This window comes from Cupressus sempervirens, chromosome 6, assembly GCF_028749045.1.
Source record: "Cupressus sempervirens isolate cs-2001-9-10 chromosome 6, ASM2874904v1, whole genome shotgun sequence".
NCBI classification, from domain to species: Eukaryota; Viridiplantae; Streptophyta; class Pinopsida; order Cupressales; family Cupressaceae; genus Cupressus; species Cupressus sempervirens.
Genome location: NC_143123.1, coordinates 8,242,113 through 8,310,582, shown reverse-complemented (window position 1 = coordinate 8,310,582; position 68,470 = coordinate 8,242,113). Strand labels below are relative to the sequence as shown.

The 68,470-nt window shown below is 35.3% G+C and overlaps 1 protein-coding gene across 2 annotated transcripts; it reads right to left on the bottom strand.

Annotated features, from left to right (window-relative positions):
- Positions 1–7,973: 7,973 nt before the first annotated feature.
- LOC149550743 (D-amino-acid transaminase, chloroplastic-like) lies at positions 7,974–33,669 on the bottom strand. Of its 2 annotated transcripts, none has more exons than XM_089786295.1 (5): positions 33,070–33,669; positions 32,890–32,975; positions 22,206–22,381; positions 8,809–9,482; positions 7,974–8,367 (listed from the first exon to the last, which is right to left on the bottom strand). In XM_089786295.1, the coding sequence occupies exons 1-5, from the start codon at positions 33,293–33,295 to the stop codon at positions 8,255–8,257; spliced, it is 1,275 nt and encodes a 424-aa protein (XP_089642421.1). In that variant the 5' UTR covers positions 33,296–33,669; the 3' UTR covers positions 7,974–8,254. The 2 variants fall into 2 exon arrangements, with proteins under 2 accessions (XP_089642421.1, XP_089642422.1); XM_089786296.1 differs by having other exon boundaries at positions 32,890–32,945.
- Between the last annotated feature and the right edge of the window lie 34,801 nt (positions 33,670–68,470).

Sequence of the window (68,470 nt, the reverse complement as noted above, 5' to 3'; positions counted from 1 at the left end):
TGATGTGTCTTTATCAAAGTATTACTAGATGTTTGTTGAAAAACTTGCACTTCGCTTGTTCCTTCCACCAAGACACCATTGTACAGTGGAGGGAAAAAAATCCATCCTTATGTAGTGATTCATTTGGGGACACTAGCAGAGGTTGATTTTCTGGTGGAACTTGATATCGTGGTGTCTCCACGAGACCATTTGTTGAAGTAGGTGGAAACTTCTAATTAGCTTGTATTGGCATGTAATCTTGAGAATCAAGAGGAGGACACTTAAAATCATTAAAAACCAATGCTTGGTCATATCTTGGTGTAGGTACTATCTCATATCCTGAAGGAGAGGATTCTCAAATGTGGCAGTGTTCCTCACTTCTCCCTTTAAAATATCAACTGCTCTTTGAAATTCTTGACACTATAATTCAGAATGTTGATTTGTCTCATGTAATCTACACCATCCAGCTAGTGCAGCTTCGATTAAGAAAACTTTATCAGCTGGTAGATTCTTAGAAGATGGAGGATTGTCCAATGGTGAAGGTATGCTTCCATTATTTGGATTGGTGTTCCATGATCTTCTTTGATACCCTTGATTATTATTACAAAATCCAAAATTATTCTCTTGATGACCTTGGTTATTGCCTTGATATCCTTGATTACCTTCATGAAATCCTTGATTGTGTCCTTGATTACTATTGTGATGTTGAGGGGGATTCCCTTGATAACCTTGATATGACTGATAATTCCTTTGTGCATTTTGTAACTGATTATTTTGATTTTAAAGGTAAGTGATCTCAATGGATAAATTTTTCACTTGTTCAATCAAATCCTTCATCTCATCCTTTTCCTCTTGGGTTCTTGTAGAAGTTGTCATGTTTTGAAGATAAATTGGTTGTGTGGGCATTGCCTATGACATAGAAGCTCCAAGATGCAACACCAACTAGTTCGATGGGGTAGGGACTCAATTGATAGTCAGAGCATAATTCAAAACTCCTTGATTTAATGTATTTGCATTTCCAAAATAGTTGGGTGCTCCATTCATAGTTGCAGGTGATTGCAAACTAACTTTCTCTACCTTAGCATAAGCTTGAATCAGATTTATAGGAACCAGATGAGTTTTTTGAACAAACATAGATGTGAAACAATCCAAGGCTGCATAGTAGATAGGTCACTCTGCATCATCTCCTATGCGATATGGATTGCACAATCTTGAATAAACCCTTTGAAATTAGTTATTGAAAGCACCAATTGGTTCACGTCCTTGTCTCCTTATCTCGATAATCTGCCTATACAATTCAACATGGGCGATAAACAATTTGAACTTCCCAAGGAATACATCCTTCAATTGTTTCCAAGTCTATATTGAATTCGAAGGTAGGTTGATACACCAATAAAATGCTTCCTCACCCAACGAATAAGGGAATAGTCTGGAAGTAAAATGCTCATCTTGCACATTTCTATTCTAGAGGACATCCTAAAAAATCTTAATGTGCTCATCAACAGTTTGGTTCACATAATTCACAAAGAATTTAGAACAAAAGTGTTTAGGAAATTCTTTGGCATATTTTTTTAGGTGACAAATGTTGCAAGGGGTGATGCATTCTGTGAATGCCATTGCTAGAACTTGTCGTTGGACAATTGTGGGTGTGATGACTTTAATAGATATTTGCACAAATAACTGTTGAATTTGTGTAGCTCCTGGTGGAACTCCTCCTTAGATAGATCCTTGTGCTTGATGTTGAGGTGGTGGAGTTTGGTCAAATATCCTTGTGAGATCAACTACACTTGGTGAATTCTAACTTCTAAATACCTCTTTATTTCCTTGCCTGGGCTTTGGATCAAAATTCAACTCTTGCAGTTCATGCGCTCCCAGAATAAATCTCAAAGATCTTTGATGTACCTCAGGCGGGGATGAATTAATGTGCTCTAGTATGTGAAACTTTTGTTAAATCTTTTAGCTGGCCCTCCTTCTAGTGCCAGTTTCTCTTGATGTGTGTTTTATGACCCACTAAACAATAGAACAAAATACCAAAATATCTTATCCCCTCTTGAACAAAGTCTCGTGTATGCTAAGATTGCTAGAAGATCATACAATGAATGCGATGTTCCTTCAATGTTAGGTCTTGACTATAGATAAGCTTAGTAAATTGAGAAATTTTTCCACCAAAGTACCATTTATTGTCATCACTACCCTTAGGATTAGAATAAAATTATTGAACCCTATCCTATTCATTTTTGCATATTTTGTGAAAACCCAAAAGAAGTATTTCATTACAAAAACTTAAGATAGCTGTCACATCCAGTATGGCTTGTAAATACATAAGTCCCCTTGTGATCATCAACAAATCACATCAACCACCTAGCTTATCCACAATCAAGACCTGGCATTGAAGGAACCTTGGAGTCATCATATGATCTTCTAGCAATCTTAGCTTACACGAGACTTTGTTTAAGAGGGGATAAGATATTTTAGTATTTTGTTTTATAGTTTGGTGGGTCATAATACACACATCAACAATCATCAAAACTTTTTATAGGTTGGAGATGTTATTACCTTGATATCAATTTGGCCAAGGGAGGAGGACCAAAAGGAGGAGGCATGGAGGAGTGATCTCCAACTTGGTGACATAGACAGATTGAGACAAAACAAATACACAAACAATACTATGACTGATTTAATTTTGGAGGAGTTTTGTCCTCTCATTGATCATTTTGAAGCCGAGTTTGATTCCTGAGGGGTTGAGTCTACATCACAAGTAAGTAGCAAGAGTTGTGATTTTGCAATACCATATTCATGATGTGTCAGTGAAGAATAGTACATCAATAATGGAACATCAAGAGAATGCATAGGTGGATTTGGTGTGGTCAGTGGTGAGACACTTTGAGAAGAGACAAACGTACAAGCACTTTGTCAAGAGCTGCAATGATGTACATGGTGATGGTAGTGTAGGTAGTGTGAAGGACATGCCTCTCATTATGGACATCCCTACAATGACCAATGTTGAGCATCTGGAGCTTCTGGACCAATTGCATCATTTTAAACACTTTCAAATTCTTGGGGGCAAGCAATGGCTAAGGAATTATCATTCTGGGATGAAGCTAAACCAGTTTGTGGAGGATGGGAGTAGTAAGACTTGGACATTGGTGATTGAGTCTTACAAAGTGAGAGTACCTAAGGAGCTTACCAAGGAGGATACATGTATATTTTTGGATACTTTTGTGAGCCCAACTTGTGTTGTTGTGGACTTGTCCTCTTCTTGGTTTAGGTTCAAAAAAAGGTTTAAAAAAATTAGAATTTTGAGTTTTGTTGAGGGGATCAAACTATGTGATGGAAGGTATTATACACAGTATCTAAGGAAAATATATTTGGAGAAGGCTCATTCTGAGTGTGTTGGAACAAAGACTGACAACATTGAGATCTTCTCATTGCCTCATTCTTCTCTCACTTTTAAAATAGGAAGTAGGGGATATTACACTACATAGTTGTACCAGTTGGACTTCACGAGGGAGATTGTTTGGGTATGAAGCCCAATGGTCACATGACCATTCATTTCTTCTAGTCTCTTCACATTCGAAGAGCTTTCAATTAATGACTTGTGCAGTCTATGTAATGTGCATTAAATATTTCATTAATACATTGATTCCCTACTTGAGTGTGGACATAGGCAAGTTGGCCAAACCATGATAAATACCTATGTTCTTGTATTTCATCTTCTTTATTTATGTTTTCTTTCATTTCTTTGCTCGTTTTATATTACACCTCATGCTCCCTACTCAATTAATATCTATAATATAGGCTTTTATATGTGATAAGGTGTTTTTTAAAGTGCTCAAAGTCCAAATGTGTAGGGTTCAAGAAAATTCATTTTAGAGAGCTTGGAGTTTAATATATTAATATTCTATTGTATCTATTTAATCACATATTATGTATATGTTTTAAAATTTTATTTAAATCTAATAATGAAAATATTTAAGAGATCCTTCTAGAGTCTCATTTTTTCACTGATAGGATCTATGAACTCTAACCAATAGACCTTACCATTGCAAAATCTTTGCATACATTCCTATTTCAGTCAAAGTTGATTAGTAAAATGACATACACAAGTGGTTTTCAAATGTAGTTGACACTAGACACTTTGGTGCAAGAGCGACTAACACTCAGAAGGTACCAGGACGTCACATGGTTGACCTTGAACACTTAAAGCCTATAGGGACCTAAAAGGTTTTGAAAAATTGTAGTTGAGACCATTAGTGCCTCTAGATTGTAATTTGAGTCATTGTGATGCAATGGAGCCTAGTGGGATTGATCAATGGATGATCAACTGGTCTAAAAACCCTCTTCACTGAAGTACTTCAACCAAATGTCTTGGTAAGATGACAAGTGCTTCAAGGATAATATTAGGCTATCACAACCACTCATCTAAACAAGGAAAACCCTAATCACTAGGGAACCCTATGAACAATACAACTTATCACAAGTTGCTCGACATGCACAAATTGACCCAATTTGGTAAAACAACCCTAAACTTCATGAAATGACCAGGGGAGACATACTCATGGAAATAGTCTATTTAGGTCAATAATGGAATGATCCAATGATTAAAAGCCAACTATGCAACTTTTGGCATATGGTTGCTTTGTTAAGTCACTCAAAAACGCTAGTAGCCATTTTTGATGAAAATCAGACTTAAAAGGAAATATCTCCACAAAACCTAGGGAAAAAATCCCTATTTTGGACACCCTTTTGGGACTTACAAAACATGCTAAGGCACCAAGCTTTGATGAAAAAAAAAGGGCTTTTGTTCAATTTCTCGCCTAGGCAATTAGGGCAATTAGGCCTCCATTTAAAAAGGAAGTACATGTTCTAAGACTCCATCCTGCAAACCAATGATGGGAGCATGTGAGGACAACCCTAGACAAGTCACAAACTTGATTTCAAGCCTTGATGCCAAGTCTGGTTGAAGTTGTGGAAGATGTTGCATCCTTTTCCTAGCATGCACATGGGTCTTGCATGTCTAGGGCATCAAATAATTCATGGATCCCTGCCAGTACAAACCTAAAACCACTTGCATCTTAAAATACTATCCAACACTATGATTTCACCAGAGGTTGTTAGATTGCCATTGTGAAATCCCTAGTTATGAGTGAAAATGTCTGAAAACCCTAGATTAGCAACTTTCAAGACCAACTTGTACAAAAATAAGGATAACTTGAGTTAGGAGATAGATGGAGACTTCAAACCAGATTCATTGCAAAGCTATTTTATCCACCTATCAAAAAATGTAAGTTTCAACACCAGATGAGTCCGTACAAATCCATACAACGCAGGACAATAGACAGATTGCACCAAAACAAGGTATTTTATTGATTTGAAAAGATAAAGTACATCATTATTGCCTATCACCAGCCTAAAAGGGCTTATTACAGGCCTTCCAATGTTCATAACAACATTTTGAATTTGTTTGAGCCATTGGGGAAGTTTTAACAATTTTTGCATTTTGTGCAATTTTTGCAAACTTACAACTAATAACTATCCTTAAGTAGGAGATAATTTCCACAGCTAGTCAAATTGTGATATGAATATCAGGATTTAACTGTGTGATTTTGAGTCAAATTCGATGACCCATGTTTCATGAGTAGTGATTCAACATGAATCCATCTCTCATGAGAATAAATGGAACACTTAGCACTCATTGGATCTAGGTGATGCTCACAGGGGTGAAGCACCGGGACTTCCCGGGAGGTCACCCATCCCAGTACTACTCCAGCCTGAGCGCGCTTAACTACAGAGTTTCCTCCATAGTTAAATGGGGTTGCAAGCTTTGGGTTTAACTATGGAGGAAACTCTGTAGTTAAGCGCGCTCAGGCTGGAGTAGTACTGGGATGGGTGACCTCCCGGGAAGTCCCGGTGCTTCACCCCTGTGAGCATCACCTAGATCCAATGAGTGCTAAGTGTTCCATTTATTCTCATGAGAGATGGATTCATGTTGAATCACTACTCATGAAACATGGGTCATCGAATTTGACTCAAAATCACACAGTTAAATCCTGATATTCATATCACAACTAATAACTAGTTAAACTTACTCCAAATGACCCAAATAGGTCCTAGACATGTAAAAAAATGAAATAAACAAAATCCTAAGATTCTAGGCCTTTTGACCATGTTTGACCATAGTTGACCAAGGGCTTATAACTTTGCCAATCTTGGAACTGGGTCTTACAATTTGGTCTAGATGCCTCATTGATTGATCTAACCTAATCTAGGTGTTCTTAGGACCTTGGTGATTCATCATTTATTATGGGTGCTCCTGCACCACATTGTGTTAGAAGATGCCATAATAAGGCAAGAGATCTAGTAGGGTCACCTTGTAATGGATTGATGGGTTTATAGTTTTGATAGGCTTGAAAGGGAATAAATATGTCTGATATAGACATTAAAACAATGTAATAATTACAAATGGTTTTGGTGATTTGGTTGACCTTTTTTTGGGTCTAAAAGGAGTGTATTTAAATGTGTTAAGCCCAAGACATGGGCAAGGAACCTATGTAATAAGAATTTGAAGCATATAAAGCACGGGTTATCAGTTCTGCAATTCATGTTTTTATTATTGCTGACAGACTTCTTTTGAGGATTGCACCTTTACTTCTTGTTTCTTTTGAAGAATCATTAAGAAAAACTTTTGAAGCATTAAATCCTTTCTGTTTCGGTCTTTGGAGCATCTGATTTGGTTAAGAAACAAAGAAGTTAATTGCATCTGAAATAAACTAGTAAAACCCTTATCTAGGGTAACCAGATGGCATTGAAATGTAGTTTTCTTCCATTGTTCACGTGCAATAAGTCTCCTTATTGGAGGCGATGATGAAGAACCTTCTAAACTACCTGTCATCTGACTTGCAGAGATCCATGCACATTCATTAGGCCAGTAAAAGGGACTGGTTAACTGTCACAGTCAAGGGGAGTTACTGACAAAGTTCTGGCAAGGGACTTGTCCATAAGTTGATGATGGAGATCGTCTTCAAACACATGGAGAATAAATGGAGGAGTATCCTCAGGGTATAGGAGATCTTGATGGAGTTAGATGCCCAAAGGATAGGGCTAGGCAAGAAGACTTGCAGCAGAGTTGAATTGACTATCATATAGGACAGTGGTTGGGTAAGTTCCCTTTGTTTCACTTAAATGGTATTATGCATTAAGTCCAAGGCATGATTTGGATGTGAACAAGGCATGTGGAAGATTTAAGTGTCTTTAAAGCATAGAGTGGAAGGACATAATACTATGGAGTTGTTTGTGACTGTCCTAAGCAATTAGTGGTGGTAACTGTCATAGGACAGTATAATGTTGTCATATTGTGTTGTGAACAAGTTGAAGAGTTGAATGGTTGGTGCCTTAGTCACTTGGTAAGGTGCGTAAAGGTTCTTATCAAGGTAGAGTGTAAGGGGGAACCTAAAACAATATTGATCCAAGGGTAGGATCTTATTGTGAAAAGTCAAGGTTGCAATGAATGTTGATAAGCATCATAATCAAAGGCAGCGTGGACTTGATGTCTTTAATGGTGTAGAGCATAGTGGACATGGGAATGTTAAACCACTAGTAAGTTTTGAAGCATAAAGATCGTTTGATTGGATCTTGGAATGATCCTATTGAAGAAGGTTTTAGGGTGTTGTTACAAAACAAATGCCCAAAAGATGAGATGCTGAGTTTGGCTTGAAGTCTACCTTGCTCTGCATCACACTTCCTCATTGACAAAGCCGCAAAATTCAAATCACCTTGTGCCTGCAAAGTGACCAAATGTTCTTCACATAGAATTCACCAGACAGATAAAGTCCAGGATCATAAACACATTTGTATATGTTTGATTTATAAAGTGAACTAAAAGCAAATTCAAAAGCAATCAATATTTTATTTAATTATGTGTCTACACAATCAAAATGAAACATCATAGCTGACAGGTTCCTACAATTATCAGAATTAGAACAGACATGAGGCACTTTTGATAGTCAATTTTATCGGGATGTGACACCCATGGTTTTGAAAATAGTATTATACAGGTTATATAATTACTGTATTTGGTATTATATGGCAAATATTACACGAACAAACTGTCCTTTAAATGGGTACTAGCAATAAACCCATACAACATTATATTTACACAATATAAGCACATCAAGTATAAATTTATTCAATCGTTTTATCCTTTGGGATGACAACCTGCTAGTATGCTTCCACGCTTACTATCAAAGATGAACATTTGTCAAATGAGATAAAATTCTTATTGGGCACCTTCCCATCGATAAGTAACAGCAACACGGATGCATGAAGGGCCAGCTTTCATGTCCTCCAAAAGCATGTTCAAAAGCGTATGTGTGATAGGTCCACATTTTCCTGTGCAGAGATATCCAACAGTTAAGCTCATTATAAATTTATAAGTATAAAAAAAATTGACAAGATCAAATCCTTGAAGCAATTCTGTCTGGAAGCACTTTAGTTGATAGTATGTATAAAGAAAGCAATATCATCAGAAATACAGCCTGAAGTAGCATAAAAAATTCATAATAAATGTTGCATGTTTAAATCCAATGATTGAGGGTTGTGTGTTTAAAATGAATAAGTAAGTTAAATGGAGAAAGAATCCCTTGCATATGAAGGATATTATTCACCAAATTGGTGTTGGCCTAGGAGCCACCTTTACCTTTAGCAATGTTTTATTCTGTCAAAAGATGTAGCAGGTGATTTGTCAACATTCATTGTCTTTCAAACTCATTTATGGATAATGTAAATTCTCCTAATATACTTATTTTATCAAAGAAGGCTTTGCAGGTATACCATTTCCTATTGGTTGTTTATCCCACATAATAACCGGAGTAACTTGCACACCACTTCCAATGAGCATCATTTCTTCTGCTGCTTTGCCTTCTTCAGCAGTTATATTCCCAACTCGAATGTCACTGATGACACCTTGCTCTTCTAGAATAGAAGCAAGATCTAGTATGCGCTTTGCAGTGCAGCCACTCAAGATTTTTTGAAATGATGGCATTAGAAGCTCCTTTTTCTTGTTTATAAATGCAACATTCATATTTGGTCCTTCAGCGACAAAGCCTTCATCATCAAACCATACAGCTGCATAAGCTCCTCTTTCTTCTGCTTCCATTTTTGAAAGAACATTTGGTAGATAATTTACATTCTTCATGGTTGCAAACTGAGGGGGTTTCATGGGCACCGAGGATGTTACAACTTTCATGCCCTCTGTATGAACTGACAATGCATTTTCTATAACAACAGCATAAAAGGCAGAAGTTGGGCACCCGGATGGAGAGAGGGCGAAGTCTCCAGGACCTGCTGTTAACCAGTAGCGTAAGAATCCCTGTTTGCATTGTGATGCAGCTACAGTTTGTATTAGTATGCTTCTTAAATATGAGCGATCAAAAGGAGGAGCAATCTTGGCCATTAAGGCAGATCTCAATAAACGATCTAAGTGGGAGTCCAACTCATAAAGATGCCTGCACACAAATGAACAGTATCAGCTCCTGAATATATTGTGATTGTAAAGTTATTTATGGATTAAGTATTCAAGAATAAGAAGCAATTGGCAAAAACCTGTTTTTTTGACATTACTTAAATTGCTGTCTTATAAACTGTCATATTATGCAAAAATCCAAGTAGATGAGAAAGGGGAATATATAAGTTGGGGCAGGAGCCTTGATCTGTAGTTGGCTATTCTAGGTAAAAATGAAGCCCCCAAATTTCTGAACAAAGACAAAATTAGAGATTCTGTGACTAAATTTTCAACTTTGTCTGTTAAAGAAAACATTAGTTAAACTAGTTGTGATAAGACATCTAAATTGAGAAAAAAAACTAGAACAGAAATCCATGTAAGATATTAAAATTGTTGCAAGTTTATCAGTTTGTTGTTAGAAGACATTGTTCAGATTGGTTGTTATTGGTCAATTAGTTGGATTGACTCATGAATCCTATTACATAAATGTGAAGTTTTATCAAGGAGTTTTGGTGTGTCCTCCAATTGTCTGTCATTTTGTGTGTAAGAAATTTGTCTGTAATTGTTTGATACCTTCAATTAATTGATATCAGATCAAAGGTTAGGTAGTTAGGTCATGCAGAAGACTGCTATTTTTTTCAAAGAATTTGAATTGTGGCCTTTTTATTGAAAAGAGGAGGGCAATCAATCAATAGGGAGAACAGCCACAAAAGTCTGCAGAGATAAGGAAGAAATGAAAAATCACCAGTAAAGTCCACTGCAATCTTTGAAGAATCCCATAGATCTGATAAGTCGCCAATTATATTAAGTGCCAACAGTCTGATATCCACAAGAAAAAAAAAAGGAAAAGATCACAGAAGTGAATCAAATTGATGTTTGAAGGGTGATTGTGAAGGAAAGAAGGTCACTGTTGTCGGGTATTTAGTGTCTGTTAGCGATTGTCAACAGGTAGGTAGTTTGGGCGACAGTCATTGATAGTCGGCACTTGCACCCCATCAACACCTCTATATATATCCATGTACTTATCTCCAAGATATGATGTTGTCGTGATGAAATGAAAGTACTGTTGTCATTCTGAGATACATTGAAAGCATTTATGAGATTAATAAACACGCATCTGTGGGTTCTCTTGTATTGCACATGCTTACTCTTATATTCTGTGTGGCTTTAATTCTGATTTAAGCGGAGATCCTAATGGGGAAATATTTGGCAATGTTGCCTAGACAAATCTGGGAATGATGGTAGGGTGTTACATGGTGAGACTAATATAATGGGCCAACCAGTGAGTGATGAGGGCACGAGTAACAGTAAGGAAGAATTGTTTGAAGGAGAAAGAGAATTCACAGTGGAGTGTGTGAATGTATTGCAAACATCCCTTGAAACATATGTACAAAGGGAGGCGAGACGAGAGGAAGTTCTGAAAATAGTGGAGGATATGAAGAACCTGAGAATATTGATTCATTATTGACAAAAACAAGAACATAAGCAAAATGAACAAAAGGACAATGAAGATTTGCTTCTAATTTTAAGGGTGCACTGAGTCCATTAATCTTTTAAAAAACAAGTGGTGCTATACATTCAAATCAGGTATTTCATATTCTCGTAGACGCATATCAAGGCGCTCATATACTTAAATTGCAAATACTAATAAGGAGTTTTGAAAATGTTAATATAAGTCCAAATGAGTAAGTGACATACTTATAATGAGGTTTCTAGGAGATGATTTGAATATTAAACATGTTATTGATGTTTTTTAAAGTTTGTAATGTGACACATTTTTGGTTTTGTAAAAGTTGGTTACAACTTCTCCATGGTATCATAGCTCTAGACCTGTTGCAGCCTATTAGTGTTTTTTTAAAGATTTATAGAGTTTTGAGGGTTTGGTGTTTTTGTTTTTTGAAGTGAGGCACATCTCTGTCATTCAAAGCACTTTGAACCCAAACGGACTTTGCCATTAGCTTCAGAAGGCCACTTCCACGAATTTGGATATAAAGCTTAACCTATTTTGGTCACCAGAGCATTTGGGACAAAATTTTGCCCTCCAGGCCATACAAGTATGGAGGCACAATTTTTGAGAAAAATAATTAATAAAAAACAGTGCATCTTATACTTATTTTATCAAAAAAATTCATTAAAAAAACTTTGCACATTAGGTAACAAATACTTTTAAAAAACTAAAAGAAAAAAGCAAAAACGTTCCATGCTTTTTTAGGAAGTACACTTCCATGTGCAGGTTGTGTTGTCAGCATACCACGGGCCTAATTTTGATGGCCATCAAATCGGCAAACACCTTGAATCTTTTGTCATAAAAAGTGGTTGATTTTTTTACCATAACTTTTTTTTACAGCATCCATTTTTAGGAAATGTGATATCGCCAGAAAGCTGGTTCTGAGCTTGTTCTGATGGTACTAGTCTCATTTCCAGATTTTCCCATTTGCATGCCTATTTACACAGTCAAAGTCAGAAGATGATTTTTGCACTTTGGGAGGCATAACTTCCACGTCTTGTCTCTGTTTCTTACAAACAAATAGGTTTGAGTACTCTCTTCAGATCTGAATTTATTTTCATCAGCAAAGTTACCAAGTACACAAAGAGTTATCTGATGCCAAATTTATTTTTTCTCACTTTTCAACTTTAAAAATTGTACTGGGTTTGGGTTTTTGTGTTGTGGCATGTTTTTTCTTGCTTTCTATAATTTACATCAGAAAAACAAAACCATCTTTCACAAAACATATTCATCATAGCAGACTCATATTCTATTGAGCGCCTTAACCTGCACAACTATCACACCTAGTAAGCATAGATGACTAGACTTCTCATGTCAAAGGGGTTATGGTCATGTTTGGATGAGAATCGGCCTCAACAACAATGAACATTTGAAGTGTTGCAATACAGAAACAAAATGGATGAAGCCATGGGTTTATTGTCCTTGTATGTTTTTGACAGCTTACTCTTTCATCTAGATGGTTGCACCACCCTTGTGCTATGTGGGCCAAATTCAATGATCTTTTTGGCACCATCAATGAGTTTCGTGCACCTTAGATTGAGGTCGAGTTGACTTCCTTGGTACCTGTTGGTTAACAATTTGTCTTCCTTAATGTTATGGTTTATACCTTGACTCTTGAAATGCCCAATGGCTAGTGGAAAACAAAGAAGTTAACAACAAAATGGGTCAGTGTAGTAATCTATCAAAGAACCAAGGTACAACTCCCTTTTAAATGCAAGATTTGCAATGAATGCATTTTTAAGTTTTTGGGGGTATGCTCTTAACCAGAGAGCAGAAGAGGTCAACAACCAGGTTATCCAACACTTCAAACAACCTAGGCAATGTTCAAAATGGAGACTAACATCTAATATGCAATCTACTCTAACTCGAATGCAAGGACGGAGATATGCAATACTAGCTATGACAACAAGAGAGAATGAGTAATGACTAAATAGGCAATTCCCAGATTGCTGAATCAACTGACATTAGACAGTACCCAGACTATCCACTTTTCAGCTGCTTCTATAATCAAATTCCGGACTACATACACACATGAACTCTGAGGAAAGTAAAGCTTACAATCCACTGAAATGAAGGAAATAAAACCAAGTTCACTTGTAATCATTCAATTTTCAGTTACAACATATTCATTCCAAATATCACATGGTACTAAGTGAACAACAAAATTAACATGTAGACTTAGAGTCACACACAGTAGTCCTAGCTACAGGGGTTCACCCACAAATAATTTTGTTGATGTTATTAACTTCTCAAAAAGTTACATATATAGGGCTCTTCAAAATGGCCAATTACATTAGATGATTGCAGTGCAAAGCATCTTTGAATGGAATAAGTTAAAAATGGGACTTCACTGGGTCATCGTCCATTACAGAGTGTAAGCCTATTGAGGAGATGCCCAAAAATGGCTACAAAAAGAGAGATGAGAGAGAAGAGACAAAATGATAGATGTCCGAGAGGAATGTCAGAGCATCATGTCCTCTTACGAGTAACTGCCTTATCTCTATAAGCCTTCATTGCACTTGTTACTTTATCTAGCTCATCGACACCTCGGATGATTTTATTGTCAGCTCGAATCATCCAATAGTTGTGCATCTCTATCAACTCATCCACTCTGGCGACCTTTGACTGGAATTTCTCTGAAGCCCGCCTTAAGATAGCATTTGTTGCTAAGAGTTCTTGGATCTTTGACATCTAGAAATTTATTGGGTCAGCGGCCTCATCAACAAATCCCAGATCCACCAATTTACCATTGCCTTAATACATATGATTCCGTGTGTAGTACTTTCAAATATTCAAAAAGTTTCTCAATGACCTTTTGCACTAGGTCATGCTCATCCTTGAGCTCGTTCGTGGATTTGGCAGAGCTTTCTACCATGAACTCCAGAGATTATTTCGAATGAAATAATGGCTCTTGGCCTGTCTTGAGGATCCCATGAGGGATGGAAACATTGGTTTTCATATCGATTACTTCCTGTAATAGTGCCAATTGCTCTATTAGTCTATCTGCTACATTTTGTATGGTAGTCTGATGGTTTGAAGTTGCCTCCCTCAACTTGTTAGCATCTAACACTAGATTTCCCAAATTCTCAATTAGTGGGGGACTTTGTGCCTTCATTTGATCCACCCACGCTCAACCAATTTTCCCAAATTGCCTCTCTTGTTGCAGCTTCAAAAGCAAGTTCTTATTCTCCTTTGCATTCGGGTCAAATGTGCTCATTGAAATGCTCCTGAGTTCAAACCTGATGTAGTCCATTAATTCTTTGTTTGAGGCCTTGAGAACCTCTTTCTCTGCTCTCAATTCTTCTAGCCTGTTCTCAATCTTCTCATTAGTAGAATTCCATATATTTACCATGGAGTCATGAATAGGGATACCAAGTTCCAGCGTTCTGATCTGGAAGTTGTTCATAGTAAGCTCATGGAACTTGCCCTCCTTTTGAGGCTCTCTATCTCCATCAACATGTGGCCAGTAGAAGGATCAGTAGCCAATGTTGCAATGGAATTTTGTTTCTTTGTCTTCTTCGAGGCTAGCTGAGAAGAAGTTGCCTGTGTGATAAGGTCCTTTGATGGGGCGACTTCTTCATATCTCTGCTTCTTTCGATCAATGGTCTCCTCCAACCATGACTTAGTTGAAAGGGCATTGATTGCTGATTGCAAGGTAGTAGGATCAAAGAGCTTTCTTGCCACTAGGGGAGTTTGCTTGCTCCATGAAACAATGAGGAAGGCAACTATTAGTCTCCACCTTGGCCAATAGATTGGGTTGGGCATACAGATATTGAAGTAGCAGCCATAGTGGTAGTCGCTACAGTTGATTGGGCAGCTCTAGAAGATACTCCACTAGTAGAGCCAGTGCTTCCCATTCTCTTCTTTCTCGCTCGAGTCCACTCTACCCACTTGTTCGTCATCTTGATGATTTCATGCATGAGGACCTCCATGGTGTTGATGACAAGACCAGGAGGTGGGGTAGACACAATGGTAGTGCCTTTAATCTGCTCGTAGGATGAGGGATGCATATAGGAGCCATCATCTGCAAGATCAGAAACATCAATAGAGTTATTATACAATTTAACTTCATCAATTGTCAACCGGGACCAAAAATTCTCTTGGGTTTGATACTCATTAAGATATCCAGCCCAAAAATCTTCAATGTTTGGAACGTGTCTGTAGGCGTATCCCAGCTTCAAATGATCCCTCATGAAGTTTACTGGGTCATACTGAGGCCTAAGTACCTCATAATCAATCAACTTGATCTTACTTTCAAAGCTATTGACTAGATTCTGAGCATTGGATCTAGAGGCACAAGAATAAGGTCCACCCACTATGTGGAACAAAATCCCGACTATCTTTTTCACATTTGAACACAAGGTGTTCACTTCAAGTATTTGTTGACACAATTCAACAAGAAGTCTTTTGGGAAAGCCATCAAAAGCACCTATCCATAGGTAGGAGAAGCTCAGAAATTGGATGAATGAACATCCAAATTGGCTAATAGCCAAAATTGCTTCTAGTGAAAATCTTCTCTTAGGGCAGCCTTGCAATTCCTAGCATAACCTCATAGTGAAGGTGTCGTTCACTGTTACATACTCCTCATAGCTTCTCTATAGTTGAAGGTGCGGGTAAAACTCATAAACCTTTGTATTTACATTGTAATTCTGAATGCTGGGAAGGCCTGGCCATAGGTGATGAGTAGCTAAGATATGTATCAAATACGAAGACATGTAAAACTATTTGAATCCCTTAGCTGAATTCAACCATGAGACGAGCTCATCACAGATAATCTAGGCCCAGTCAATTTGCAGACCTTCAGCAGAGATGGCTTGCACCAGGAAGAAGTGGTGCTCAATAAACTCCAGAATCTCCTCCTTTCCTTTTAAGCTGAGAAACAAAGAGAGGATATCTACAATCTCCCTTTTCAAATTGGTTCCGAATAAGGTTTTCAACATCTTGCTCTTCTTTGAGCGCGGGGTTTGGAACTAGGTCCTCTGCATATCCTCCCTTGTCAAGGTCTTCTTCTCATTGAAATGGATGCAGAGGAGCCAAAGTCAATGTCACAATATTCCTCCTTCTCAGGCATGTCGAATGCAGACTGCATTAAAGCCTTGTTGATTGAGAGGAGGATAGACTAGTTAGGAAGCAAAATTTTCTTCGTCTCTGGATCATATCTTTCTATGCACTCCCTTACTAGATCTAGAGCTTGTATAGCCATGGGAAAACCAATAGCTTCCACCAATCCACTCTCTTGCAACTTTTGCATAACTGGGTGGATAGGTTGAGAGTTAAGTCTTCTGTGAAGATCACCTAAATCATAGAACTTGAATGATGTAACTGTTAAGTCTTTTAACTCACTCTCCAGGCCTATAAGCTTATCATAACCTGCAGGTCTGATTGTCATTTGCTATGATTACAAAGGATGCAGTTCTCGATAAATAGTCATTTAAGTTATTTGGGGAAACAATTTTGAGGCAATTCCAATGAAATAGATGTAGAAATCCGAACGTTGGCACTACATCAACGAAATTAAGTTCAACCAACAATTATAACACCAGGATTTGCAGTAATATTTCATAATCAATAGCTATTCAAAACTTTTTGTTTCCATGCACATAATAACTCATAATCCCGAAAGCCTTGTTACTTTATTTAGAGTAAAGTCCTATCATTAAAAGCTACTTACTGAAACAAGGGTTTTAATTTAGCAGAAAATGCGTTGTTTCCTTTAGAATCCGGTGTGAGGATTTATTTGACAACTTAATATGTGCGGGCGAGAAAGCACAAATCAAATTTTCCGTAAACGCAGTTTTCCCTTGATTTAGAATCGTAGTGCGGTGAATAATTTGTTTTAATAGCGTGAGCACTTCATTCTTTCATTCTTTTCCCTAAGCACTTAACACTTGATTTGCTTTATGTCGGGGTTGCACCTTTATGGCTAACTTTTCTGGAAGCATCTATTTGGCATTTCTGAAGAATATTCGCACACTAAAGTCACTTCGCTTTCTATTTTCAAAGCCTTCAGAGAAGTGGCCTTTTACATTTCCAAGAGACGGAAAACCCCTCTAAAAGAGGCATCTTCTAGAGCGAAGAAAACTCTACAACAATTTCCCATTAATCTCAATTTGATAGCTTTAAGGTGGGATCTCGAGCATGGATCATTAATTATGGGGTCAGAATAATTCCTTTCAAAAATCATGCTTGTCTTGCTTATACATAAAGACTTTAGAATTGGGCACCAGCCAAGTTAGCTTCGAAAATAGAACAAAATACCTTTGTTTCCATTAGCGAGTAGCTGGAAACCCACAGGCCCATCTTTCTTCACAGAAATGGATTTTACCTCTGACAATTGATTCGAGACCTTCTTAGGTTTGACTTATACTTTCCTAGATCTTTCCATTATGATATAATCATGTGCACAGCTTGCTAACATCATTGTGACTTCGTTCCTTGGATACATGCTTAATGAACTTTGCAAATGGGAAAACTAACTCGATTGTTCAGAATCCAAAAGAAATGAGAATGCTGGAGCAAGATAGCAGATATGAAAACAAGGAGGACTTACTTCTCATTAGGAAGACACTTGAAACACATCCCAGCCAAGCCTAAATCATCTAAACCCCGAATGCATTGAAATAATAAGAAATCTGCATGGGGGAATAGGGAAAGACAAAGCAAAGGAGACCCAGAAAAGATACAAAGTAAGAGCCTTGGGAATTGATGAGAAGTAAGTTCCCAAGGCTACTTAAACATGCAATCTTGAACAGAAACTCAATGAATACCAACAACTATAACTGACAGGGGAAAAATTGAAAGTTGGCAACAATACCCAATTCCTACCCCTCTATTGAGGATTTCCCGATGAAGTTCAAATCACTCAGATCAATTTTATAAGGTTATGGTGAGAACAAGACTGGCACAAAGTGCATTACCTGGTTTTTTCTAAGCTTTGAGGTAAGTTCCATACATTTTCTTCTACATTCTACTCCACCATGATGCTTTGGGGCTAGGTTTTGTCATGCCTTCCTTTGAGGTATTCTAAGACCAATAAAAATGGGATTAGTCCAAGCTCACACAACCTTTCAAGATCACAGAACCATGTATTGGTAGCTCACACATCTTTAGGGAAGCGGGAGCAAAAAACAAGTCAAAGACTAGAGTCTAGGAAGGATTGTAGTTCTCAACACCCCTCTAGCCCACCTTCTCCCAAGGGGGAAAAATTGAAGACAAAAAAACCTAAGTGTACTTATTGTAAAAAGCCCAAAAATGATGAGTCTCATTGATATGAGAAAAAGAAAGAAGATATGCAAAACAAGTTTCAGATTCAATAGCTCTTCTTAAGAAGAACAGCATCAATATTCCTTCTACTTCTCAAAGGTCTTCTTCTTCATCATCATTCCAGACACATGGACCGGACAAAGGAAAGGGCCATGCATTATGTGCAACTCCTAGTTCACACTCTTCTAGATGGCTACTAGATTCAAGTGCTTCACACCATATGGAATCTTCTTAGGATGTATTCTCTTCTAAGTTCTTTTGAGGCTTCTCCTACCCACACATTTTGATGGGGAACAACATTGTTATGATTGCATGTGGTAAAGGTTTTGTTGACATTGATAATGGAGCATTCAATGATGTACTGTGAATTCCATCTTTTTCCTCTAACCTTCTCTATATCTATCAAATTACTCTTAATGGGACAAAGAAGAAAGTCGAGTTCACCTACAATTTAGTGCACATCAGAGATAGTGAGATAGGAAATATTGTTGCAACAGGGACAGTTACTCATGCTTCCCACTTGTACTCCTCTTATTTTGGTCTACCATCTCCACTCCCAAAGAATCACTCTCTTTCTTCATGAGAGCCCATTGAGGTGAAGTCAGGTCACTTGAACTTATGTGTTGTTCCTAAGACCAATGTTGTGACTTCTACACCTCCACCTTTTGTTGAGTTTACACCCGTTCAATAGGATTCCCCTTTAACATTGCCTGACATTATAGCTCCATGCATCGAGCCACCTAGTGTAGTTGTTAAGGACATATTCGAGGACATTAATCTCCTCTCAGATGACAGATTCAACACACCTATTTTTGCGTGACAGGTTGTTTGCATGGCATGTGTTCTTTGGGCTTTGTAGAGATTGGTTTCAACAACTTCTACAGTTCTAAACAATGCTTTTGTTTTACCAAAGTTGTGAATTTCTTTGATGTGCTTTAGCAAGACTCATTTCATAAGAAATGATTCCCAAATGTCAAGTGCATCTTCATGAATATGGGATTCTGCACTCTCCTCTTTAGCTTGAGCAAAATGTGCACTCCTTTGACTTGTTGTAGGATACTTTGTGTACTCATAAGATCTGTGATCATATCCATTCTGTTTAAAACATTCTCCCAAAATTTTGCATCGCTTTACTGCATAGCAACCCAAAGGAGTTCTATGGGTCATGTTAATAAGGCAAGACAAGGAAGCCTTCAACTCGACTATGAAACAGAACAGGCAGATTCAGAGATGAAGAGGCCTCTGAAAGCAACAATCTCTCTCACGTAGGTTCTCATTTGCAGCTCAATGTGGTAAGAGACATGTCTTTATTCTTTCTACATAACTTTTCATTTATAACAATCAACCTCTTGAATGGATCAGTTTAATTCTGAGTTGGCAGCCTCTTATCCTTAGCAGCAGCATCTACATTGAAATATAGCTTCCACTTACGTGGCCTTAAACCCTCAATGTCCTTTCATTTCAAATAAACAGCACTTAGCAATCCTTCAGGAAAGTGGTGGAATTCTTGGGGTCCTATTGAGCCATGATCATCTTTTCAGTGAATTGTCATTCACTGTTATAGTTATTTAATCAGTCCTAAATTATTCTAACCACGATGCTATAGAAAATAGATGTAGTTTTATTTATTACTAATTAAGACCCTTTCAAAGTTCAAAAATTCCTCCATGTAGTCTAGAATAAGTTATGCACCTGCATCAAAAAGGAACCATTGAAGTACAAACACAAGAATGGTAAAATTAAACAAATTTTTTATGCTATGTTAGTTCTTGCTCTTAAAAGAAGATTTTTTATTAGTTGGTCAGTTGTTTCAACAAAATTATCTAGTTGTTTTTGACAGGAATGAATGTGTAGTCAAGAATAAGTCATTCAACAATCAATCAATCAAACAATTATAAAAATGTCAATCATTCCAATGTAGAATCATCCAACAACAATCAGTCAGTCAAACAATTATACATGCCTCAATCATTCAAACATCAGACATTCACGCATCAATTCGTTCAAGCAACATTTAAGCATCTACTCATCAATCCTTCAAGAAATGACAATCACGAGAGAATAAAGTAATCAGAAATAATGTAACAAATAGATCAATATATCAATTTTATATCCAAGTTAGTACTTACCAACCGGACGGGGTCCAGCCCCACAGGGAGGGCTAAGGTTTTGGAATGACAGGGTCTTTTCTTACCCTTTGGCAAAGTAGGCATGGGGTCCTTGGTATTGTCATTGGACGGGGGCTGGGCTCACGGGGTGAGCTTTGGTTTGGAGGAATGAAGTCTTTTCCTACCTTTGACAACCTAGGGACAAGGTCCTTGGTAAGGTCTTTTCACTCAACAGATTTGCAAGGTATTTACTGGTACTTCACAATTTGATTAATTGAGTATTGTGCTATGATTTGTTGATCTAAGGTATTGTTGAGCTTTGGAAATACAATTTGAAGCAGAATTATTGCAGAAAATCAAGATAAGTTCTATTTTCAAAATTATTCATAGATCATAGATTGTATATCATAATAACATTTCATCATTTTTTCTAAAGTTATTTAAAAAAAATATTATGCAATCATCGTCTTGAGTTGGAATTATTGTTTTAGGGGACATTACAAAGAAAAAAAGAACAAAACATAAAGAGTTGCACAAAGAACAAATCAAACATGAATAAACAAAGACAAAAGAAAATTTGACACAAATACCAGAGTTCCATTCCCAAAAAAAACACTTGGAAACCACACTAGAATTTTTGGTGCAAAAGATGCACATCACTCCTTTAAAAGTAAAGAGTGAGGTTTGGATGAGAAAAGATATTCTTAATGTGACACCTGTGGATCATGTGGTCAGGCCTAGCACACAGAAAAATAAAAAAGAGAAACATGCAATAGAAGAATAAAGCATAAAAGAAGCAATCCATATAGACAAGTTTGATGATCTCTATTGGGATGATCATGATCATTTTTTTAGATCACAGGGATAACCATGAGTCTTAAAAGGAAAAGGTTGTGCGTTCAAAGTTTGTTCAGTGATACATGAACATCATTATAGCATATATACATATTCTATAGGTTTAATTTCATTTTTTTGTCTTTTTATTCTTTAATACTTTAGCAACCTGGCCTTTTTATCATGCCTTGTTTGTTGTGGGTCACATGCTTATTTCATAACTTAGATTTGGTTTTCATGATCACCATATCCCCTAGCTGGGGTTCATTTGTTACTCCTATGCTTCTTTCTACATACTCATTTACGTTCTTGTGTTGTTTCCTTTGTTACAACTTACCAAGATGTTGTATGTGCTCGATGTCAAAATCACGATCCTTCTATATGCTTCACAACATCAATTCCGTAGGTAAACAGAAGTAATATAAGATGTAACTTATTAATAGTAATTAAAATAAATGCATCAAATGAAAAGCAAATAAATAATTTAGAAAGATTAAGCATGGAGATCGTATGGGTTGGAGATTAATCCGAATGTATAACATTTCCCCAGCATGGGCAAATGAAAAATGGTTTTCCCAATAGCCAGAAAAACACCTATGCAAGCATATGCCCCCAATGTGACACCCAAGATCATGAGCAAAAGATGATAGAGGAATCTCCATTGGGTTTCTAGAGATAATACACGTCGAGAAATGTGACCTCAGATTCTTAAGTCAATGATAGGGGTAAATGCAGTGCCCCTCAAATGTAAAGGACGAGCAGTTGTAATATATGCAGCTAAGACACGATTCCGACATGGGGCACAGATCCCTTAATTACATGTGGCATTTTCTTTTCTACATCCTCACATACTTTGCTTTTTCCTTCGTTATAACTTAATAGGATGTTGTACCAACCACATTAGAATGAAAATCATGCTAAAGATATGAAATAAGGACAACCCAAATATTGTATAATGGGAATCCAATGTCGAAATGAAGACATAAATTTGGCTTAAAAACATTTCACATCTTACCCATCAATTATCAAAGCAGTGTCAAAAACTCCATGTCCTCGATGGACCATGTGATCATCAAGTGGGATGACCATCAACGTAGGATCAATAGTTATACCTCCAATTATGCTTGAATACATTGCTCGATAAGACTGCTTGGATTTTCCTCTTTTGTTCTCTTGCATCTTTTCAATCATCTGCAAGGAAACATATTTAATTATTAGAATTGCCCCTGATCTAATAAGAAGATAAGAGAAACTTAATCATAGTATTGCAAAATAATTAACCCTAATGTCAAGTTCAATCAATGACCACTAGTTAACTTGAAAGAAATCATATTACGTGGTTCATTCTTCAATTCCAATGTCATTCCACTTGAAGTACAGAATGGATGTGGACAGAACATCTATAAAGAGGTTGATTGAACATCCTTTCAAGTTCTGGTTGACTTTCTTTCATGGAAAATGGTCCCAAGGTATGGGTATTGCGCTTATGTTTCAATATGTTAGTTGTCGGTTTTTACTTCATGTGATGAAGACTAAGAATACGGTTTTGAAAATAAATTTGTGCAAAGTTCTTTTATGGTTCACAATTAATCTTGCATTCATGGGCCATCTCAGTGATGTTGACAATGAAATAGTCATCATTGATTCTACCATTCATAAGAAGAGTGAGCCATATTCCTGCATCAAATCAATAGCGATATATGTTCAAGTACATATGCTGCATTTTTCATAATCAACTCTTCCAAACCTGTCTTATGCAGTAGGAAAGATTCAACAACAACATGATAGATTGCTGAAGTGGATTCATTAGAGGATACCATGGCTCAACTAGAAAAACATTTTCAAAATAGGGCTATTGTTTCAATAAAAAAGGCTCAGCATTTTAAAAATCTTCTAAATTTCAAATACTATTCCTCTGTTCCCTCCACTAGAAGGGACTAGAGTAGGAAGTCAAGTGAAACGTAAGCTCAAGATTATGATTTCCAGGTAATCGGTAAGTTTACAGTCAAGAGTGAATAGTATAAGGTAATCAACTGAAACAATAAAAACAGCTCTGAAGTGGCTTTCATGGTTGTGCATTTCTATAGAAGAGGTTCATGCAATTCCGTGTAGCAAACAAGTACTTCAAATCACAGGAACGATGCTGGGTCAGGAAGAGAATGCTGGTTGGAAGAACATGAAGAAATAACCTACTGATCTGAATGATAATCAGAATATTATGGCCTGATAAGTTCTGTAGCTATTATTAATAACTATTGAAATTCAACATCCTAGATTAGGTTGAGTTTTGAGCACATTCAAAGCCAAATGTATTAATTGTTTAAAATTAATATAGAATCTTCATTCCAATTGTACTACTTGTTTAGCAAGGACTCCTCACATTCAAAGTTGGTGTTATGATCTTGGTCAGCCATTTTTAGCTTGTTAATAGTTCTACTGAAAGTTATTGCAAGGATGGGTCTGTATCTTAATGATAACATGTAAATGTTTCTTTGGATTTTTTTTTTTCACTTTTAGAGTCTTTTCAGTTGCAGATGACTTGTGAAGGAGTATGAGCTTTGAGCTGGAACCATTGGCAATGTAATCATGCCTCTGAAAATATAAATATATTTTATTTCATTATTTAAAAAAAAAAAAACCCAGACTGGGAACATGTATAGTTTAAGCAGGAAATTGTTATCCATCATGTACACAAAATATACATAAACTAAGTTTGTTTAAAATATTAAATTTGCTTGATTTAACAAACAAAAGTAAGAAAAAAAAACAGTTGACACAGAGAAATTAGAAAACTGCGTACTTACTAATAGATTTTGAAGTGGAGGACTCTGTTTTGACTAAAAGGGAGGCTACCCCGAGTAAAGACAAGGGGATCAAAGGGGTCAACAGTTGCCAAAGGAAAGAGGAAACAGAGAAACAGGTAACACCACTATAGGTTGGGTAAAGACTCGAGTCTCAATATGAAAGCTTTTCTATGCAAGAAGACAGATTATGCTCATAATCGAGAAGCTAGAGGGGAGAAAGAGATTTCTATTGGAGGCATATTAAGAGAAGTGGACACCCTTGAGAAGGGTCACGAAATTCAAAACTGAATGAAAACTGAAAGATTGAAAGCTAAAACGAATCATTTGCATCAATAGATTAACAGGGACCATCCCCAAAAGGAGGCTTGTGTTAAGTCAGAAGCCTTGAATGTCTCACTCAGTATGATCATTCAACTGTGTAGGGCTACTATCAGGAACTCCATGCATGCATTATTATGCTCAAGGAAAATACACTTAAGATGAAAGTAATTCATCTAGAAACTAAACAAGTAAGGGAACTGGACCAAAGAATTTGAAGCAGAATGAGAATTATGTGACTGATCTGGACAATAAGATAATGGAAGATCATTTGGAGTTTATGAGGGAGGGATAGATTGCAGAAAATTCTTTGAAGGAATTTTCTTCTTCTCACATGTAATCCTTCTGGTCTTTGCTGTTTTCCTGCTGTTTATTTGCTATTTTGGTTTTCCGCTGTTGGTTAAAAACATTGTTCCTTATACATTGTGATGCAGGAGCATCTTGGGTTTCCTTGTAATCCTGCTCTTTTGTTCATTCTATTAGTTGCTGCCAAGTTCTTAGTGGATGCCGAGTAATTCCTTTGGTTGCCGAGTGATTTCCTTTGGATGCCGAGCTCCTTTGGTTACCAAGTTTGAGTGGATGCCGAGTCATTTCTTTGGATGTTGAGTGATCCCTTTGGATGTTGAGTTCGTATGGATGCCGAGTGCCAATTTTGAAAAGCTTTTATTTGCCGAGTAATCTATGTCTGATTCCAGTTTGGGCCGACTTGGCTCGTAATTAATTTAGTATAGGTAGTTAATATTTATTGTGAGCCGACTTGTGGCTTTCTTATGTTCTAGAATGATCTGTAAGCTGTTTTGGCGAGTATAAATAGAGTGCTTAGACATAGAGTTAGAGACAGTTTTTAGAGGAATTCTAGAGTAGAACGTGAAAATTTTGAGAAGAGTTCTTGAAGAGGATTGGAGAGGAGAACTAGAAAGTGCGAATTTGCTGTTGAATGTGAATGTATTTGTATTTGGCCGTAACCCAGGAGGCCTTACAGTTGGGCATGTATGAAGATATTTTGACGAATCAATAAAAATATTTCACTCTTCTTCCCCCTTTGGTTGTTGTTCTTTGTGTTTTCTTCCGTTGTGTTAACTCTTGCAGGGTGGTTCAGAGAGCTGGGTGTGCCATTGGCCCTAGCATTCCCCGTCCTTCCTTGTGTCAGGTGGTATCAAAGCCCGGTTGTTCCTGAGTGTGCAAGAAGATCGCCGAAAGTGTGAGGCAGTTTGTACCAGGACCTTGGTTGGGCGAAGTTTACTAGAGCTGGAGGTTCATCCTTGTGGAGATTGGATCGTGTAGAACCTTGATTTGGATTTGGTTGTAGGGTGGCAGATCTGTGGATTTGACCTATAACTTGCAGAGGTTTATGATCTTGCAGGAACCTGATTTGTAAAGATGGTTTGTGGTAGAGGAAATGCCGATAATGCCATATTGGATCAGTTGAGACAAATTGCAGCCAGATTAGATGCTGTGGAGACAGCCCAAAGGAGAGGAGCACATCTTGATGATGTAAGTGATGATGAAGCAGCAACACCAAACCATAATCCAGAGTTTGAGGAAGATCAAGATGAGGAAAGGTTGTTGCGAGTGTTGTCTAGGGAAAATTCAAAGCTTGTTGTCGAGTTGTTCCTGATGATGGAAAATTGGATACCAGTGCTCTGTTAGATTGGATCTCACATATGGAGAAGTTATTTGAGCATGAAAACACTTCTGAGTCACTAGGTTGAAAGGTCATGCATCACTATGGTGGGAACATTTGCAAATTGATAGACAAAGGAGAGGAATGGAGAAGATCAGAACTTGACGAAAGATGGTGAACAAAGTAAAGAACAAATTCTTTCCTCTTGATTACCAAGTTAGCTTGTTGAGAAAGATGCAAAACTTGAGACAAAAAGACATGACTGTGAAAGAGTATACTGAGGAATTTTATAGATTGGACATCAGATCTGGACATGTGGATGATGTTGAGAAAATTGCAAGGTACATAAATGGATTGAGATCTGGAATTCAAGATGAAATAAGTTTTGTGAAGTTGGAAAGTGTTGAACAAGCATATCAATATGCCTTGAAAGTTGAGGAGATCTTAGCAAAGAAGCAGGAACAAAGACAAAGAGGTAGAGGTGCTAGATTCCAGAGAAGCAGAGGCAGATCTTATGGTGAAGGTGGCAAATCTGAAAGTTTTGATAAAGGCAAATCTGAATGGAAGAATGATGACAAAGACAAGACAGAGTGGAAAGGTGGTAGCTCATACTGAGGAGGTACTAGATCTTACCGAGAAAGAGGTAATTCTTTTTCTAGAAGTAGATTTCATGGTAATTGTTTCAGATGTGGTAAAGAGAGACATAGATCCTTTGAATGTAGATCTTCTGAAAGTGGGTAGAATAATAGAAATGTTGTGATTCAAGGAGATGATGAGGGTTCACCAAGAGGACCTGAGGCTGGAGAAAATCTGACGGTGAGAAAAACCTTATGTAATAAGGGAAGTGATAAGAAACCTGTTTTAACGAGAAGTCTTTTCAAGACCAGATGTAAGATGGCTGAAAAGTGTTGCAAGGTGATCATTGATAGTGGAAGTTCTACAAATTTGGCATCAAAAGAGCTGGTTACAAAGTTGTAGTTGCAGAGGCTAAAACATCCTAAACCCTATCATGTTTCATGGATCAAAGATGAGCATAAGATATTGGTAAGTGAGCAATGCCTTGTGAAGTTCAAAATTGGACACTACTTTGATGAAGTTTTGTGTGATATTATGCCCATGGATTGTTGTCATATTTTGTTGGGTAGACCTTGGCAATATGATAGATATGCTGTATATGATGGAAGATTGAATCAATATACTCTTTGGGTAAATGGGAAGAAACAAACATTGCTACCTTTGATTGAAAGTCCAGATGAGATCAGTCGGCAATAAAAGTTTGCATGGTTAATGGAAAACAATTTGAAAAGGAAGTAAAGAAGAATCAAGTTTGTTTTGCTATAGTTCCTAAAGGACCGAGTGTTGGTAGTAATGACCAAGCAGCAAAAGTTGGTATGATAGCAAAAATTGAGGAATTGTTGAATGAATATAAATATATTGTTGCTGATGATATTCCTGATGGTTTACCTCTAGTAAGAAGCATAAGTCATTGTATGGATCTGATTCCTAGAGCTAGTTTGCCAAACAAAGCGCCATATAGATTGACACCTACAGAGAATGAAGAACTTAATAGACAAGTGCATGAGTTGTTTTTGAAATAAAAGCAGCCGAAACAAGGAGGCTAGCCCATTACAAACAAGCTGGACGACTACCAACAGATAACCATCAGAACATAACTAATCCCTAATGCTTTTTAAAACAAAAACATAAGTTTATATTATAATTATAAAAGTAACTACAGGCTTTAAACAAAATGCATGTTAACAAGCTGGAATCACTTAACAAAAACAAAGGCATGACAGCCTTAAAATCAAAAAAGTCTATAAACCAGTGGATTAACAGCATGCAAAAATAAAAGGAGGGAGCCCTTATGATTTCTTGACCTCCTTCTTCCCCAGAAGGACATTTGCCCAGTCTTTCGCCAGGAATTCAAAAAGCAGCTTGGAGTCCTCCTTGGGCAAGTTCCCTTTGGCATCCTTCAACAGGCATAGAGTGGTAGCCGCGGCATGAGTGACTTTAACCGTAAACTTGGTTAACAGTCTCATTCTTTCGTCCAACGCCTAGATTCTCTCCCCCCAGCTCGTTACCAACCTTATCCGAATCACCTAGATGTCCATCCCTGCCAGCCTAAGTATCCTGCACAACCAGGGGGTTAGTGGCCTTTATGGAACTTGCCTTAACAGGGGAGGAGATTGTAACGGGGGAAGGCATCCTGTTCACCATTTGGGGGACTTGATCTTTTGTTAGGTCCACACACTTGGGCACAGCCGTCGCCGAGACATGCGACACCTCCTTATTCTCCTTTCCATTACCCGAGTTCAACCTGGAGGAATCAAAAATCTCCTCTTCAACCTCCTTCGTACCTCCCACTCCAAAGTTAACAGTTTTCTCCTTCATTCTCCTTTTGTGGAAGCTCGAATCCTCAGAATCCGACTGCTCCTGTGAGGCTCCCTCCCTTAACTTCCTCTTAGCCTGAGACTTAGCCAACTTCCCTGACCTCCTCCTTCCCCCTCTCCCCTTATCCTTTGACTTCGTTTGCATTTTCTCCTTACCTTTTCCTTTTTCCCCCTGGGGGAGGGATTCAGTGGGGATCCACTGGGAAAGTGCATGAGTTGTTGCAGAAAGGTTTGATCAGAGAAATCTTGAGTCCATGTGTTGTACCTACAGTATTAGCACCTAAAAAGAATGGAGAATGTGTACTGATTCCAGAGCTATTAACAAAATCACAATAAAATATAGGTTTCCTATGTCGAGGATGGATGAGATAATGGATTGTTTGAGTGGAGCAAAATATTTTACCAAGATTGATTTGAAGAGTGGCTATCATCAGATCAAAATCAGAGAAGGTGATGAATGGAAGACTGCTTTCAAGACAAAAGATGGTTTGTATGAATGGTTGGTTATGCCTTTTGGTTTGACCAATGCACCTAGTACTTTCATGAGGTTGATGAATGAAGTTCTGAAAAGATTTTTGGGTAAGTTTGTGATTGTTTATTTGGATGATATTCTGATATTCAGTAAGACTAAGGAAGAACATCTTGAACATATTAGACAAGTATTGCAGAGGTTGAAAGAGGAAAAGTTGTTGATTAATCTGAAAAAGTGTTCTTTTATGCAAGAGGAGATTGTGTATTTGGGATTTGTGATTTCAACTGATGGATTGAAGATGGATCCTAAGAAGGTTAAAGCAATTTTGGAATGACCTACACCTGAGAATGTGGGTGATGTAAGATCATTTCATGGTTTGGCTAGTTTTTAGATAAAGTTTATAAAGAATTTCAGTGTTGTTTGTAATGCTATGAATGAGACAATGAGAGGAGATAAAAATGAATTCAAGTGGACACATGGAGCTGATAAAAGTTTTTAGACTTTGAAACAAAATGTTGCTGAATTACTTGCATTGGCTTTGCTTGATTTCAACAAAGTATTTCAAGTTGAATGTGATGCAAGTGGTAATGCAATAGGAGCTATATTAAGTCAAGAAGGTAAGCCTATTGCTTTCTTTAATGAAAAGTTGAATGATGCTATAACGAAATATTTTGTGTATGATCAAAAATTTTATGCTATTGTTCAAGCTTTGAAGAAGTGGAGACATTATTTGATTCCTAAGGAGTTTGTGTTGTATATTGATCATAAAGCTTTACAATACTTGGGAAGTCAACATAAATTGAATCAGAGATATATGAAGTGCATTGAGTATCTGCAGAATTTTACATTTGTTATTAAGCATAAGAGTGAAGTTACTAATAGAGTTGTTGATGCATTAAGTAGAAGACATTCTTTGTTGACTGAAATGAAGGTTGAAGTTCTTGGTTTTGATGAAATGAAAGAGTTGTATGATGCTGATCTTGATTTTTTTGAGGCATGGAGAGAGTGCAGAGCACCAAATATGATAGATCACATAAGCAAGTATGATGAGTATTTCATTCAAGAAGGTATGTTGTTCAAAGACATTAAGTTGTGTATTCCTAGAAGTTCTATGAGGTTGAATGTGATTAAGGAAAAACATAGTGGTGGATTAGCTGAACATTTTGGAATTGATAGGACATTAAGTTTGCTGAAAGAGAAGTATTATTGGCCACAAATGTATAAAGATGTTCAAAAATTTGTAAAGAGTTGTGGAATTTATCAAATTGCAAAAGAAGTAAGTCAAAATACTAGTTCCTGAGAAACTTTGGAGTGACATTAGTATGGATTTTGTTCTTGGATTACCTAAGACAGTGAAGGAGTACGATTCCATATTTGTCGTAATGAACAAATTTTCTAAGATGGCTCATTTCATACCATGTAAGAAGACATCAGATGCTGAGCATGTTGCTGAACTTTTCTTTAAAGAGATTGTGAGATTGCATGGATTACCAAGAAGTATTATTTCTGACAAAGATAGTGAGTTTGTCGGTTATTTTTGGAAGACTTTGTGGAAGGAGATGGGTATTGAGTTGAAGTTTAGTTCTACATTCTATCCACAAACAGATGGACAGACAGAGGTTTTGAATAGAAGCTTGGGTAATTTGCTGAGATGTTTAGTTGGGAATAAGCCAAGTAATTGGGAAATGGTATTGGCACAAGCTGAATTTGCATATAATAATTCTGTGAATAGGAGTACAAGAAAAACACCTTTTGAGATTGTTATTGGAATGGAGCCTAGAGGAGTATCAAATTTGATAGATGTTGTTGGTGAAGAAAAGAGAAGTGTTACAGGAGAAGAATTTGTTGATTTTATGGAGTCTTTGCATAAGGAAGTGAAGTTGAGGTTGGAACAAAGTAATCAGAAGTATAAGGAGAATGCTGATAAGTTTAAAAGACATCATGATTTTAAAGTTGGTGATGAGGTGATGGTTCATTTAAAGAAAGGAAGATTTTCTGTTAAAACATACAGTAAGCTGAAGAAGAAATTTGGACCTTGTAAGATCTTGAAGAAGTTTGACAATCGTAATGCTTATGAAGTTGAGTTACCTAATGACATAGATATATCTCCTATATTCAATGTTGCTGATTTATGTAAGTATCATAAGTCAGATGATGAAATTGTTGTATCAGAAGATTATCCTAAGAAGCAGATTGAAGAAGTTGAATAGATATTAGATCAGAGAGTTGGCAAGAGAACAAGAGGAAAAGATTACTATGAATATTTGGTGAAGTGGAAGAATAGACCTATTGAAGATGCTTCATGGATTTCTTAATCTGAGTTAGATTCAACTCAGGTTGTGACATCTCAATGATTCAGGAGAATCATTTCTTCCAACCCTGGTTGTCTGATGCAGGAGCATCCTAGGTTTCCTTGTAATCCTACTCTTTTGTTCATTCTATTAGCTGCTGCCGAGTTCTTAGTGGATGCCAAGTAATTCCTTTGGTTGCCGAGTGATTTCCTTTAGATGTCGAGCTCCTTTGGTTGCCGAGTGATCCCAATGGATGCCGAGTTCTCAGTTGTTGCTGAGTGATCCCTTTGGATGTCGAGTTCGTATGGTGCCAAGTGTCAGTTTTGAAAAGCTTTCATTTGTCGAGTAATTTGTGTCTGGTTCCAGTTTGGGCCGACTTGGCTTGTAATTAATTTAGTATAGGTAGTTAATATTTATTGTGAGCCGACTTGTGGCTTTCCTATGTTCTAGAATGATCTGTAAGCCATTTTGGCGAGTATAAATAGAGTGTTCAAGCTTAGAGTTAGAGGCAGTTTTTAGAGGAATTCTGGAGTAGAATGTGAAAGTTTTGAGAAGAGTTTTTGAAGAGGATTGGAGAGGAGAACTGGAAAGTGCGAATTTCCTATTGAATGTGAATGTATTTGTATATGGCCGTAACCCAGAAGGCCTTACAGCTGGGCATGTTTGAAGATATTTTGATGAATCAATAAAAGCATTTCACTCTTCTTCCTCCTTTGGTTGTTGTTCTTTGTGTTTGCTTTCGTTGTGTTAACTCTTGCAAGGTGGTTCAGAGAGCTGGGTGTGCCATTGGCCCTAGCATTCCCCGTCCTTCCTTGCATCACATTGTGGTGGTCTGAAGTTGATATCTCATGTATGTATGTTGTTGATGCTTACTTTCTAATCAATTCTAAAAGATTTGGGCCCTTTCCGAACCCCAGTTTTACATTCTACTAAAAATAAAAATGGAAAACAATTTTGATATATCTAAATGAAAATTAGAAATGGGGCTTATGGGGAGCAATTACAAAAGAAGATATGCATTTACATATATCACATGAGGTAATTACTGAATTTAGAACTGAAATTTTGTTATAATTCTAGTATTCCACAACCAACATAATTGTAAGATTTATGAAATTGAAAATTGATACCAAACCTAAAACTGGAAAGCGTTAGATCATTGTGATCTAATGATAATGGTTGCATTCTTAGAGCATGACCCAGTTTCATATCACTCTCTCTGCATTAAGGAAGCAATTGTTCTGAAGGAAGGATGCCAAGGTTGTGGTTGTACAAACATATGGTACGTATGAGCTTGCTTAAGTGGTAAAACAAAGCATGATCCGTGTTCACAAAACTCAACAATGAGAGTCTGAGATTGCCTTTAGCTTCTCATGAGGTGGCTACTAAATATGGATCAATGAGTCTGACTCAAAAACTATAAAGTAATAAAAAGTATCGATTTTAAGATAAACAGGAATCTCGCCCAATATTAAAATCATTTTAAAAAAAGAGAGTAATATAATCGTAACTTTCAAGCCAGTTTCCAGGGATCATCTACCACCTAGTATTCAAGTTTAAGGGCGTTTTGGGTGAACCTTTCTAGAATTAATAAATAGGTTCACAGACATTTGGGCTATGTCTGCAGAACCCTTATAGAATTGAGAAAGAGGTCAACACTAGTTGCAGAAGCCTCAGCACACTATGAAAAACTCACTCTAAAACAAAAAGATAATAACCGTTTTTATTATTAGAAAAATGGTATGTAACAAATCGTGAAACATGTCTTCACATCTGAATTCTTGTGTTGAGACATACCTCGGAAAGAGATAAAATGGGAATAGTACGCCCTGTCTCATCCTCGTCTTCCATCTCTAAAACATGATGTTCAATAGAATTATCTTCTGCGAAATTGAAGGCATATGTAACATAGGAAGATCATATATCATACATAATTAAAATTCCCAAAATCAAACAATATATATATATAAAACTTACCTGCTCTAGATCCTGCCATATCTGCTTCATTACCACGGACAGCTGCAGGGAAGTGATTGATCTTTCTTAAATGAAAGTCATTTAACAAATTGGTTTTCTTCGGAAATCTAACTAGCTGTTCTTTAATTTCAGTTTTCCTCATTAAGTTATTCCATGAATTGTAGGTGATCAGACCGTGCAGAGCGCGTTCTTGGTGACCCACACCAACATTTAGAAATTTAGCCATGATCAAAACCACCAAGAAACCGAAGAAACACAAAATAAACAAATTGAAATTGTTTTCAAATACTGCAACTATCGGCCGCTTATATTTATATTTGATAGATGAACCATCTTATACGTCGAGGCAGTGATTGATTGTCGATTATTCTTTTATATATATGAGCTGGATGTTGGCATTTTGCTGATCGACATTGTCAAAGCTAAATCTTGTTTTAAAAAACGGATGGTTATGTGAGCCACGTGAATTCCCCATTTAAGAGGTGAAACCCACCTCGGAAACACAAACAAAAGAATTGGATTGCGTAGAGTGTTCGCAGCAATTTACATGCCAAGCTCGATTTCTGCAATGGCAAATTTCAATTCTGTTCACCGTTGTGCAGTGTGTGTAATTTTGGTAAAGCTATTTAATATCGATTAACATTAATAACTTAATTTTAATGAGTAATTAATATAAGTATTTGGGTCTCTCTATTGCAATAAAATCTCTTCATATCAAGATATATCTGGTTGTAAAAGGGAACTGTAATAGCTAATAATATTTGCAATCTATTTGTACCAATAATTATGTCCAATAACATTATCCCAATAGAAAAATCTTTATCCCAATAGAAATATGGATTGAAATTGGTGTAAAGAGTTTTTATTCTAAGCATATTTTAAAGTATTATAAAAAATTAAGGGGGCTTATATGAATGTATGAGAATAAATGTTTATATTATTGTAAAATAGTTTATAGCACCTAAAAATAGTTAACAAATTGATGATTATGTGTAGTATCTATTTTCTTTTTCTTTCTACATTTTGAAATTTCTAATGTATTTTAATTAAATTTACAAATGATTTTTTTTCTTTTTTCTTCAAACATATTATTCAAGTTATTCACTTTTTCTAAATGTGATTGATTTGAATATCTTTGTAAGTGTAAGTTGAATTCAATGTCTCAATATAATTGATTTAAATATTCTTGTAAGTTGAACATTCAGTAATGCAATATTATTTTGTCTCCATCACTTCTGAAGTAGTAACATTCTTCTTTGAGCAATTAACATATTTGCTTCCCATTTTATTTCCACTCCTATGTAGTTATTCTGTGTAAAGACAATCCCCTTTTTTCCCCTCTGCAATAAGAATAACAATAAAAATATAATGATACAACGATATAATAATAATAATTTAGTCTTAATATGTTTTAAGCTTTTATGATAATTTTAATAAGAACATAAAAATATAATAGTATAATAATAATAATTTACCAATTGATGGAGATTGTGTTGTTGAATTCCATTCTTTATATTCTCATACAACATAGAAATTACTTCAATCATAGTGGTCGGAGGATTTTTTATTTTTGATATTTTTTTTAGTTTTATTTTTTAATTTTAAATTTTATAAAGTCTCTTGGAATAATTCTAGTCTTCTTTATATTCTCATAAAACATAGAAATTACTTCAATCATAGTGGTCAGAGTTTTTCTTTTTAATAAAGCCTCTTGGAATAATTCTAGTCAATTTGAATCGTTGCACATTTCTTAAATCTTTCCTAACTCACGTGTTTGATACCAGTAAAATTAAGTAAAGGGAGTGCTAGTGGTCACTTGTTTGGGGGTTGGTGTTCTTAATTCAACTAAAAATTCTCATTTTTCTAACCAAGGAGCACCAATTCTATGTAATTTCTAGGTGGAGATGGTGTTAGTGGTGGCTTGTTTAGGAATTGATATTTCTAGCTCGACTTAAATTCCTTAATTTCTCAACCAAGGAGCACCACTTTTTTTGGCACCCATTTTTAGGTAATTTCAAGGTGAAGATGGTGTTATTGGTGGCATGTTTAGAGGTTTTAAATTTTTAGCTCAACTAAATGATGCAAGAGGGGTGTAAGAGCAATCTTGCATCACCCAAAAATATTCTAGTTTTTTAATAAGCGCTATATTTGTGCAGAGTCACTATGTTTGGAAAAAAATCTATTTTTCAGAAGTTGCTTATTTAGGAATTGGTATTCCTAGCTCGGCTAAAATTCCTTAATTTCTCAACCAAGGAACACCAATTTTTTTGGCACCCATTTCTAGGTAATTTCTGGGTGAAGATGGTGTTAGTGGTGGCATGTCTGGAAGTTTTAAATTTTTAGCTCGACTAAATGAGGCAAGAGCATGCAGGAGCTATTAATCTCATTTCAAGATATATTGTCAATTAGTGTCAAAACACTTAGTCATAATGGAAAGACAATACCAATCAAGTTACTAGTCTACAATGTTAATTGAGCTCATAAAAGAACCAAGCAAACAATGTTAACCTTGCATGGAGTAGGTAACATGAACTGAGTTGCAGTGTCCACTGAGTTGGCTGTTCCCACCGAGTAGTAGTATCAACTAAGTTGATAGTGCCTATCGAGCTCAAAGTGAGAACCAAGTCAAAAGAGTTTTCCAAGATGATAATCAAACTGGTACAGTAGTGTGAACTGAGTTAGAAGTGTCTATAGAGTGATCAGTATGAACCAAGCATCCATTATCAATTGAGTTCCAGAGTTAGCCAAGGTGACAGTGTTGCTCGAGTGTCTTTAGTATCGCTCGAGTAAGCCATTGGACCCAAGTTACAACACTGAGCTGACTTGAGAACTATTTTTGGAAATGATTATATTGTAGTTGAACTATGGAAGAATTATTTGGATCGATATAAGTATGAGATATTTTGTTTATCGAAATCATCATTGTGCTAATCATCAATCACTAAGTGAGCATGGAAGAGCAGTATATCTAGAAGGCTACAAGTAGCATAAGGAAAGGAAGAGACTCATCTATCACAGTTAGGTGATCAATTTACTTCAAAAGATCTTCATCAGCAATTAGAGTTGCATTTCAAAGATCAATCCATTGATTCATCCTAATAGGTGCATCAATCTTAGATCCTTTAACAAGATGGGCCTAATAGTCCTTTGTAGAAACTCCTAACATAGTATATACATAATTGTATTGCATAAATCCTTTCACAAGGTGGACTTAAAAATCCTTATTACTCTTTAACAGAGTAAGATCACCAGAAGTGATCAATTGTAAGCCTTAATGAGCCAACTTTATTACTACACTAGTGAAGCATTGTGGGTGTCATCCCCACTTGTATTTTACCTTCTATTTGGAGGGTTTTCATGCAAATATTGTGTTATGGTATTGTTACTTTACTACTTTATGTTTCTTGCATGCAAGTAGATTAGACAACTTAACAAAGTGAATTAAATGAAAGAAGTTTAAGTGGTTCCTAATTCACCCCCCCTCCTCTCAATCACTTAGTTTGCATTAAATTTTCAACAATTGGTATCAAAGCAAGGTTCTCTTATCATAATTTTAATAGCTTGAGAGAAAAAAATTAGGGAAAATGGAAGTATATAAGCTAGAGAAAGCCATTAAAAATGAAAAGTTGGATCTACATTTGGCCGTGGAACAAATCAAGAAACTGAAGGATCAAGTCCCTCAATCCCTGAAAGAAGAAAAGAATTGGTAGAAAAGATTAATGACAATCTCTACATAGAAGAAAGAACTGAAGATATTTGCAAAGGAATAAGTTTAGATGAAGCATATGTAGCAATTGAAGATTAACTTGGAAGGAACCTTATTCTTCAAAAAGAAGTCATAAGATTGAAAAGAGAACAAGAGATACATTTAGTCAAGATATGTGAAGTCATGGAACAAAATAACCAAGCTAAAAATGATAAAATTATGGCAGAAGAAGACAAAAGACTAATGAACACCAAGTTAGAAGAAAAAGACAATGAAATCAACCAACTTTCACTACATCACGCAGATATGGCAAATCAGTTGAATAATGTAAATCAAGAAGCTATCAATCTAAGGACAAAAAATGAAAGACTCGTGAGTGATCTTATAACAGAAAAAGAAACCAATGAAAGAATGATGAGATCACAAGAAAGCATGGACCAACTAGCTGAAATATCTTAGAATAGAAACAAAAGGAAAGTAGGATTGGGATATAATAAACAAGGAGGGTCGTCAAAACAAGGAGCTCAAAACAATAAAAGAACTACATGCAGTCATTGTGGAAAGATATGGTACACTTCAAACAAATGTTGGAGCAATGGAAAGTCAAAATTTAATGGAAAATGTTATAGTTGTAACAAACATGGATATAGAGCAAGTGAATGAAAAGAGAAAACTAAGTTTGAAGGAAGATGTTTCACATGCAACAAACAAGGTCATAATTATTCAAAGTATAGAACCAAGAATTGGAATTCTACTGAACAACTTGCTAAAGAAATCTTTGGTTGGGATTACAACACTTGGTGTAGATGTGGTCTATGTGGAGAGTTTAGACACATTGGAGCTAATTGCATGAACACTCACCTCAGAAAAAGAAATCCTACCAAAAGATGTTATGTAGGAAAAGAACTTGGTCATCTAGTAAAGAATTGCATTAATAGAGGTAAAGTTGAAGATGAAAACAAATTAAAGGCTGATAAAATTAGGACTCAAATGAAGCAACAATGGGTGAGGAAATGTCTAGAGAATTCAAGTGAAATCAGTGAGGTTATTGACACCCAAAGTAATGAATTAGGTATTTTAATTACTTATGCTTTAATAGGAAAGGAGACCATTGAAACTGTGATCCAATTTACATTCTACATTAGTTCCAATCATCCTAGCATGAAAGTTGAGATCAACATGTCAGATGCACTTGGAGAGATGGAAATCTTAGGCTTGAATGAGTTGTTAGTTCTAACTGAGTTACTCCTTAGGCGATGCATAACTTTCGGGAGTCATAACTTTTGAGTCGGATGTGGGTTTTAGCTAAAATTTACAAGTAGTTGTGTGAGGAGGAGTTATTTGGATTGTCAATCAAGCTTGACTCAATAGGTGGCCATTGTGACATTTTTCTCTAAAATATCAACTTGGCCTCTAAAATTGAATTTTTGTGTTTTTTTTTCTAGGTTTTTAGAAGGTTGCTTTTGTAATAAATCAAAAATCATATTCTTGATTTCATAGATTAGTTGGTAATTCAACTTGCCTTAGTTGTGGGCTTTTCTTGGGAAAAATCAAGATTCTAGGATGGGTTTTGAAAATTACCAAAAATGTAAAAATCTATTTTTCTCAAAAATCTACCAAATATGGTAATTTTTGAAATTGTAATAAGTAGTTATTTTCTTTCATTGTAGAGGTAGAGTAGAGTTGGAGAAGTTTAATGAAAAATTTGGCATTATGAAAATCTATGTTGTGTTTTCTGAGCTATTATTTTGAAGGGTTCGGGCTACATCATTTGGTATCAAAGTGGGAAGATGGTTGGGAGAGGAAGAGGAAGAGGAAGAGGAGGTGTCACTCTAATTCAAAGATTTATGTTCGATATGCAGAGGTAGATTGAATGGCTGAATAAGTGAATGCATAATCAAGGAATAACAGTAGCACAAGGAAAGGATGAATCAAATGAAGAGGGAAATTGAAGAGGTGCTAATTAAAATGAAGAAAATGAAGAAGAACACTTGGAAGAGTTGAGCTATGAAGATAGAGTGCATCAGGCTTTAGAAGGTAAAAATGAAGGGATCAAGATCAAAGTTTCAAACTATGTTGGTAGTCTTAAGCTAGAAGAGTTGATAGGCTAGCTAAATGAGATAGGTAAATTTTTTGAATGGAATCTTATGGCCAAGGAAAAGAAGATGAAGTTTGCATGCACAAAATTAAAAGGACATGCAATGATATGGTGCCGGATCACCTCCAAAAGGAATGAGCTAGAAAACAAAAGAAAAAGATCAAAATGTGGACCAAGATGGAGAAAAAGCTTTGCGAATTTTTCTTACCCTTGGATTACTCAAAAACTCTATTTTGTAAGTTCCAAATTTTGAAGCAAACTGTGTCTTCTGTACAAGAGTACAAAAATGAGTTCTATAAGTTATCCATGAGAATAGAGCATTAATAAGATTATGATCACGTGGCTACTAGATACACGAATGGCCTTAAATTCTCTATCCAAGAATGACTAAGCATGCATCATGTTAACAATATAGAGGAAGCCTACCAATTAGCTCTAAAGGGTGAAGCAAAGAAGAATCAACCATACAATCAGAGGAATAGAGAAGGAAGAAGGGATCCATCAACACCATTTCAAGGAGGTTCTAATTACGGCCAAGGAGAATCCTCCCAAAGATTTGAAAGAAATATAGATTCCAAACAAGATCCTATAAAATAGGAAAGAGGAAGGGGAAAGAGGAAGGGAATTTTAGCAAGGACAAGGTTATGGTAGTAGAAGAGGATGGGAATACCAACGGATGCCGTTTACCTATTTTAGATGTGGAGAAGGACATAGAGCCTCTGAATGCTCAAATTATAACATGCCAGAAATAAATCAAGGAAGACAACCTAGAGTGAACCTGGTTTGGCTAGAAGAGGAGGAGCAAGAAGTTTCACTAGATGTGGAAGAAACGCTCCCAATGAGGAGATCAATGATCATTCCAAAAAAGATGAAATTCTTGTGAAGAACTCTAATGACTCATGGCTCCAAACCAACATTTTTAGAACTAGATGCACTTCTAGTGGAAAGGTATGTCAAGTTATTATTGATGGGGGTAGTTGTGAGAATATGGTGTCGAGAGAAATGATAAAGAAATTAAAATTACAATGTTAGAAGCATCCTTCTCCTTATCGTATTGAATGGTTTAAGAAAGGAAATAAAGTAACAGTTGATAAAAGATGTTTAGTCATATTTACCATAGGAATTTTTTGTAAGGATGAGATATGGTGTGATGTTATCCCTATGGATGCTATCCATATGTTGTTGGGAAGACCATGGTAGTATGATAGGAAGTTCATACATGATGGGGAGAAAAATACTTACAAATTTTGGAAGGATGGCTCTAAAGTGGTTCTATTACCGCTTAAGGATGAAAAGAAGAGTGAAATCATCTTGTCTGCAAAAGAAGTTGTCAAAGAAATGAAAGTAAAGGCTACTATTATGCACTAGTAGCTAAAAGAGGAGAAGAAAAAGAAAACTTGGTGCCACCCAAGGCAATAAAGGTGCTAGAGGAGTTTGCTGATATTGCTCTTGATGAACTACTTGATGGTTTCCCACCCAAAAGAGATATTCAACATCATATTAATATTATTCTTGGACCAAATCTACCTAATCAATAAGCCTATCGATTGAATCCAACACAACATGTATGTTGGAAATATTCAAGATATGACAGGTTATTGAGAGGCGAGGGGTGAATCAGTAACCTTAAAACTTTTTATTATTTTACCACACATCCATCTATACTACTGCATGCATAAATTCTAAATCATAAAACAATCATTACACAAGTTAACACAATATTTGGTGACCCAGAAACCTTCTAAATAGAAAGTAAAACTAGGGTGGGGATGATACCCACAAAACTTCAATACTGCATAGTATAAAGTTGGTCAGTTAAGGCTTACATTGACCACTTCTGGTGATCTGCCCTATTAGGAGCACAAAGGACTACCAGGTCCACCTTGTTAGAGGATTTGCAAACATACAATGAAGTATGCACTCTGTTAGGAGATTTGTACAAAGATTGTTAAGTCTACCTTGTTAGAAGATTTGAAAAATCTAATTCACCTGTTAGGATGAAGCAATGGATTTGCTTGCAACTGATTTTTGATAAGATCCCTTATGCATTGATCACCACATGTGATGGCTATAAATTTTCAGTCTCTGAATTGACCTTGCTGTGTACCTTGAACTATTGCTAATGATCTTTCACATATACTTCACATTACTTTGCAATTCCTTCTCATTCCATGCATCATATATACATTCACATATACATACTTGATATCTTACAATACATCTTACATATATACCGTTCAATCTTACAAAATTACAAGGTCAGCCAAAATACAAGTAAACAAATACATTACAGAGTCGGTCCAATAGTAAATAACTTAGGTTCACTGAACTAACTCAGTGACCTTCTGATACTCGGGTCCACTGCATTACTCGGCATTGTCATGCACTCGGTAGAAGTGAAGGCTCAGTCCATACTAATCACTTGATGTAGTTTTGAACTCGGTAACCACTGGTGACTCGGTATATGTAGTGTCACTCGGTAGATACTGTACACTGAGTTTACCTTGCTTCACTCGGTAAACACTAAATCTTTCATCGCTCGGTTTACACTTACTGCTCGGTAGACACTACAAAGCTCGATAGATACTGAGAAGCTCGGTAGACACTACTGGACTTCACATTGTCTAAATTTGCTCGATAGCCACTATTTGCTCGATGTAAACTATTGAACTGCTAAGTTTACAAGGTAACCACTTGATGCTCAGTAAGCATACAAAATTGAGTAAGTGTTGTCACTAATGACAAAATAATCATAATGCCAACAATCTCCCCCTTTGGCATTAGTGACAAAAACACTTATGAATCAAAACTTACATTCTGATTTACTTTGCTATTTACATATCTCACATATCTCCCCCATATATATGGTATGCATAGCTTTTATCTGTACAATGTCTTTCTTATTCCTTATTCATCTCATATTCCCAATGTCAACAATCTTATCTCGCCATGCCAACAGTCTCATCCCCCCCTTTTTAACAATAATGCCAAAGAATGTATACAATAAATTTAAATTGAGACACCAAAATGTGAGAGAAATTCTGAGTGTACCTTGAGAATAAGAGACAATGTATTATCCCAATTATCTTGCAAAATCTTGCAGGTTGAGAGAGCCACTTGAACTTCTGTAGATAGTTCAATCATATGATTTGCTATTGAAAAATTGCTGTCATGAATCAATGTTTTTGAGTAGGCAATGTGTTTCTACATTTGATCCATGACTAGAAGAATCATATTTTGAATGTTGATCAGTGTAGACCAAATTCTGGCTTCTTCTCTGAGTAACTCTGCTTGCATTTCAGACAAAAATTTCACCTTTGTGTGATGTGATGAGCTTGAACTATGGTCAAGATGCAACTTTTGAGTGCTATCTTTCATTTCCACATCTAATTTATTCAATTTTTCTTTGACTTCCTTAGTGAACTTGGTAACATCACAGAGATTGCCAAAAAGTGATGTTACATTTGTGAATGCTTGCTCAAGATTGCTCAAAATTGAGGTTAATTCAACTTTTTTTTATTGCAATGTGCTGAGCAATGTGCCCAAGCACTTTATTATCAAATTTCTTCTTTGCCTTTTCAATGAGCTTCTCTTTCCCAAAGGTGTCCTCATTGAACTTATCTATAGCCTCTTCTAATTGCAACAAAATGTGTTGAGATGAATCAACATCAACACCAATAGCTCCAGTGATTATGTTTTTAGCATTTTCTATTATAGTATATTCTGTATCTCTCTCTTCTATGAGTTGCTTCTTCCTTGCCTTCTGCTCTAAAAGTTGACTGACCATTCTCATCTCACTGGCTGAGGCATTGTCCAAGTCTATCTTTGGAATAGCAATTTCTGTATCCAAATCTATATCTTCATCAATTTGTTTTCTAGTAAGCAGAAGTTTTAGAGGAGTTTTTGGTTTTACTTCTGTGCTTACTTCCTTAGATTTGGAATTAGAGACAATAGTTGACATAGATGGACTAGTAGAAAATACTTGAATAGATGCAACTGGAGGAAAGATAAGAGAAGTACTAGTTGAATCCAAAATTGGCGTGCTTCCCAAAAATGATGTACAAACAGGTAGTGTACAGACTGGAATATTCACAATAGGAGTAGACAAAATTGTAGAAAGAACTGTAGAGCTTACTGTACATGTAGCAAAGGAGGTAGACATAGCTGATTGCTCGGGTGCTGATGGAGAAGGCTGTAGCTTGGTAGATGAAGTAATGGTTACTTCCATAGATGATGATCGAAGCTATGGGGAAGCAAGAGTAGATGATGTTTCTGATGTGGTCAATCCTACTGAAGCTGTATGCAACCCTGATGATGTTGCAGTCTTAGGTGGAGAGTGAGGAAGGGAAGCAATGACTTGTGTTGCAATCTTCATTGGATCATCTTCTTCATCCTCTTCCTCCTTGTCTTCCTCTTCAGCTTCTTCCCCTTTTTCTTCATCATCAGACCTTAGTGCCTAATCATCACTAGTACTTGGAGTTCTGTCATCTCCTTCATCACTACTGGTGCCATCATCATCCTTGATTATCACTAGATCATTATTGGGCTTTTAAAGATGATAGATGTTCTTCCACATGTTTGTTGCATCTCTAACAACACGCTCAATGTCCTTGATTAAAATCAAACATGTGTGAAATTTGATCATCATTTTATCTTCGTTGTTCTTCATTGCTGCCTTTATTTCTACCTCAGTAAGACTCGGTAGAAGATTCTTCAAGGATTGCTCATATATGTCCTTGGCTATTTGGGTGGCTGATTCCCACCTTGGTTGCAATCTTACCAATAGCTCTATGGAGATTTGAGGGGCAAGCTGGTCTGGGGAGTATTTCCATTTTTCCATCTTATTAAGTACTAGTTCCTCAACCTATATTTTCTCTGCATCAATCCTTGTTTCAAATTTCAATGCTTTGAAATTTGTGATGCTAGCTCCCTCTTCCATTTGTTTCAATCTCTCTTGGAAGGTCAGTTGGGGCTTGCTAAATACCACTTCATCTTTATTCTTACCTTTGTCTCTTTTGGTGAAAACAGCTGTGGAGGCTTTGGATGGCTTGGTAATGATTACCTTGCCCTTTTTTTTGACTAGCTCCGCCTCTTCCTCTGATTTTTCCTCTATATCTTCTGGTTCTTGCTCCTCTTCTTCATCCTCATCTTTTCCCTGAGTAATCATTAGGGGCTCGGTAGCAGTTTTCAACTTAGCAACCTTCCTTTTACCTTTGTTGATTGCTTGGGGAAGTTTGATCTCCAATTCTATTATGGCTTTAGCCTAATCATAGGTTCCAAAAATTGCTTGCTTGGGATCTATTGGCTCATTCACCAGTGCTTCAATAATATCCCTAGTTTCATCAATGTTTACCTCACAAGGTAGAGGTTTCACCCATGCAACTCGGGGCCTGACTGCTTGAATATATACTCTGTCATAGTCAACCATAAAAAAAAAAATCGTCTTTGTAATCTTCAACAAGTTTAGGAGGGATTATGAACCTATTGTTCATCCTCTCCTTGAAGTCATCAAAATAGTTGTCCATTATACTGTCAAAATTGACACCCATTTCTGCTATAAACTCATTAATTTGATAAAGAATGGGAACATCCTTTCTCCATACCACAGAACCTTTGGAGGGAAAGAATTTTTGTACATAGAAGAATAAACATGTCAACAAGGAACCAAATTTATAGGGGTTATTCTTGGTCGATCTGATACAATCCATGTTTTTGTTCAGTTGCCTTAGCATTAGTTCAGACAAGTCATACTCCAAATTCTTCTTCACAACCTTAAACACCAGGTCTATGGCCTCACATGGCACACTATTCAATTGACTTGAACTGTAGATCTTGTGAACTATCACATGAATTCCATATCTAAGTCCAACATCGGTAACTATGCTAACCTTTAAGCCTTTGTTGTCCCACTACGCTAGGGTTTTCTTCTAAAGTTCATCCCGACCTAGGGTTTTTGTAGATTTGGCTTTGCTGAGTATGGGAAGGCCAGTAATCTTATGAATCATCTTCTTAGTGATCAGTATGGGTTGTTCCAGCCATAGCTAACCATTGTGAACATGACTAAGGATATATCTAATCCATTTTATTTGGAAGCTTCTTGGCATATAAGAGATGTGGGTCAACCCTTTTGTCTCCAGATGTTTATGTTTGAGTTTCAGAGAGCCACTAACACACATTTCTTCTAACACACTATCCATTTCTAGGGTTCCTATTTCTTGAATAGAACATTTGAAATGAGTTCCAATATCATTGATTAAAAGTACCTTTGGTGGTATCTGTGATTGTGCGCCAGTGCTTTCCATTCTATGCCCTTGACCAACATTTCTGATCCACATTTTGCCTTGCTAGTGCTTGTGCTTGCGGAAGCCATTTGTTGCTCAGTAAGTGATGGAAATCTTTGAACAAACTTGTTTATCTGCAAATTCACTTGAAATCACTTTGAAATCGCTTGAATGCTCTTGGAAATCTTTTAGCTCTGAGGATATGATGAAAATGAAGTTGAATCCTGCCCATTTTGATGAAAATTTCACCATTAATGCTAGGTACCATGTTGTCATAACGTGTGATAGACTATCATCCACTAACCTAACTAGGCATGAGTATCAACTCGGTATGCGAACAAAATTCTCTTTTACTCCCAACCTTGCTCGATAAGGTCTTTAACCACTTTGCTTGGTAGAGTCTGATGCACTTGGTGAAAGATAAATTTCCTGTGATCCCAGTGTATCTTCAATACTAATTAGATCATTTTACATTCCTTACATTTCTTGGAACTGCTTATGATTTTCTTGTTGAGTATAGCTCCAACTTATTCTTAGGAGTTTAGTTTGAGGGGATGGAGTCACTCATTTCTTGAGTGATTTCACTTCCATGATTTGAGCTTGTATCTTCAGTGGATTTTGGAACCCATTGCTACCTCATTTGTTTCCTTATGTTGTCAGCCCTTGCTTTCTTTTCATCTTCAATTTTACCTATATTCATGCAATTTTTAGCTATATGACTGAGTTTAGTGCATGTATAACACCTTATAGTAGTGTCCTTCCTTAGGTGATGTCTTGCATAATATATATCAATGTGTCCATATTCTCCACAATAATGACATCTGCACCAGGTATTGTAGTCCCCTCCAAATATTGCCTTTACAAGTTGTTTAGTTGGATTGAATGTTTTGGATCTGCATTGAGATGCCTTGTGACCATGCTTTTTGCATTTGTGACAATTACCTATAAATTTTGGTTTCTTCTTGCGTTCATTGGCTTTGTGACCATGCTGATTGCAGTTATAGCACTTTCCATTAAATTTTCTTTTTCCATTGCTCCAGCATTTGTTTGATGTGTGACCAATTTTTCCACAATGATTGCATGAGGGTTTTAGATTCCATTTTGCACCTTGCTTGGAAAATTCACCTTGTTCTTCATTGTATCCAAGTCCTACTTTATTATTTTGCTTATGAAGATTCTACTCATTTTGCTATATCAGTTGATTCATGTCTTCTTGTGACTTCATTATTCTTTCATTGATTTTCTTTTTAGTATTTAGGTCACTCTTTAATTTCTCAACAATTTTATTTTCACATCTTAGTTCTCTCAGTATTCTTTCATTAATTTCTCTTTCACTATTTAGATCACTTCTTATTCTTTGATTTTGTGCTTTGAGAATCCTGATTTCTTCATTTGCTACAGAGATTTGATCCATGAGGTCTTCATGCTGATTGGATTGATTATTTCTTGCCTCCAAGTCTTCATTTGCCTTGTTTCTTTGTTCCAAAATTTCACATAGCCTGATTGATTGGATTTCTTGTTCTCTTTTAAGTTTTCTTACTTCTTCCTATAGAGATCCATTCTTTGCTAGGAGTTCCTTGATTGCCTCATTAGCTTCATCTAAACTACTTGATGGTAAAAGGTCTTCAATCTTTTCTTCAACATACTGATGGTCATTTATTTGTCTTGCTCCTTCTCTTCAGGGATTGAGAAAGATGCTCCTTTGTTTCTTTGAGTTGAGCCATGGCCATTTCCAGATCTAGCTTTTCATTTTCAATTGCCTTGTCAAGTCTAGATATCTCCATCTGTCCTTTAGATCTTTGCTCAAGCTACTAAACTTTTATCCTAAGAACCACAAAGCTCTAATACCAATTGTTGGAAATATTCAGGATATGATAGGTAACTGAGAGGGGAGGGGTGAATCAGTAACCTTAAAACTTTTTATTAATTTACCACACATCCATCTATACTACTGCATGCATAAATTCTAAAACACAAAACAATCATTACACAAGTGAACACAATATTTGGTGACCCAGAAACCTTCCAAATAGAAAGTAAAATTGGGGTGGGAATGATACCCAAAAAACTTCAATACTGTAGTATAAAGTTGGCTAGTTAAGGCTTACATTGACCACTTTTGGTGATCTACCCTATTAGGAGCACAAAGGACTGCTAGGTCCACCTTGTTAGAGGATTTTCAAACATACAATGAAGTATGCACTCTGTTAAGAGATTTATACAAAGACTGTTAAGTCTACCTTGTTAGAGGATTTGAAAAATTTGATTCAACTATTAGGATGAAGCAGTGGATCTACTTGCAACTGATTGCTGATAAGATCCCTTATGCACTAATCACCTCATGCGATGGATATAACTTTTCAGTCTCTGAATTGACCTTGATGTGTACCTTGAACTACTGCTGATGATCTTTTGCATATACTTCATATTACTTCATAATTCCTTCTCATTCCATGCATCATACATACATTCACACATACATACTTGATATCTTACAATACATTTTACATATATACCTTTCAATTTTACAAAATTACAAGGTCGACCAAAATACACGTAAACAAATACATTACAGAGTCGGCCCAATAGTAAATAACTTGGGTTCACTGAACTGACTCGGTGACCTTCTGATGCTCAACATCCACTGCATTACTTGGAATCATCATGCACTCAGTAGAAGTGAAGGCTCAATCCATACTAATCACTCGATGTAGTTCTGAACTCGGTAACCATTGGTGACTCGGTAGATGTAGTGTCACTCAGTAGATACTGTACATTGAGTTTACCTTGCTTCACTTGGTAAACACTGAATCTTTCATTGCTTGGTTTACACTTACTACTCGGTAGACACTACGAAGCTTGGTAGATAGTGAGAAGCTCGATAGACATTTTTGGACCTCACATTGTCTGAATTTGCTCAGTAGCCACTGTTTGCTCGGTGTAAATTGTTGAACTGCTAAGTTTACAAGGTAACCACTTGATGCTCAGTAAGCATACATAATTGAGTAAGTGTTGTTACTAATGACAAAATAATCATAATGCCAACAATGTAGAGTTGAATAAACAAGTGATAAAACTAATGCAAAAGGGTCTAGTTAGGGAAAGCATGAGTCCATGTGTAGTACTAACATTGTTGAATCCAAAGAAGGATGACACATGGAGAATGTGCACTAATATTAGAGAAATCAATAAGATTACCATTACGTACCAGTTTCCTATTTCTTAGATAGAGGACATGATGAATGAATTAGTGAGAGCTAAGTACTTATGCAAGACAGATCTCCAAAGTGGCTACCACCAAATCTGCATTCAAGAAAGAGACGAATGGAAGACGACATTTAAGACAAGAGATGGTTTCTGCGAATGGATGGTTATGCCTTTTGGGTTTTTGAATGAACCTAGCACATTTATGCAGTTGATGAATGTAGTGTTATGAACTTACATTGGTAAGTTTATTGTAGTTTACTTTGATGATATTCTAATCTATAGTAGGAGCAAGGAAGAACATTTACAACACTTGAGGATCATCTTGAGTGTCTTACAGAAGGAGAATCACTTTACAAACTTGAAGAAGTGTAGGTTCATACAAACTATTTTGACCTTTCTAGGCTTTGTCATTTCTAATGCCGATGTTCAAATGGACCCAATAGAAAAGGTAAGAGCAATCCTAGAATGGCTCAATCCTTCTAGTATAATAGAGTACAAAGTTTTCATGGGTTGGTGTTGCAAAATAACCTATTCATTGGATGTATCATGGATAAATTAATATTTTACATTATCTTCAATACGATTTCAATATTATGTGAGGACCTAAATACCATTTGGAGTTCACTAAAATTATTTTGTAAGGCTATAAAAGCTATTAAAATCATAGTGACCTATATGGTCCTAAAAAATGTCAAGTGTGGTAAAACCACTCAAATATATCAAAGTAGAGTGGGAATGATTTAATTTGAGTCTTAAATTCATTTAAACCATATTTTGAGGGTTTATGAATTTTTTCAAGTCATTTGGATAATAATTGTAAAAGTTATTCAAAAAAGTTGCCAAAATTGTAAGAACAACTTTTACAACCTCGTGACAACTTTTTAAAAGTTGGTTTAAAGATGTTAATGGGTAGTTATAGGTTGGTTGAAGAGTTTAATGTGATTCCAAATTATATATTTTTTGGTCTCCAAAACATGAAATTGTAAGGGGGAGAAGTTGGAGGAATGATTTGGAATGGAAGAAAACTTATTTTAATGTTGTACATATTTCAATTTTATGGTTATTGTTTCCTACAATTTCTCTGATGTTTTGGTTTCAATTTGAACTCATTGAAAATGATACAGAACTGGTACTTACATTTTCATAAATTTATATGAGTTATCTTTGATTTGATTTTGGTTTGGATAATTTTCATTATGTTTGGAAGAGGTTATGGCTGTTTTAGTGAAGACTACTAAGATTCTATCATAATATGAATAGTTTTGAGGAAATTGCAATAAATTTTAAATTTTCTTGATTGGATTTGGCTATAACTTGGAGGAAATGTTTATAACTCAGTCTTATTGAATCTCACAAAAAGAATTGGTTTAATTATTTCATTTATGGAAGTTATTAATGACTCATTAGGGGTTTTAAATTCTACCCTTGTTGAGAACAATGTTCTTAAAAGTTACAACATTCTTGCATTCATTTGAATTGTTGGAAAAGATTATAAATGTGAATTTACACCTAAGAATTGAGTGGAACAATATATTTTAAATTTTGGATTTATTCTATGTAACCATTCATTGGTACTTGCTTTGTAATCCAAGCCTAATTAGACATATTAGGTTTGTGAACAAAGCAAGGGTTAAGGAGTGTTGGAGTAGAGTTGGTTCTACAACTTTGAAATTTTGTGGAAGGCCCATAAAGCACACTTTTTTTGTACTCTCTACATCAAGTGGTATCAGAGCCCAAAAGGTTTGGGCTAAAGGTATTTTTTGGTCATGTGTTTTTCTTTTACAGGTTAAAGATAGAACCTAGATACCGAGAGACTAGGCCAAGAGAGAAAAGAGGAGAAAGGCCTAAGGAGAGGTATCAAAGATAAGGAGAATAAAGGTAAAATAGAATTTCTTGAAAATGGATTTGTTTATGAAATTGATGCATGGTAATTTTTAGGGTAAACATTCACAAAAGAAGAAGGAAGAAAAAAAGAAAATACAAGAGGAGATTAAAATATTTGGAAAATAAGTAAACGAGCATACAAAGAATTTGGAGGCACTTCTTAAAATCCTAGAGTAGTGAATTGAGAGTGGTGAAGAAGATGAAAAAATTAATTTTTAAAAGGTTAAAGAAGTTGAAAAAGATGTGGAAAATGAGAACGAACTTAAGGAAGAAAAAAGACAAACAATGATAGAAGAAACAAAAGAGGAAGAGTTGATTGAATCTAATATGGAAGTTGAACCAATCGAAGACTCCCTGAAGATGGACATTGCTAAAAGTTATTATGTTGAAGTATTTTCAGAAGTAAAGGATAATAATGAACACATAGTAGATAGTGATCAGATTTATGATGAGAATAATGGTAAAAGGGAAGAGTTTCCAAGAAGATTGAAGAAGAAAGATGAAAATGTTGTAATTGATTTTGATACTAATCAATTGATTTTTGCCAGTGAATTTATGTTATGCTCATTTAAATGCAGGAAATGAAGAAATTAGATTATAGAGGACATAAATTTATTTAATAATAGGTTCATATTATCAAGAAAAAGGATTGAAAGACCAAAAGTGAAGATGAAGAGATCTTTGAAACCCCATTTCCAAGAGGACTTGGAAAAATTTCAAAGTTGGGGAGTATGGTACAGAAGCACCTATTCATTGGATGTCTCATGAATAAATTTATATTTTACATTGTCTTTAATATGATTTCAATTTATGTAACAAACTAAATACCATTTGAAATTTATTCAAGTTATTTTGTAAGGCTATAAAAGCCATTAAAATTACAGTGACCTATAAAGTCCTAAAAAATGTAAATTGTGATAAAACCACTCAAATATATCAAAGTAGAGTGGAGATGGTTTAATTTGAGTCTTAAATTAATTTTAATCATATTTCAAGGTTTATGAAAAGTTTTAAGTCATTTGGATAAAATTTTAAAAAGTTTTTAAAAAGTTGCCAAAATTGTAATGACAACTTTTACAACTTGATGACAACTGTTTAAAAGTTGGTTTAAAGATGTTAGTGGGTACTTATAGGTTGGTTGGAGAGTTTAATGTGATTCCAAATTATATATATTTGGTTTGAAAAATATGGAATTTTAAGGGGGAGAAGTCAGAGAAGTCGAAGGGAGGATTTGGAATAGAAGAAAACTTATTTTGATGTTGTATATTTCAGCTTTCTAGTTATTTTTTCCTTCAATTTCTTTGATGTTTTGGTTGATGAAAAATAATTTTAAATTATACATACCTTCAACTTAAATTTTAAGACATTTATATGAGTTATGTTTTATTTGGTTTTGGTTTGGATGATTTTCATTATGTTTGGAAGAAGTTATGGCCATTTTAGTGAAGACTAGTCAGATTCTGTCATAATATTAATAGTTTTGAGGAAATTACAATAAATTTTATTTCCTTGATTGGATTTAGATATAACTTGGAGAAAACATTTATAACTCATTCTTATTGAATCCCACAAAAAGGATTGGTTTAATTCCTTTATTTATGGAAGTTAAATTAATGACTAATTAAGGGCTTTAAATTCTACCCTTGTTGAGAAATTGTTCTTAAAAGTTACAACATTCTTGCATTCATTTGAATCATTGGAAAAGATTATAAATGTGAATCCCTACCTAAGAATTGAGTGGAATAATATATTTGAAGTTTTGGATTTATCCTACGCACTCATTCATTAGTTCTTGCTTTGTAATCCAAGCCTAATTAGGCCTATTAGGTTTGTGAACAAAGCAAGGGTTAAGGAGTGCTAGAGTAGAGTTGGTTCTACAACTTTGAGATTTTGGGAAGTCCCATAAAGCACTTTTTTTGTGCTCTCTGCATCAATTAGCAACTATCTACCAAAAGTTTATCCAAACTTTTAGTAGTATAGTAGCATCCATAACACACTGTACCAGAGGAAGGGAGCTCACATGGACAACATATGCTAAAGAAAGTTTTAAATACTTGAAGAAAAAGGTAACTGAAACTCCTATATTGACACTTCCAAATTTGGACAAAGTTTTTAAAGTAGAGTGTGATGCTTCACATGTTGGTATTGTTCTTAGCCAAGTAAGTAAGCCTCTGGCCTTCTTTAGCAAGAAATTGAATGGAGTAAGAAAGAATTATTCTACCTATGATCTAGAGTTTTATGCAATTGTTCAAGAATTAAGACATTGGAGGCACTATCTGATCCCGCATGAGTTTGTGCTATTTACTAATCATATTGCTCTAAAATATCTCAACACACAAAAGAAGTTGAATAGTTGACATGCCTAGTAGGTATCTTTCTTATAGGGATATACCTTTTTCTTGAAACATAAGTCTGGAAAATAAAATTAGGTTGCTAATGCCTTAAGCAAGCACGCTACACTATTAACCACAATGGAAACTAAGGTCATTGGTTTTGATGCTATTAAGGCCCCGTATGAAACTGATGATGATTTATGGGAAATTTTAGAATAGCTAAAGGCTTCATCTTTTGGTAAGTTGGATCATGTGAAAGGTGGCTATTTCTCCAGGATGGTTACCTTTTTAAGGGTAAACAACAATGTATACTAGGCAGATACATGCAGGAAAACATTATCAGGGAATTTCATAGTGGTGGACTAGCTGGACAGTTTGGAAAGGACAAAACAATAAATTTGGTTTAAGATAAGTATTATTGGCCCAAGATAAAGAGGGACATCACTAATATGTGGCAAGGTGCAAAATTTGTCAAGTGGCTAAAGGACATTCATGGAATATAGGATTATACATGCCTTTACCACTACCCATTGAACCATTAACTGACTTGAGTATGGATTTTGTATTGGGTGTCCCATACACTCAACGAAGTAATGATTCTATTTTTGTGGTTGGCGATCAATTTTTAAAAATGGTCTACTTTATTGCTTGTAAAAGGACCAACGATGCAACTAGAGTAGAAGAACCATTCTTCTTAGAAGTTATTCATTTACATGGCCTTCCAAAGACCATTACCTTTGATAGAGACACTAGGTTCTTAAGCCATTTTTGGAGGACTCTCTAGAGGAAATTAGGAACAAAGTTACAGTTTAGTAGTGCCTATCATCCTCAAACTGATGGACAAATAGAGGTAGTCAATTGAATTTTGGGAAATCTATTACAATGCATTGTAGGGGAGAAGCATAAACAATGGGACTTGGCATTGCCCTAGGTAGGATTTGCCTATAATAGTTTGTTAAGAAATCCACTAGAAAATCTCCATTTCAAATTGTCTATGGTCGAAACCCTCAAGGTTTTCTAGATCTTGTGTCACTTCCCTTGAAAGAAAAAATTAGTGATGATGGAGTTACCTTTGGTGAACACCTTCATTAGCTCAAACAAGATGTCAGACAAAAGTTATAGGATAATAATGTGAGTTACAAGATTGCTATAGATGCTACTCAGAGACAAAAAATATTTGTTGCTGGTGACTTGGTGATGGTTTACTTGAGGTGTCAATGGTTTCCTATAGATGCATATCATAAATTGAAGTATAAAAAGATTGGGCCTTGCAAAATCATCAAAAATATTAATGATAATGCTTATGAGGTTAGCTTACCAAAAAATCTTGACATCTCCCCTATTTTTAATGTTTTTGATTTATACACATTCTATGGAGATGTTCCAAGTATAAATGACATCAAAGGAGTGGATTGGAAAAATCATCTTCCTAATAAGAAGGAAAAGATTGCCAAAATTCTTAACAACCAGACTACCTCCACAAGGCATGGTCAACATAATAGATATTTGATACAATGGGACAAGTTACATGAAATAGAGATTACATTGTTATCTGAGTGGGCAATAATGCAATTAGTGTTGGAATAATTTTAGAATAACTGAGGGGGGGGGGGGGGGGGGGGTGAATCAGTTATTCAAGGTCTAGATGTCCAAAATAAAACTTTTCACAATTCAGTGAACCCATCAAACTTTCTCAACCATGCATGCATTCATTGTGTGTTAACCATAACTGATATGTTACTATAACATTAACATATAGAAATGTAAAGCATGAAACATAACACTTCCATCAATACACTTGACACAATGATTTAATGTGGAAACCTAATTTGGGAAAAGCCACCTATAACATGCTACTCATTTTTCACTCTTCTGAAGTAATGCCCTATTAAAGGTTACAACACACACTATTAAATGTGACTCGGTTAAGGGATTTCAATCACCCTGTTAAAAGTGAGCCCTGTTAGACGACTTTAGGTGATTCACTTGGAATACCACCTTGTTAAAGGATTTTCCAATGACTGTTAAGTCAACCTTTCTCCAAAGGATTTACCCTAATCTAATACAATTGTTAGAAAGTACTAGTAGAGCTTTGATCTGGTACAACTTACAACCTTACTTGCAAATTATAGATCACTATTTAGTCCTCAAATCTGCTTGGCTTCCAATCTTTTCAGTTTTAACAGCTTGTTCACCCTTCAAGCATTCATTTTCTTTTAGCCTTCTTGCTTAGCTAGCCATTGCAAACTTCTTCACTTGGGTCACTTGATGAAGCAAACCCTCTTCCTTCACCTTGTCATAATTTCACATCAAAAAACTCTCTGACCTCTAACCAACTTTGCTTCATGACTAGACATCCCTACATATAGGGAATTAGAACTCTTTTTCTCGCTCATTATCCATCTCAAAAATTAGGGTTTTCAATGGATTAGGTAGGATATAATGTATCTACCCCATATCTTGTCTTCTCTGGAAACTTCTCCTAGAATCCATTTGAATTCACCTCCAAAATAGTTTACATAAGATTCTGTACCTCCAGCTCATCAATCTTATTTTCCTCCTAATTCACAAGTTCTAAGAAAACAAACTTGTCAGCTTTGAATTGGTGAATCTTCAATCTTCTTCATAATGCAATAGCTTGGCATTATCAATTTGCTGATGCTCAACACATACTATGTTACTTGACATCTATTGGATTTTACTGGTGCTCGACATCAACTAAAAATCACTCTGCTTCAACTACCTTGCTTGGCACCTACTAACTTACTCGGCTTCCACTAGTTTACTCGACATCTACTAGAAATTGCTTTCACTCAGCTCCAACTGACTTTTTTCTCGGCTTACACTAACTTTTCTTGGCCCCTTCTATCAACTTGGTCAAGCTTAACAAATGAACTTTGTCCAACCTTGTTCTCTTGAACTTTCTAAGTGTAGCCAATCATTATGTAACCTCAAGTATATCATCAATACATTATGTCATCACTTCTTAACTGATTCTTGCACTTCAATACATAATCATAACTCAAACTTTCCTCTAGGTACTTTTCTTACATCTTATGGATTAAATCCTCCTCATTAATTAACTAAGTGATAGTGCTTGAAATATATAAGTAGTTGTCTTACCAACATATAGCAGGTTTGACATCAGTGACAAAATAATGATTGAAAGCACTTCTACAACAATCTTTCATTCAAATGATCTTTTCAATCATATATTAGCAATCTCCCTCTTTGGCATTGATGGCAAATGAAACTGATCAACCAGTCAAGCAAATGATGAACATCTTGTTCTATCAAACCAACTAGGTCAAAATAGTAAGGCAATACCAAAAATAAATTTTGTGAATAACACTTCTCCCTCTATCAGAAACTCCCTCTTAGGTTACAAAATATAGCATTCTCTTCTTCCATGAATCATTAGAATATTAGAATATGTCCCTCTTTATTGCTTTCAGTCTTCTGCTCTTCTGATGATGAACCCTTGTTTCTCCCTTGATTATCTACTTTGATCATCTCCCTCTTGATTAGTGTGCACTTGATTAGTTTAATGTATATTCTCCCTCTTTGACAACAATGCCAAAGATATATACTCAACACTTGGCATATTTGGTATATGCACTTGTAGGCTCTTCAATTTTCTCCCTCTATTACCTTGTCTATGACTAATTTGTAATTTCAGCTTTGTGATTACTTTAGGCAACTTCCTAAAGTAAAATCCATTGCATCAAGGTGTATGAAATGAATATCAGCTTGTTTGATGTAGGGTACTCCCTCTGTCTTTTACATAGCCTTTGATAGGGGTAACACCCCTAATTTACCTCTTAGATACTCATAAGCATCCTTAGGTAATGCTTTGGTGAAGATATCAGCAATTTGCTCCTTTGTGTGATATATTCCATCTTCACCTCTTTGTCTTGAACCAATTCCCTTACATAATGATACTTTATTGCAATGTGCTTTGTCTCTATATGCATAATTGGATTCTTTGCTATATTTATACAACTTATATTATCACAATAAAATGTCACTAGTTTAGTGATCTCTTCCTTCATTCCCTTTAGTAGCTATTTGAGCCATACAATGTTTGTGCAATTGATAGCAACAACAACATACTCCGCTTTAGTAGTATATTGGGAAGTACAACTCTATTTCTTGCTTGTCCATGTAACAAGTCTTCTGCCTAAGAAAAATGCTCCTCCACTGGTGCTCTTTCTATCATCAATATTTCTAGCCTAATCAAAATTAGTGCAGGCTTTTAGTTCAAACTTTTCATTCTTCTTATAGTATAAGCCATACTATTCTATTCCTTTCAAGTATCTCATTATTCTTTTCACTGCCATCAAATGGTTCTCTCTAGGGTTAGCAGAGAATCTAGCAACTATCCCCACAACTAATGCAATATCAGGTCTACTGTGTACTACATATTGCAATTTTCCAATCATGGATCTATATAATGTTTGATTGACCTCTACTGAATCATCATTCTTTGATAGCTTGAGTGTTGTTACCATAGGTGTACTTACTAGTTTTGAGTCCTCAAGTCCAAATGTCTTCAATGTCTCCTTGATATATTTTGACTGAGTGATATGTACACCATATTTCATTTCATAGACTTGTAATCCCACAAAGAATTTGATCTCACCAAACATTGACATTTCAAACTCTTGCTTCATTTGATTTGCAAAATCTTTACACAAAGCATCTTGACCTCCAAATATTATGTCATCAACAAATATTTCAGATAATAGTATACCATTTTCTTTGTCTGTCTTCATGTACAAATTGTTTTTATCATTTTTCCTTTCAAATCCAATCTTAATAAGATAAGTATGAAGTCTCTCATACCATGCTCTTGGTGCTTCTTTCAATCCATATAGGGCTTTGCACAATCTACATACCATGTTCTTATTATTTTTATCCACAAATCCTTCTGGCTATTCTATGTAGACCTCTTCTTCTAATATACCATTTAGAAATACAAACTTAACATCCATTTGATAAACTTTGAAACCTTTATATGCTACATAAGCAAGAAAATTCTTATTCCTTCCATTCTTGCAACATGGGCAAATGTTTCACCATAGTCAATTTCTTCTTCTTGTGCATACCCTTTGTAAACTAGTCTTGCATTGTTTCTTGTTACTTTACCATTCTCATCTAACTTGTTCCTAAATACCAATTTTGTGCCAATCACATTCTTGTCTTCTGGTCTAGGAACTAGGCTCCAAGTCTTGTTCTTTTCTATCTGCTAAATTTTCTCTTCCATAGCCTTGTACTAGTCATCATTTTTCAATGCATCTCTCACTGTCTTAGGTTCTTTCATGCTTGAAAAACATGATTCACTTCTCAACCTATTTCTTGTCATTGGCCTTGCATCTTTGTCTCTAATGATTTGATCTATAGGATGATGTCTTTTGACATATTTGGATAGTCTTGGCTCAGTTCTTGTGGCTGCATTTTGTCTCTCTGCTTTAGTATCACTATGTGCATCTCTTTTAGGTATTTCAACATCTCTTTCATGTGTGCATTCTCCTCATTTTGCAACACAACATCTGAATGCAACTCGGCATTCACAAGATGTGACTCGGCAATTAACTTGCTGTTGGTTTACTGCATGATTTGTAGCATCTTCTTCAATAGGCACTCCTTCATAATAGTATACAAATGTCTTGTAATCTTTTTATTCTTTTATAGGTTCAGCTTCATGTGCTTCTACAAGCTCATCAAAATTCACATTTGCACTTTCCACAACTTTGTTACTGTTAGTAATTAAACACTTGTAAGCTTTACTTCTTGTGGAGTAACCAAGGAATATACCTTCTTCGCTCTTTGCATCAAACTTTCCACTCCTAACATCTTTAAGAATATACCATTCGCTTCCAAATACCTTAAAATATTTCACATTAGGTGGATTACCATACCATAGTTCAAAAGGTGTTGAGTGAGTACCTGTCTTTACTTGCACATGGTTCCAGGTGTATATAATAGTACTTACAACTTCTCTCCAGTATTTTAGAGAAACATTTTTCTCCATCGTGAGTATTCTGGCACAGTCCATTATAGATATGTTTCTTCTTTTAACAATTTCATTTTGTGGAGGGGTCCTAGGTGTTGATGTTTGTCTCTTGATTCCTTTGTCATTGTAAAACATCTCAAACTCATGTGAAGTGAATTCACCTCCTCTGTCTGATCTCAAGCATTTCAAGCTCTTACATGTTTGTTTTTCAACTCTTGCCAAGTAACATTTAAACATTTGAAAAGCATTTGATTTTTTTTTTAGAAACATGACTGTCATCATTCTAGAGTAATCATCAACAAGTAGCATTATATATCTATCTCCTTTGTAGCTTTGCACTTCAATAGGTCCACACAAATTAGTATAAACAATTTCAAGTATTTCCTTAGAGGTATAAGCTTTAATTTTAAAGCTTTACTTTGTCATCTTGCCTAGCTAACATTTTTGGCATATTATATTTTCTGGTTTCTTCAACTTAAGCAAACCCCTAACTCTTTTCATGTTACTGATACTAATCATATTATCAAAATTAACATGACACAATCTTTTGTGCCAAAGCCATACATCATCACATTTTGCAATAAGACAAGTAGCATCTTCTATGTCCAAATAGAACATATTACTCCTAGTTTGATCTCCTTTTCCAATCAGATTTGCATTTGTACCATAAATCTTGGTTGATTTGTTTTCAAACTCAACTTTGCACCCCAAATTATTCAACTATGACACACTTAAAAATTTATAATTCAATCCTTCAACATAATAAGAATTATCACATGAAATTTTATCTATGAGCTTGATAAACCCTTTTCCTTTTATCAAACATGGTGCATCATTACCAAATCTTACACTATTTCCATCATACTAGGTTAAGGTAATGAACTTACTTTTGTCTCCAGTCATGTGATGTGAGCATCCACTATCAATGATCCATTTGTCATTCTTTTTCACACAAGTCACAAGTGTAGTAGTCTCATCCTTATTTGATTCATCCTTCATTGCAACATATACCACTTCATCATCATTTTCATCAAAGTTATTTTCATCAGCATTGTTCCATCATCTCCTCTTCTATTTTTGTGCTTGTTTCCTTTTTTAAAGTTCTTCTTCTGTGTATGTCTTGCTGCAATATGACCAACTTCATTGCAATTGAAACAAATGATAGGCAACTTACCTTTGAATTTAACTTTTCCTTTGTGGAATCTTCTGGCCAACAATGCTTCCAACTATTCAATGTCTTCCTCATCTGTACTACTATCACTAGATGCATATTTCATCTTTCTTTTCTTCTTCTCTGGCTTTACTTCCTCAGAGTCCTTCAGTAACAATTTTTCTTTGAAAGTTGTTTGAATACTCTCTAGTATGTAGTTGTCAAAATTAGATAACTCAAAAGTAGTGAGTCTTCCTAACAGACCTTTAAGGGTTAGATCATTTCTTGGCATACATCTTAACTTTTGAATTGCATACACTCTAATGGCATACATAGGCAAAAATGTTCTTAAGACTTTACTTAGCACAGTATCATCATCTATTTTACCAGTTGCACCTTTAATTGCACTAATAACTTCTTTTATTCTAGCAACATATTGAGCAATATTCTCACCTTCTTCCATTCTAATGTCATCAAACTTACCTCTGAGGCTCTCTACATTAGCTCTTTGAACATTTTTGTCTCCTCCATAGACGATGTCTAGGGCATCCCACATCTGCTTTGCACTTTTAAGTTCTTTGATTTCATCAAACTCGGCATAGCTTAGGGTAGAGGCAATCTCCAACATTGCCTAATTGTGTTCTTTCTTTTTCTTCAAATCTTCAGTAGTTAGGGCTCCTACTGGATCAATATGTGCAAATAGAATGCAAGATTTTGCACAATCTCCAAATCCTCCAAGGTGTAGCTTCATCAAAATTTTCCATGCAAAAAAGTTATCTCGATTTAGCTTGGGTACCTCTCTTTTTGACATCTTGATATTTTATGCTTTTAGTACCTTAAAACTAATCCTCTTAAGAAACTACGCTCTAATACCAATTGTTGGAATACTTTTACAATAACTAAGAGGGGGGGGGGGGGGGGGAGTGAATCAGTTATTCAAGTTCCAAATTTCAAAAATAAAACTTTTCACAATTCAGTGAACCCATCAAACTTTCTCAACCATGCATGCATTCATTGTGTGTTAACCATAACTGATATGTTATTGTAACATTAACATGTAGAAATGTAAAGCATAAAACATAACACATCTATCAGTACACTTGACACAATGATTTAACGTGGAAAACTAATTTGGAAAAAACCACCAGTAACATGCTACTCCTTATTCACTCTTCTAAGGTGATGCCCTATTAAAGGCCAACCCTATTAAAGGTTACAACACACACTGTTAAATGTGACCCAATTAAGGGATTTCAATCACGCTATTAAAAGTGAGCCTTTTTAGAAGATTTTAGGTCCTTCACTTGGAATGACACCCTATTAAAGGATTTTCCAATGATTATTAAGTCAACTTTTCTCTGAAGGATTTACCCTAATCTGATACAATTGTTAGAAATTAACAATAGAGCTTTGATATGACACAACTTACAATCTTACTTGTAGATTATAGATCACTATTTAGTCCTCAACTCTGCTTGACTTCCAATCTTTGCAATTCTAATAGCTTGTTCACCCTTCAAGCATTCATCCTCTTCTAGCCTTCTTCCTCAGCTTGCCATTATAGACTTCTTCACTTGGATCACTTGATGAAGAAAACCCTCTTCCTTCACCTTGTTAGAAATTTGCATCCAAAAACTCTCTAACCTCTAATCAACTTTTCTTCATGACCAGACATCCCTACATATAGGGAATTAGAACTCTTTTTCCCATTCATTATCCATCTCAAAAATTAGGGTTTTCAATGGATTAGGTAGGATACAATGTATCTACCTTATATCTTGTCTTCTTTAGAAACTTCTCCTAGAATCCATTTGAATCTGCCTCCAAAACAATTTATATAAGATTTTGTGCCTCCAGCTCATCAATTTTGTCTTCATCCTGGTTCACAATTTCCAAGAAAACAAACTTGTCGACTTTTAATTGGAAAATCTTTGATCTTCTTCATAATGCAATAGCTCAGCATTATCAATTTACTCATCCTTGGCACATACTGTGTTACTCAACATCTATTGGATTTTACTGGTGCTTAGCATCAACTAAAAATCACTCAACTTCAACTACCTTTGTTGGCATGTACTAACTTGGCTTCCACTAGTTTACTCGACATCTACTAGAAATTACTTTCACTCGGCTCCAAATGACTTTGTGCTCAGCTTACACTAACTTTTCTCGGCACCTTCTATCAACTTGGTCAAGCTTAACAAATGAACTTTGTGAAACCTTGTTCTCGTGAACTTTCTAAGTGTAGCCAATTATTCTGTAACCTCAAGTATATCATCAATACATTATGTCATCACTATCTTAACTGATTCTTGCACTTCAATACATAATCATAACTAAACCTTTCCTCTAGGTACTTTTGTTACATCTTGTTGATTAAATCCTTCTCATCAATCAACTAAGTGATAGTGCTTGAAACATATAAGCAATTGTCTTACCAACATGTAGCAGGTTTGACATTAGTGACAAAAAAATGAGTGAAAGCACTTCTACAATAATCTTTCATTCAAATGATCTTTTCAATCATATATCAATAGTTAGATCCAATAAAATTACAAAAATTCAAAGACAACCACTTATAGGAGTTGTATTTCTTTCAACAAGGGTAGAATGATGCATCAACTTCTGGGGGCCATAACTTTTGACTCAAATGTGGGTTTTTGCTAAAATTTTAGAGGCACTTGTGTGAGGAGGAGATATTTGGATTAATGCTCAATAGGTGGCTATTTCAACATTTTTTTGGGAGCCCAAAATATCATCTCGGCCTTTGAAATTGGATTTTTTAAATTTTTTTTCTAGTTTTTTAGAAAGTTGATTTTGTAATAAATCTGAAATCATATTCTTGATTTTGTAGATTAGTTGGCAATTCATCTTGTCTTAGTTGGGGTCTTTTCTTGGGAAAAATAAAGATTCGTAGGACGGGTTTTGAAAATTACCAAAAATGGAAAATCTATTTTTCCTAAAAATCAGCCAAATATGGTAATTTTTGAAATTGTAACAAGTAGTTATTTTCTTTCATTGTAGAGATAGAGTAGAGTTGGAGAAGTTTAATGAAGAATCCGACATTCTAAAAATTTGTGTTGTGTTAATATTTTCTAAGTTATTATTTTGAAGGGTCTGGGCTCCATCATTAGGCCTAACCAAGGTGTTAGTCCTAACTGAGCTGAGCATGGTTAATTAGTGTTAGTCGAGCATCTTTCACCTACCTAGGTATGAAGCATTAATGAAGCCCTAAAAGTAAAAATTTGATAAAAGGAAGAAATCAAAGTTTCATTTTCACCATGAATCCAAAGTTTTCTTAGAGCACAATATTCCTTAAGCCCCTTAAGTGATTTAGAGAAATTTTTTTGAAAGTCTTAGGAAAAGTCAACATTCTTCAAATTCTTCAGCAATTGAGTTGGATGGAAGTGTCTTCTAGTGCAAAGGTCAAAAATGGTTCATAAATGTTGATAAAGAGTTCTGACTGCATTCCTCCAAATTTCTAGCTTTATCCAACAATTGTCAAGGAGAAGGATCCACAAGGAGCACACTCATCAATCCCTCACAAGGTAATTCTCATTCATGACATTAGTTCATTCTATCATTTTTCTATTCAAGAACTAGGGAATCTTGAGTTAGATCAAACATATGGTGCATTGTGTGATAATGATGTGTTGAAGATAGAACACAAGCATCTAGAGGTCAAGGGTTTGACCCACATCATCCACATGCAAATAAATTTTTAATCAAATGGATTAGGCTTATACTAAGCTAATTCCACGACATGTCTTTCTGGCTAGAGCAAACCTATCCCATCACAAAGAAGATGATTCATAGGATAATAGGGTATCCAATGTTAGAGAAGTCAAAAACTACCAAAACCCTAGGTTGGGTAGAATTGGCTAAGCTAACCCTTGTTGAATGGGATGGTAAAGGTATGCAATTAAACAATGTGATTAACATGGAAATCAAGTTTGGCATCCATGTCATTGCTCATAAAATCTACAGTTCAAGCTATTAGAATAGTGTATCGTGTGAAGCTGTGGACTTGGCATTCAAGATCATGAAGAAAAACTTATCCTTTGACCTAGAAGAGCTTCAATGCATCCAACTAAGAAAGAACATGGAGAGCATTCAGGCCTCCAAGAATAACCAATGTAAGTTTAGTTCACTCCTACTCTATTTTTTCTTTTATGTGTAAAAATTATTCCCTTCAAAAGAAAATGTTGTTTAGAAGAAAGAGACCCCAGTATTGTATCAAATTAATGAATTCATAAATGAGATGGGTGAGAACTTTGAAAGCATCATGGATGCATACTTTGATAATTTCAACTAAAACTCAATCCAAGCCCCAGTTCCAATCATTTTGCAAAAACTAGATATTTGATAGATCTTTAGATAAATCTTTAGGCATAAATGCTAAGTGAAGAAGCCAAAATAAGGGAAAAATTAGTTTATATACAAGGTACATGATACTTCCCCACATGAACATTATGCAGAAGAGAATAGATCATGCAAAGACACTAGTCATGGATACAAATATGTTAGTTGCAGATCATATGTATGAGTTATTAGTATCTAGCTTTAGATTGATCTACACATCTTGAAGGTGCTACAAGATAACTGGACTATGACTTTGTCTATGATTTTGAAGGTACATCATGATTTTCTTTCTCATTTTGGCATAGCCTTGTAATTTTTTTTTTTGGCATTTGTAACAAAAACAAGGGGGAAAGTATACAAATGATAAAGTATATAAAGAGAAAGTGTAGGAAATATACATATTTATATAGATATAAAGGGATATATGTATAGGAAGGATAAAATATGTACAACAAAAAAGATATGTAAAAAGTAGCAAAAAAAAGCAATTAAAAATTTAAAAAAAAAAAGGTTTTCAATTCAAACTGAGTTATAGAGTCTCCAATGCAAACCGAGATATAGAAAAGAACATACTCAAAGGGGGAGTTTGACTAAAGAAATTTTGATTTTAGATCTTATGTAAGATAAGTTTTATTGTCCCTAATGCCAAAGGGGGAGATTGTTAATCTCATTACAAGATATATTGTCAATTAGTTTCAAACATTTAGTCATAATGGAAAGATAGTAGTAACCGAGCTACCAGTCTGTGGTGTTAACCGAGCTCATAAAAGAACCAAGAAAACAATGTTAACCTTGCATGAAGTAAGTAGTGTCGATCGAGTTGTAGTGTTAATCGAGTTGACTATTCCCACTGAGCTACAATATCAACCAAGTTGATAGTGCCTACCGAACTCCAAGTGAGAACCAAGTCATAAAATTTTTCCAAGATGATAATCAAACTGGTAGAGAAGTTTGAATCGAGTTAGCAGTGTCTACCGAGTAAAAAGTATGAACTAAGCATCCAATATCAACCGAGTGCTAGAGTTAGCCAAGGTGACAATACTACCCCAGTGTCTTTAGTATCACCTAAGTAAGCCATTGGACCCGAATAACAACACTGGGCCAACTTGGTGATTATTTTTGGAAATGATTAAATTGTAGCCAACCTATGGAAGAATTATCTAGATTGATATAAGTATGAGATATTTTATTTATCCAAATCATCATTGTGTTTATCATCAAGCATTAAGTGAACATGGAAGAGAAACATATCTAGAAGGCTACAAGAAACATAAGGAAAGGAAGATACTCATCTATCACAGTAAGGTGATCTTTACTTCAAAGGATCTTCATCAACAATCAGAGTTGCATTTCAGATAGCAATCCAAAAATTCATCCTAACATGTACATCAATCCCAAATCCTTTAACAAGGTGCACCTAACTATCCTTTGCAAAAACTCCTAATAGAGTACATGCTTAACTGTATTGTATAAATCCTTTCACAAGGTGTACTTAATAGTCCTTATTACTCTTAACTGAGTAAGATCACTAGAACTTGATCAATTGTAAGCTTTAACATGCCAACTTTATTGCTGCAGTAGTGAAGCATTGTGGGTGTCATCCCCACCCTAGTTTTACCTTCTATTTGGAGGGTTTTTAGGTTACTAAATATTGTGTTATCGTGTTGCTACTTTACTGCTTTATATTTCTCGCATGCAAGTAGATTAGACAACTTAACAAAGTGAATTGAGTGAAAGAAGCTTAAGTGGTTCCTGATTCACCCCTCCTCTAGTCACCTAGTTTTCTTTACATTTCCAATAGGAGCATCTAGGATGTAAGAGCAATCTTGCATCACCCAAAAATATTCTAGTTTTTTGATAAGACCTATCTTTGTGCAGAGTCACTATGTTTGGAAAACTTACTGTTTTTTAGAAGTTGATGATTTGAGAACAAATTGTTCCAACCAATTCCTTGGAAATTCAATTTGGTTATATAATCCTACCAACAAAGTTTCATGATAGGATCAATTTTGGTTAAGAAGTTATTGTATTTTTCTACATTGACATGGTGGTATAAATAAATTTAACTCAACTTTGAAGGTTTTTGAGGCTCTAAAAAGGGTCAACCCTTGGTGTGAGTAGCACTTCACAAATTAATTATATAGATCTCTTTGTGCCATTTCTGAAATGGAGTCATAATAGTCTATTAACTCAACAGGTCACAAGTTATGCTTTGCAGAAGTTAGGTTCCCAAGACTCTAGTTCCTATGCAAGTGAAAAAAAGGGAAAATCACTTAATGTGGGAAATTGAACCATTGGGATCCAAAATGAGAAAATTCCACTTTCTAGAATATTCTAAGATCATTGTGCCACTTATAGGGCCATAGAATTTTTTTAATGTTTAGTTCCAAAAGTGTAGATTGTGGCTCCATCTTGCATGTTATTGTAAGGAAATACCCATGTGGTTGTAGCATGTTATTCTCTGAACATTGTAATGTCATTTCATTGAGGATAATAAAAAATATATATTTTTATTGTTGCCTTTAATTATTTTTGCATTTCTTTATTTATCTCATTGTTGCACCACGTGTGTTTGGTTGAACAAGGAGAGTACCCTTCATCATTTTCTCAATCAAGAAGCACCAACGATTTGGCACCCATTTCTAGTTAATCTCAAATTCATTTTAACTATGCATTACTATAATTAAGTGTTTGATGGTCATTCATTTCCAAAGAAGATAAAGGGTATTAAATCTATACAAGGTACAAAGTGGATACACATTTATGTGTAACGTGGTATAGCAACAACTTGGAAAGTAGATTGAGTAGTAACTCTTTGAGGTGGAGACATAAATTAAATCCTTGGGTTTTTCCTTTTCTTAAATGTGTCTTGGTCTAGCCTATACATCTTTTTTTGAACATAAATAAATTTAGGTTATCTACTTAAATGGTGTTTGATGATATCAACAATGTGATGATTTATTATAGTGTGGGCTAGACCTTGATATTTTTGATTTGATATTAATTATAATATAATAGTATAACAAGAGCTCTGAGGGAGTTTGAGTCCTTGCCTTGTGCAAGGATTAGAAACTATGTGAAGTAGGTGGTAGTTGTTATTGTACAATACATATTGTGAGGTGTTGACAATCAACAACATCACTAAATTATCAATGATTCATGTTTAGAAATCAAGAGTGCAAAGACAATGTTATATAACTTAACCATTAAAATAAGAGGTATACAAGAAGAGATAGAAACAATTCTTGTTATTATGATTAACTTTTTCTCCATTTTTTTCTAAAATCAATCATATTGAAATCAAATTACAAATTCTTTATAGCAATTTTCCTTTTTAAAATGTAATTTTAACTTCTAATGAACATTTAAAATATGTTTTTACTACTAAACTAATTTAGATTTATGAATACTTTCATTTTTGACATTTATGAATATATTCGTCAAAAAATATAAGTCATTTGAGAACTTTATCATTATTCTAGATTTTATTTGTTTTAAAAAAGTAATCATTATAAACATATTATAGTTTTAAATATTTTATGAGAAACTTGATAGAAAATTTGAAAGTTAGTAATAAAAAATTTATTAAAGTATTGAAATGGAAAATAGTTAATGAAAAAATTATTTAATTATTTAAAAATAAATTATTATTGATCAATTTTATATATAAATTCAAACTTGAATTTGCTTGAAAAAATTATAAGACATTAATTTTTAAGGAATAAAATATTTATTAGATACATCACCTTAAATATTACAATACAAAATAACTAATGCATTTTTGAATACATCACATGAAATAATGGTTTAGATCTCTTGCTCTAGTAATAAATATTTAATAATGAAAAATCGAATATAGAATTGTTTTGATCGACTTTTCTCTTAATATCAAGAAATATAAAAATAACTAAAATCTTGTCTCTTTTAGATTCAAGGCAATACCTATAGCTATAGTAAAACATATTAAACTAAAATTATTTTTGAGTAAACTGATTCCAAGCACAACCTTGCAAAAGTATTTTTAAATTAATTTCTTATACTCCCCAGCCAATGTCTAACTAGCCAACAAAACTTTCAACTAGTGGGATTTGTTTATTAAATGGAAAAACAAAAAGCATTGTTTGATAGTTATAAATTTCATAATTACATATATGAAAAACCTATTCATAAAATCTGATCGGTTGTTAACCATCCCTCCATTAAATCTGGACCAACTAAAAATTTACTTGCTCAGAACATTCTCGTTATTTCCCTCAACACATGCTTGGTCTTCACAATCTCTGCAATTTACCTTGATTGTACAATATGTTATCTTGGAATTTATTTACTTTCTCACAATGCATTAATCAAGGTCAATTTGATGG

What these genes read in the sequence shown, in the direction of transcription:
- LOC149550743 (XM_089786295.1), bottom strand. Translation starts at nt 33,295, where the DNA reads ATGGCTAAATTTCTAAATGTTGGTGTGGGTCACCAAGAACGCGCTCTG. An exon ending in TATGGCAGGATCTAGAGCAG is followed by an intron (nt 32,976 to 33,069) that starts GTAAGTTTTATA and finishes TCAATTTCGCAG; the next exon opens with AAGATAATTCTATTGAACAT. An exon ending in ACTGCTTTGATAATTGATGG is followed by an intron (nt 9,483 to 22,205) that starts GTAAGATGTGAA and finishes ATTTGTGTGCAG; the next exon opens with GCATCTTTATGAGTTGGACT.